Here is a 72089-nt window from a genome sequence, read left to right on the forward strand (position 1 = left end):
TAGTTAAAATAAATTGAAAGATGCCTGTAAAATAAAAATAAATCCTAAGATAGCTACAATATAATTATTATTTATATTGTAGCTATATTAGGGTTTATTTTAAAGGTAAGTATTTAGTTTTAAATAGGATTAATTTAGTTCATAATATAAATATTATTTAGATGTATTTAATTAATATTTAAGTTAGGGGGGCGTTAGGGTTAGTGTTAGACTTAGGTTTAGGGGTTAATAAATTTATTACAGTGGCGGCGTCGTAGTGGGGGGCAGGATAGGGGTTAATAAATTTATTATAGGTGGCGACGGTGTAGGGGGGGCAGGATAGGGGTTAATAAATTTATTATAGATTGCGGCGGGTTCAGGGAGCGGCGGTTTAGGGGTTAAACTATTTATTTCGTTGCGGCGAGGTTAATAATTTTATTATAGAGGGCGACGGTATAGGGGGGGCAGGATAGGGGTTACTAGGTATAATGTAGGTGGCGGTGGGCTCTGGGAGCGGCGGTTTATGGGTTAATACATTTATAAGAGTTGTGGCAGGGTCTAGGAGCGGCGGTTTAGGGGTTAATACATTTATCAGAGTTGCGGCAGGGTCTAGTAGCGGCGGTTTAGGGGTTAGTAACTTTATTGAGTTGCGGGAGGCTCCGGGGGCGCCGGTATAGGGGGTAGAACAGTGCAGTTTAGTGTGAGTGCTTAGTGACAGGCTAGCAATAAAGCTGGGAAAAAGCCGAAGAGCAGCGAGATCGGATGAGTGATAACTGTCACAGTCCGCTGCTCATCGCCCCGCTGCTTTTTGACAGCTTTATTTGATAACTTAGGCGTATTTTTTCAGGTCCGCGGCGGCGAAGGTAGGCGAGCTTAGGCGGGCGTATTGGGCCGGCGAAGCCAGAAAAGTAGACGGCTTGATAACTACCCCCCTTAGTGTTTATTTTTTTGTAACTTAGTGTTTGTTATTTTTTGTAACTTAGTTGTTAGTTTTTTGCAACTTTGTAATTTGTAATAGTAGATTTAAATTATTTGAGTAGGGTTAGGTTTTTAACTATATAATATAGTTAATTCAATTTGTAGTTTAATGTAATTTTAGTATAACAGTTAGGGTAGATTCATTATTAGTTTCATGTAGTTTAATGTAATTTAGTATAAGAGTTAGGGTAGATTCATTATTAGTTTAATATAGTTTAATATAATTTTAGTATAACAGTAAGGGTAGGTTAATTAATAGTTTAATATAGTTTAATTTAATTCTAATGGTAAGTTTAAATTTATTATAAGATAGGGATGAGTTAATATTTAATATAAAGTTAGCGTGTTGTTAGGTTTAGGTGTTAATAGGTTTAGTAAGTGGTACTGATGTCGGAGGCCAGGGGTTTAGGGGTTAATAACTTTATTTAGTTGCGGTGGGCTCCAGGAGAGGTGGGATAGGGGGTTAATACTTTTATGTAGGTGGCGGCGGTGTTGAGGCGGCAGATTAGTGGTTAATAACATAATGTAGGTGGCGGAGGTATAGGGCGCGGCAGAATAGAGGTTAATATGTATAATGTAGGTGGCGGAGGTGTAGGGGCAGCAGATTAGGGGTTAATAAGTATAATGTAGGTGGCGGCGGTGTCGATGCGGCAGATTAGGGTTAATTAAGTATAATGTAGGTGGCGGCAGTGGCGGGCAGCAGATTAGGGGTTAATAAGTATAATGTAGGTGGCGGCGGTGTAGGAGGCGGCATATTAGGGGTGTTTAAACTCGGGGGTTATGTTAGGGTGTTAGGTGGAAACATAAATTTTATTCTCCCATAGGAATCAATGGGATATCGGACAGCAGCGCGGCTATTCCAGCCCAGCGTACCTGGTTTTCAATCCGCCACCCTGTAGACCACTGATGCCATAGGAATCAATGGGAGTCTGAAAGCAGCAAAAGCTTATGTTCGATGCTGCCAGATATCCCATTGATTTATATAGTAGAAAACCAGTAAAGTTTACACCTAACATCCTAACATAAACCCCGAGTCTAAACACCCCTTATCTGCTGCCCCGACATCGCTGCAACCTACATAAAATTATTAACCCCTATTCTGCCGCTTCCGGACCCCGCCGTCATCCAAATAAAGTTATTAACCCCTATCACACTGCTCCCGGACCCCGCCGCAACTGTAATAAAATAATTTACCCCTGGCCTCCCACATCACTACTATTAACTAAACCATTAACTCCTAAACCGCCAGCCCCCCACATTGCCATAAACTAAATTAAGCTATTAACCCCTAAACCTAACAACTCGCTAACTTTACATTAAAATTACAACATCCCTATCTTATAATAAATTAAATCTTACCTTTAGAATTAAAATAAACTATATTAAACTATTAATTAACCTACCCTAACTATTATACTAAAATTACATTACAAACTACCAATTAAATTAACGATATTACATATTTAAAAACCTAACCTTACTCAAATTATTGAAATCTACAATTAAAAATTACTAAGTTACAAAAAATAAAAACAATGTTACAAAAAACCACAGTATCAAAAATAAAAAACAATTACACCGAATCTAATAGTCCTATAAAAATAACCCCCCCCCCAAAAATACCTGAAAAAAGAAAATACAAACACCCCCAACAGTAAAACCCACCACCAAACCAACCAACCCCTCAAATAAAAACCCTATCTAAAAAACCTAAGCTCCACATTGCCCTGAAAAGGGCATTTGAATGGGCATTGCCCTTAAAAGGGCATTTAGCTCTCTTACTGCCCAGACCCTACTCTAAAAATAAAACCCACCCAATAAACCCTTAAAAAAACCTAACACTAACCCCCGATGATCCACTTTCAATTTTCGAAGACCGGACATCTATCCTCATCCAAGCGGCAGAAGTCCTCATCGAATCCGGCAGAAGTCTTCATTCAAGTGGGCCGAAGTCCTCATCGAAGTCAGCAGAAGTCTTCATCCAGATGGCATCTTCTATCTTCATCCATCCGGTGCGGAGCAAATCCATCTTCAAGCCATCCGGCACGGAGCATCCTCTTCTGATGGTCGCTGTAGAATGAAGTTTCCCTTTAAGGTACGTCATCCAAGAATTCTATCAGCCAATAGGAATTAAAGGGGAAAAAATCATTTTGGCTGTTGCATTCAGCCAACAGGATTGTGCTTTCATCCTATTGGCTGATCCAATCAGCCAATAGGATTGAGCTTGCATTCTATTGGCTCCTTCTTTGCCAATAAACCTGTCAAACACACGCATGACCCCTATTTATCGTCCCGTCATCTGGTTGAATTACAGTAATCTGCAACTCCTTGCATCTTACGTATTACCATTTAACATGTAGAGCTATCAAACAATTATCAATATCATTCACATCAAGTTGACCGCAGAGAGCAGAAAATGGTAGATCATTTTGAATACTTGGCATGAAGCAAAAAGAAAATATAATTCTCGTGTCAAACACAGGGCCACCAGCTACATAACCCAGGGGAGCAGACTTATTTTTGTTTATAAATTGCACCATTTATTCTTTATATAGAGTCACAATAGATTCCCTATTCAGCATCCCTCACGTAACGTCTCAGTTGTCTTGTTGCCATTTGCATCTCATTGGGAAGGTAGCAGAAAAAAACATCCATGTGCAACACCATTGTAATCTGAGGTGGAACCCTGTAGCGAACCTACTCAACAGAGGGCACTAGTGCAAGGTTTTTTGGGGGCCTTTTGGGTCCCCCAAAGGTAACTTAATAAAAAGTAATAAAATACATTCTGATAGATAGATAGATGTACCTGCTACTTGCACTAATAAAAGGCTGGCTCCAACTCTTGGGCCCTGGAGCCACAGCACCTGCAGCACCTGCTGCACCAATGGTTGTTCCGCCCCTGGTGGAACTGACCTGTGCTGTGTCTTGTTACTAAACTCATATAACACGTCTGTTGGCTGGTCTACCTCATGTTTCTGGTGCTGTGTTATTGGGATTGAACGTCTAATATAAAAACGTGTCCATCAGTTTAACCAACCGCAAGAAAAAGCTTCCGTTCATTTACCCCAAATGAATGTAGTGTACTTCATTGGCCTATTGTATGTTGCATTATATGGGGTCAACTGATAATTGAAAAGTCATCCTTAGGCAGATGTTGTCTAGGTTAAGAGTTAAAGGATTAATTCATTAATTTCTTCTAATATTTTATTTAGATGACAGTTTGCTAACACTATTTACACTTAACGTTACAAAAGAACTCTCAGTGTTACAAAGTCTGCACCAGTTGTATACGGATTGCTTTTAACCCCAGCACCATATAAGTAATTATGCCACCTTATAACCTTGTCATATATTCATGCATTGCAAATCTAGTAAGTTTTTATAATGATCCATTTCCTGACTTACATTATGGTTAGAAACAAATAAAGGTACATATGAAATATCACAAGGTTAGTTCCTGCCAGCTGGATGGATCCTTCAAGTGGGACTTCAATAACTGTAAGTGGATCGTCGGGGGTTAGTGTTAGGTTTATTTAAGGTTTTTTTGGGGTGGGTTTTATTTTTAGAGTAGGGTCTGGGCAGGTAAAAGAGCTAAATGCCCTTTTAAGGGCAATGCCCATACAAATGCCCTTTTCAGGGCAATGCTGAGCTTAGGTTATTTTAGATAGGGTTTTTATTTGGGGGGGTTTGTTGGTTGGGTGGTGGGTTTTAATGTTGGGGGGTGTTTGTATTTTTTATTACAGGTAAAAGAGCTGATTTCTTTGGGGCAATGCCCCACAAAAGGCCCTGTTAAGGGCCATTGGTAGTTTATTGTAGGCTAGGAATTTTTTTTATTTTGGGGGGAATTTTTATTTTGATAGGGCTATTAGATTAAGTGTAATTCTTTTTTATTTTTGATAATGTGTTTTTTTTTTTTTTTCGTAATTTAGTGTTTTTTATTTTTTGTAACAGCGTAGTAATTTTTAATTATGTTAAATAGTATATTTAAATAATTTTAGTAAGGTTAGGTTTTTTTAATATGTAATTTAGTTAATTTAATTGGTATTTTAATTTAATTGTAGTATAATAGTTAGGGTAGGTTAATTAATAGTTTAAAAATAGTTTATTTTTAAAGTTAGTGGGGAGCTGGCGGTTTAGGGGTTAATTGGTTTAGTTAGTGGTGGTGATGTGGGAGGCCAGAGGTTTAGGGGTTAATATGTTTATTTAGTCGCGGCGGGGTCCGGGAGTGGCGGAATAGGGGTTAATAAATTTTATTTAGTGGCGGCGATGTCGGGGCAGCAGATTAGGGGTGTTTAGACTCTGGGTTTATGTTAGGGTGTTAGGTGTAAACGTTACTGGTTTTCTACCATATAAATCAATGGGATATCTGGCAGCATCAAACATAAGCTTTCGCTGCTTTCAGACTCCCATTGATTCCTATGGCATCTGCGGCCTCCAGGGTGGCGGATTGAAAACTAGGTGCGCTGGGCCGGAATAGCCGCGAGCGTACCTGTTAACTATTTGATAACTTTGAAAAAGTGTCCAATAGAGTTGAATGTGTATTCGGAACATCTGTAATGACGTAAGCATCGATCTGCTTCGGATTGAGACTGGCGGATCTCGTCACGGATCTTACGTCACAGATTTCAACTTTTGCCGGTCTGAAAGCTTTGATAACTAGGTCGGATCAAGCTCGCAACAATTACGCTGTGGAATTCTGGAATATTTGCGGTTGACGGCTTGATAAATATCCCCCTAGATCTTTCATCAGATCAAAAGTATACAAATATATATATATACTGTATATATATTTAAAATACTTAGAATACTTGAAATATGTGAAATATTTACAGTAAACACATAGTTAAACCCTTTATTAAATAGGAATACTACATGAATATGCTTTTACATGTTTTCATCTGCTTGACTGCAATGGGCTCAACTGAACTTCTATATATGTCTATATGTGAATACATATGCATTTATGTGTATATATGTCTGTAAATACATAAAAACACATATAAATACATAATTACATATGTTCACATATAAACTTATATATTTAGACATGTATATGTATGTATCTCTATGTTAAAACCCTTTGCAGCCTTTTTCTTTCTAAAACCGCTGAGACCTAACAACTTTGAGCCCTTTGAGCGCCATTCGAGCGTAACAGTTAACCAGAGCTCTGAGGTTGCGCTATCCCGACGCATGTTAAATTCCATTGCACTCAAGTGATGGTGTTTACTTTCAACTTACTTTCAACGTCAACAGTCGCGATAAGCTCAATATCGTTTGGACGCAACTGTTCATTGGAATGTGCAAAAAAAATAATCTATGAGCCCAAAATAAAACATGACAGAACCATTAATTCCAAGAGGAAGATGGGAGATCAGATGTAGATGTTTGCCTTATTTAGCATAGGGAATGGACAGTGATTATTTTTAACCGGCTTCATCGGTCAGATACAAAGTTAAAAACTTACAAGAGTACTTAAACTCAAAAATGTTCCCATAAACTTTTACATAACAACCGAGACAGTGTTGGAACTTTATCTTTTGTAGGTTTTCAACAACTATATAATAGAATACCCTGTCTGATGGCTGTTAAATCACTCTTATTCTTGCAAATGTCTTTGGATTATATAAGTAATTATAATGCCTATTAATATATTTAACCCTTTGAGTGCTAAGCAATTTCCTACCTGGGTGCAAAGCTGGATTTGAGGTTTTTTCATTTTTTCATTTTTTTAGATATATTTTTTTTCTACTTTTTTTTTTCTTTTTTCAGATCCCCAAGACTTATACGGTTGGAAAGGTCAGGCGATTACATTTCCAATGGTGGGTCTTGGGGGTCTGCTTAGATGCCTGAGATACAGTCTTCTAAGTAGCATGCCCTTATTTCCCTATACTGTCTATTGTGATTGACGTCACTGCGCAAAACGTGAAGCCCAGAGATGCCTGTCACTATACAGGCCAGATCGCCGGGGTGGGAGTCAGTGGGAGCCCCCAGATTGCCCTCAAGGTGGGTGAGTGCTAGCGATGGCTCTGAGCCGTCGTCAGCACCTAACTGGGACAATTTGTGACGGCTCAGAGGGGTCAATAGCACTCAAAGGCCTCTAGTTATTAATTTCTGTCGGACCTGATCCGACAGTGCGGATCAGGTCCGACAGACATCTCTGAATACGGAGAGAAATACGCTTGCCGTATTCAGCATTGCACCAGCAGCTCACAAGAGCTGCTGGTGCAACACCGCCCCCTGCAGACTCGCAGCCAATAGGCTGCCAGCCGGGGGATGTCAATCAACACGATCATACTCGATCGGGTTGATTTCCGGCGATGTCTGTCCGCCTGCTCAGAGTAGGCGGACAGGTTATGGAGCAGCGGTCTTTGTGACCGCTGCTTCATAACTGCTGTTTCTGGTGAGCCTGCAGGCTCGTCAGAAACACGGGGCATCAAGCTCCATTCGGAACTTGATACATATGCGCCAAAGGGTTAATCTTTATTGTATCTAATAGAGAGTCTCTTTAAATAAATTGGGATAGATTATAGGTGGAGTGCTAATTTAACGTGTGACCGTAAACAGGCAAATTCGCCCATTTACGGGCGCACATTAAATAACCAGCGATTATAAGTAGTTGATAAATGCTACCACAAGTTCATGGTAGCAATTGACCTGGTTGATTTAAAAAATGTCCCCCAATTGCCCCAAAAATAGAGAGTTTTATTCATTTTTATTAATAAAAATTATGAGCACTTTTTTAAAAATATAACTGCACAAAGAAGTTATAAGTGGTTAAAGTGAGGGGATGTGGGGTGATAGTAAGAAACGGCATTGAAAAGAGCCTTTACATTGCGATCTATGGGACTGTGTTGTTACTAGGTTCTCTGCCATGAATATTGGCATAAGAACGAGACTCCCATTGGAGCTTATGGAAGCGCACTGTTGTGAGCACAAAGCTTTCATGCAATGCAAACACGGGGTCATGTTCTCATTGCGCTCAACTAGTAATACCAGCTCACATGACTTCACACACTCAACCAGCAAGATGAACTCAAAGCAAGACAGGAAATTCTGCTTTTCTCAAGATGAAAATAAATCTCAAACATTCATTTAAATCCATAGAAATAAGCAGTGAGTCCAAAGAGGTATACTATTCTATGAAATGGGAATAAGAGATTTAGGAAATAATCTTTTTTTTTTTTTTTTAGCACAATACCCAAAGATACTCGAAAATCCCACTTATTGTTTTAAAAAGCTATTTTCAATAACACTTTCAAGTATGAATCTTTTTTTATGCGTCTTGCCACTATAATGTTATTTATACATATTCCGCTTGCATTTTCTCTCTTCTCTGAATTGGCTTAAAGGCAGTTAACTTGGCAAATAATCCTTTAGTGACATCTGTCGCTGTACTTTTCTTCTTTCTATAGGTCCCTTGATGCTAGTTCCTGGCTCAGCCACTAAATCAGGAATGCTTTTAGTTAAGAAAATTCACACACTGTATATATAGCTTATGTTAGCTAACAAAAAGCTGAAGCTGTTTTGTGATTAACAGTTTATCTTCTGAGAAGAATTTATTTACAGATACATAAAGAAAAGTAACAAAGCATTTATCTCTTCCATGGGTTCCTTTATCTCTTCCATGGGTTCCTTTATCTCTTCCATGGGTTCCTTTAGTTCTTCCATGGGTTCCTTTATCTCTTCCATGGGTTCCTTCAGCTCTTTCATGGGTTCCTTTATCTCTTACATGGGTTCATTTATCACTTACATGGGTTTAGCCTAAATGTAATCCTACCACAATCTAAGCCTACCTTTAACAATGGTGGTGGAGACTATGGAGCCGATTTATCAAAGCTTTAACTGATAATGCGCTGGAAGTCCATGTCAAATTTGATGCAAATTTGATCCGTCATAGTTAACAAAGTGTCAAGATTGTCAAATGTTAAAATGTGTGATGTAATATATGCTCCCATGATATCAATCCGACGCAGATCTATGCTTGTGTTATTCGAGCAGAATACTAATCATCCGTCATCACATTCTACTCCATTTGACCCTCTTGCCAATTTATCAAACATTCAACAGGTACGCTTGCTTCAATTCTGACGCAGCATACCTATCATTCAAACTGCCACCCTTGTGGCCACGAATGCCATAGAAATCAATGGGAGTCTGAAAACATAGAAAGGTTATGTTCGATGCTGCAAGAGAATGAAGCATATTATATAATAAAAGAAAATTAGAAACTTTATTAAAATTGTATACTCTTTCTAAATCAAACAATATTATTGCACCAAATTTGGTGTGAAGTATTTTGTCAAATTTGGTGCACTAGAAAATATAGGGATAAAAATGTAATGAGAGACAAAGATGTAACATAATCCATAAGTAGTAATGTATTTATTTTAAAGCAAAGGGACAATATTATTGCTCTAAATTTGGTGCAAAGTATTGCTCCAAATTTGGTGCACTGGTAGATATAGGGATAAAAATGAAAAATACATTACTACTCATGGATTATGTTACATCTTTGTCTCTCATTACAAAGCAAGGGGACATGATTATAGCTCCAAATTTGGTGCAAAGTATTGCTGCAAATTTGTGCAAAGTATTGCTCCAAATTTTGTGGGAAGTATTGCTCCAAATTTGGTGCACTAGTAGATATAGAGATAAAAATTAAATACATTTATAACATACTATAGCTAACTTCCTCTTTCATTTTTCTGGATAAATCTATTTGCACCATGTTTAAGGCATGTAATACATGTCCAACTCTCCACTTCACACCAAATTTGACAAAACACTTTTCGCACCAAATTTGACGCAATACTCAAAAACAACCCACAAACTAGTGAAAATTTTCTACCACTTTTGATTGGGAAATGCATAATTAAATGATTTATGATCTCAGCCATCTGATTTAAATATTATCTATACATTTTCTACTATCACTTACTAATCAAATTGCTCGATACTTGTGTCATTGATCACTCATCAGAACTTGTAAGTGCCATTTGTTACATTGTGTATTATACTTTGAAAGTATGTATATGTGAAGCTAGTATTAAAGTTCAACATTAATGATGACATTAGGACACACAGTGTAATATTCTAGACAATGATTTTAAAATTTGAATGATGTTTGATTCAATATAATATTAAACTGATAGATCAAATGAATAGTCTACCTAACATTAAACTGTCATGAATCAGATGCAGCAGAAATTAAAATCACCTCTTTACTGTCATGCTAGTTTCAGTGTTTTTCTTCCTTTTCATCAATTTCATCAAGAAATGTCATCTTATATACCATCCCAATTTTTAACACCTGTGTAGGGGTGGTGTTTAAAACTAGACTGCAAGCAGAAAGGGTTACACAGGTGCAGAGAGAAAACTGCCCCAACTCTTAAAATACCCATTGTTTGCAAATAAATACATATGATACTCTGATAACATTATATTCACAATTATTCCTGCTTAGAATAATAATACATTTACACTATATACATATAGTGGTATAAATAAACACAGAGATATGAAAGACAACATTGTTTAGAACAAAAAAAGGAATTTATGAATATGTAAATATGTTTGGAAAAGATTTCTGACATAACGCATTTATATATATACACAAGTATGTGCAAAGATATATGTACAAATTCTAGCATTAATAATCATTTTTTTTTTTAAAAAAAGAGAGAGATAGAGATAGGCATATCATGATTTATAGAAATACAAATACATATTTATTTCTGTGAAAATATCATATATCAGTTTTTTGTATAACAAGTACATAGAAAATAACTTTCTATGAGATATTATTGTTTGTTCAGGTATAAATGTAGCAATTTCTTGGACATTAACAGATGAAAAATCAAAGATTAGATTTAGAGATATGTGCTTGATTATGGACATTAATGATATGGTATAAATAAAGTTGGAAAAAACAGAATATCCGCGACGTCGATGACTCTTATTTATCAACAGTCTGATGTTCATAGCTCCGTACTTGATGTGCGTGTTTTTGACAGAGTTTTTAATAAATAAGGTTGTCGTATGCATATTCTCGGCAGCGATGTTTAGCGAGTGTATTGACTCCATCAAATGCGTAGATATTGACACAATGATAAATAGGCCCCTATACATGAAATATGAACACCCACTATTGAAAGTCATGTCAGGCAACACTGACTGGTTGTCATGTACACAGCCCTTCTTCAGACACGCAGATTGTGGAAGGAAAAAGCTATGAAGGTTCCCTGTGTGCTTGTAGGTAAACTCGATTGTAAACGATGGGGAAAATAGAGCTTCTTCTTTATTGTCAGCATGAGAAACGTCTTGCTCAGCTGGGAATTTCCTTCATTAAGAAATCTAAAGTCTGAGACATCAAGGAAGCTTTCAGACTACTTATTGCATGGAACAATGAGAAGAAACCCTAAAATCAAGCTGAGCTCACTAAAGCCTCTGTACCCTACAAAACAGTATTTTTACCATTTTAGTCACATCAGAATATTAGTAAATCTTGAATTTGTAATTGTGAATCACAGATTATTGTATAACTGTGCTGCAAATAGTTTTTCCTCTATGTATCGCTCTTCGTATCCTTGGTAGAGCAAAGAACCCTTGTTTATGTCTACAAGATACATCTTGTTCTATCCAGTGAAACCACTTCTGTAAAACACAGCAGACATGTGAGTATTCTACACTTACAAACATCAGCCCGTGTTCATGTATACAAGAGATATGTCTCTTTCTAACCAGTGAAACCACTTCTGTACAACACAGCAGACATGTGAGTATTCTACACTTACAAACATCAGCCCGTGTTCATGTATACAAGAGATATGTCTCTTTCTATCCAGTGAAACCACTTCTGTAAAACACAGCAGACATGTGAGTATTCTACACTTACAAACATCAGCCCGTGTTCATGTATACAAGAGATACGTCTCTTTCTATCCAGTGAAACCATTTCTGTACAACACAGCAGACATGTGAGTATTCTACACTTACAGACAACAGCCCTTGTTCATGTATACAAGAGATATGTCTCTTTCTATCCAGTGAAACCACTTCTGTAAAACACAGCAGACATGTGAGTATTCTACACTTACAAACATCAGCCCGTGTTCATGTATACAAGAGATATGTCTCTTTCTATCCAGTGAAACCACTTCTGTAAAACACAGCAGACATGTGAGTATTCTACACTTACAAACATCAGCCCTTATTCATGTATACAAGAGATATGTCTCTTTCTATCCAGTGAAACCACTTCTGTAAAACACAGCAGACATGTGAGTATTCTACACTTACAAACATCAGCCCGTGTTCATGTATACAAGAGATATGTCTCTTTCTATCCAGTGAAACCACTTCTGTACAACACAGCAGACATGTGAGTATTCTACACTTACAAACATCAGCCCTTGTTCATGTATACAAGAGATACGTCTCTTTCTATCCAGTGAAACCACTTCTGTACAACACAGCAGACATGTGAGTATTCTACACTTACAAACATAAGCCCGTGTTCATGTATACAAGAGATATGTCTCTTTCTAACCAGTGAAACCACTTCTGTACAACACAGCAGACATGTGAGTATTCTACACTTACAAACATCAGCCCGTGTTCATGTATACAAGAGATATGTCTCTTTCTATCCAGTGAAACCACTTCTGTACAACACAGCAGACATGTGAGTATTCTACACTTACAAACATCAGCCCTTGTTCATGTATACAAGAGATATGTCTCTTTCTATCCAGTGAAACCACTTCTGTACAACACAGCAGACATGTGAGTATTCTACACTTACAAACATCAGCCCGTGTTCATGTATACAAGAGATACGTCTCTTTCTATCCAGTGAAACCACTTCTGTACAACACAGCAGACATGTGAGTATTCTACACTTACAAACATCAGCCCGTGTTCATGTATACAAGAGATACGTCTCTTTCTATCCAGTGAAACCACTTCTGTACAACAAAGCAGACATGTGAGTATTCTACACTTACAAACATCAGCCCGTGTTCATGTATACAAGAGATATGTCTCTTTCTATCCAGTGAAACCACTTCTGTACAACACAGCAGACATGTGAGTATTCTACACTTACAAACATCAGCCCGCGTTCATGTATACAAGAGATATGTCTCTTTCTATCCAGTGAAACCATTTCTGTAAAACACAGCAGACATGTGAGTATTCTACACTTACAAACATCAGCCCGTGTTCATGTATACAAGAGATATGTCTCTTTCTATCCAGTGAAACCACTTCTGTACAACACAGCAGACATGTGAGTATTCTACACTTACAAACATCAGCCCGTGTTCATGTATACAAGAGATATGTCTCTTTCTATCCAGTGAAACCATTTCTGTAAAACACAGCAGACATGTGAGTATTCTACACTTACAAACATCAGCCCTTGTTCATGTATACAAGAGATATGTCTCTTTCTAACCAGTGAAACCACTTCTGTAAAACACAGCAGACATGTGAGTATTCTACACTTACAAACAGCAGCCCTTGTTCATGTATACAAGAGATATGTCTCTTTCTAACCAGTGAAACCACTTCTGTAAAACACAGCAGACATGTGAGTATTCTACACTTACAAACATCAGCCCGTGTTCATGTATACAAGAGATATGTCTCTTTCTATCCAGTGAAACCACTTCTGTACAACACAGCAGACATGAGTATTCTACACTTACAGACAACAGCCCTTGTTCATGTATACAAGAGATATGTCTCTTTCTAACCAGTGAAACCACTTCTGTACAACACAGCAGACATGTGAGTATTCTACACTTACAAACATCAGCCCTTGTTCATGTATACAAGAGATATGTCTTTTTCTAACCAGTGAAACCACTTCTGTACAACACAGCAGACATGTGAGTATTCTACACTTACAAACATCAGCCCTTATTCATGTATACAAGAGATATGTCTCTTTCTATCCAGTGAAACCACTTCTGTAAAACACAGCAGACATGTGAGTATTCTACACTTACAAACATCAGCCCGTGTTCATGTATACAAGAGATATGTCTCTTTCTAACCAGTGAAACCACTTCAGACATGTGAGTATTCTACACTTACAAACATCAGCCCTTGTTCATGTATACAAGAGATACGTCTCTTTCTATCCAGTGAAACCACTTCTGTACAACACAGCAGACATGTGAGTATTCTACACTTACAAACATAAGCCCGTGTTCATGTATACAAGAGATATGTCTCTTTCTAACCAGTGAAACCACTTCTGTACAACACAGCAGACATGTGAGTATTCTACACTTACAAACATCAGCCCGTGTTCATGTATACAAGAGATATGTCTCTTTCTATCCAGTGAAACCACTTCTGTACAACACAGCAGACATGTGAGTATTCTACACTTACAAACATCAGCCCGTGTTCATGTATACAAGAGATATGTCTCTTTCTAACCAGTGAAACCACTTCTGTAAAACACAGCAGACATGTGAGTATTCTACACTTACAAACATCAGCCCGTGTTCATGTATACAAGAGATACGTCTCTTTCTATCCAGTGAAACCACTTCTGTAAAACACAGCAGACATGTGAGTATTCTACACTTACAAACATCAGCCCGTGTTCATGTATACAAGAGATATGTCTCTTTCTATCCAGTGAAACCATTTCTGTAAAACACAGCAGACATGTGAGTATTCTACACTTACAAACATCAGCCCGTGTTCATGTATACAAGAGATATGTCTCTTTCTATCCAGTGAAACCACTTCTGTAAAACACAGCAGACATAAGAGTATTCTACACTTACAAACATCAGCCCGTGTTCATGTATACAAGAGATATGTCTCTTTCTATCCAGTGAAACCACTTCTGTACAACACAGCAGACATGTGAGTATTCTACACTTACAAACATCAGCCCTTATTCATGTATACAAGAGATATGTCTCTTTCTATCCAGTGAAACCACTTCTGTAAAACACAGCAGACATGTGAGTATTCTACACTTGCAAACATCAGCCCTTGTTCATGTATACAAGAGATATGTCTCTTTCTAACCAGTGAAACCACTTCTGTACAACACAGCAGACATGTGAGTATTCTACACTTACAAACATCAGCCCTTGTTCTTGTATACAAGAGATATGTCTCTTTCTATCCAGTGAAACCACTTCTGTACAACACAGCAGACATGTGAGTATTCTACACTTACAAACATCAGCCCGTGTTCATGTATACAAGAGATATGTCTCTTTCTAACCAGTGAAACCACTTCTGTAAAACACAGCAGACATGTGAGTATTCTACACTTACAAACATCAGCCCGTGTTCAAGTATACAAGAGATATGTCTCTTTCTATCCAGTGAAACCACTTCTGTACAACACAGCAGACATGTGAGTATTCTACACTTACAAACATCAGCCCGTGTTCATGTATACAAGAGATACGTCTCTTTCTATCCAGTGAAACCACTTCTGTAAAACACAGCAGACATGTGAGTATTCTACACTTACAAACATCAGCCCGTGTTCATGTATACAAGAGATATGTCTCTTTCTATCCAGTGAAACCATTTCTGTAAAACACAGCAGACATGTGAGTATTCTACACTTACAAACATCAGCCCGTGTTCATGTATACAAGAGATATGTCTCTTTCTATCCAGTGAAACCACTTCTGTAAAACACAGCAGACATAAGAGTATTCTACACTTACAAACATCAGCCCGTGTTCATGTATACAAGAGATATGTCTCTTTCTATCCAGTGAAACCACTTCTGTACAACACAGCAGACATGTGAGTATTCTACACTTACAAACATCAGCCCTTATTCATGTATACAAGAGATATGTCTCTTTCTATCCAGTGAAACCACTTCTGTAAAACACAGCAGACATGTGAGTATTCTACACTTGCAAACATCAGCCCTTGTTCATGTATACAAGAGATATGTCTCTTTCTAACCAGTGAAACCACTTCTGTACAACACAGCAGACATGTGAGTATTCTACACTTACAAACATCAGCCCTTGTTCTTGTATACAAGAGATATGTCTCTTTCTATCCAGTGAAACCACTTCTGTACAACACAGCAGACATGTGAGTATTCTACACTTACAAACATCAGCCCGTGTTCATGTATACAAGAGATATGTCTCTTTCTAACCAGTGAAACCACTTCTGTAAAACACAGCAGACATGTGAGTATTCTACACTTACAAACATCAGCCCGTGTTCAAGTATACAAGAGATATGTCTCTTTCTATCCAGTGAAACCACTTCTGTACAACACAGCAGACATGTGAGTATTCTACACTTACAAACATCAGCCCGTGTTCATGTATACAAGAGATATGTCTCTTTCTATCCAGTGAAACCATTTCTGTAAAACACAGCAGACATGTGAGTATTCTACACTTACAAACATCAGCCCTTATTCATGTATACAAGAGATATGTCTCTTTCTATCCAGTGAAACCACTTCTGTACAACACAGCAGACATGTGAGTATTCTACACTTACAAACATCAGCCCTTGTTCATGTATACAAGAGATACGTCTCTTTCTATCCAGTGAAACCACTTCTGTACAACACAGCAGACATGTGAGTATTCTACACTTACAAACATCAGCCCGTGTTCATGTATACAAGAGATATGTCTCTTTCTAACCAGTGAAACCACTTCTGTAAAACACAGCAGACATGTGAGTATTCTACACTTACAAACATCAGCCCGTGTTCATGTATACAAGAGATACGTCTCTTTCTATCCAGTGAAACCACTTCTGTAAAACACAGCAGACATGTGAGTATTCTACACTTACAAACATCAGCCCGTGTTCATGTATACAAGAGATATGTCTCTTTCTATCCAGTGAAACCATTTCTGTAAAACACAGCAGACATGTGAGTATTCTACACTTACAAACATCAGCCCGTGTTCATGTATACAAGAGATATGTCTCTTTCTATCCAGTGAAACCACTTCTGTAAAACACAGCAGACATAAGAGTATTCTACACTTACAAACATCAGCCCGTGTTCATGTATACAAGAGATATGTCTCTTTCTATCCAGTGAAACCACTTCTGTACAACACAGCAGACATGTGAGTATTCTACACTTACAAACATCAGCCCTTATTCATGTATACAAGAGATATGTCTCTTTCTATCCAGTGAAACCACTTCTGTAAAACACAGCAGACATGTGAGTATTCTACACTTGCAAACATCAGCCCTTGTTCATGTATACAAGAGATATGTCTCTTTCTAACCAGTGAAACCACTTCTGTACAACACAGCAGACATGTGAGTATTCTACACTTACAAACATCAGCCCTTGTTCTTGTATACAAGAGATATGTCTCTTTCTATCCAGTGAAACCACTTCTGTACAACACAGCAGACATGTGAGTATTCTACACTTACAAACATCAGCCCGTGTTCATGTATACAAGAGATATGTCTCTTTCTAACCAGTGAAACCACTTCTGTAAAACACAGCAGACATGTGAGTATTCTACACTTATAAACATCAGCCCGTGTTCAAGTATACAAGAGATATGTCTCTTTCTATCCAGTGAAACCACTTCTGTACAACACAGCAGACATGTGAGTATTCTACACTTACAAACATCAGCCCGTGTTCATGTATACAAGAGATATGTCTCTTTCTATCCAGTGAAACCATTTCTGTAAAACACAGCAGACATGTGAGTATTCTACACTTACAAACATCAGCCCTTATTCATGTATACAAGAGAAATGTCTCTTTCTATCCAGTGAAACCACTTCTGTACAACACAGCAGACATGTGAGTATTCTACACTTACAAACATCAGCCCTTGTTCATGTATACAAGAGATACGTCTCTTTCTATCCAGTGAAACCACTTCTGTACAACACAGCAGACATGTGAGTATTCTACACTTACAAACATCAGCCCGTGTTCATGTATACAAGAGATACGTCTCTTTCTATCCAGTGAAACCATTTCTGTACAACACAGCAGACATGTGAGTATTCTACACTTACAAACATCAGCCCTTATTCATGTATACAAGAGATACGTCTCTTTCTATCCAGTGAAACCACTTCTGTAAAACACAGCAGACATGTGAGTATTCTACACTTACAAACATCAGCCCTTGTTCATGTATACAAGAGATATGTCTCTTTCTAACCAGTGAAACCACTTCTGTACAACACAGCAGACATGTGAGTATTCTACACTTACAAACATCAGCCCGTGTTCATGTATACAAGAGATACGTCTCTTTCTAACCAGTGAAACCACTTCTGTAAAACACAGCAGACATGTGAGTATTCTACACTTACAGACAACAGCCCTTGTTCATGTATACAAGAGATATGTCTCTTTCTATCCAGTGAAACCACTTCTGTACAACACAGCAGACATGTGAGTATTCTACACTTACAAACATCAGCCCTTGTTCATGTATACAAGAGATACGTCTCTTTCTATCCAGTGAAACCATTTCTGTAAAACACAGCAGACATGTGAGTATTCTACACTTACAAACATCAGCCCGTGTTCATGTATACAAGAGATATGTCTCTTTCTATCCAGTGAAACCACTTCTGTAAAACACAGCAGACATGTGAGTATTCTACACTTACAGACATCAGCCCTTGTTCATGTATACAAGAGATATGTCTCTTTCTATCCAGTGAAACCACTTCTGTACAACACAGCAGACATGTGAGTATTCTACACTTACAAACATCAGCCCGTGTTCATGTATACAAGAGATATGTCTCTTTCTATCCAGTGAAACCACTTCTGTAAAACACAGCAGACATGTGAGTATTCTACACTTACAAACATCAGCCCTTGTTCATGTATACAAGAGATATGTCTCTTTCTAACCAGTGAAACCACTTCTGTACAACACAGCAGACATGTGAGTATTCTACACTTACAAACATCAGCCCTTATTCATGTATACAAGAGATATGTCTCTTTCTATCCAGTGAAACCACTTCTGTACAACACAGCAGACATGTGAGTATTCTACACTTACAAACATCAGCCCTTATTCATGTATACAAGAGATATGTCTCTTTCTATCCAGTGAAACCATTTCTTTAGAACACAGCATTCAATTATTCTACAATTTTGTGTATTGTTTCAAACATGTTTATGAAGCTATTGAGGTTGCTATTGTGTTTACCACTTAGCAATTGGTTCTTGTTTCACGTGTGACATATATTAGGTGTTGGGTATTTAAAGGGATACTAAACTCACATTTTTCTCTCATGAGCAGCAATTTTAAACAACTTTCTAAATTACTCCTATTATCAATTTGTCTTTGTTGTCTTGGTATCTTTAATAATAACATGCATAAATTAGAAAGTTGCTAAAAATTGCATGTTCTATCCAAATCATAAAAGAAATAAAATTGGGTTTAGTATCCCTTTAACATAACTATAGTTAGTAATGGCAGGAACATACACTTATAGATCTGTAGAATATATATGTAAAGTTTTACTCCCAGAATTTTGAACATGACCTCACCTTACAACACAACCCATTGGACAAAATTCATAGAAATGCATGAGGTTGCAAATATCTCACAGATACAAGTGGTAACCACCAATAAGCTCACTGTCATACACATACAGGGAGTGCAGAATTATTAGGCAAGTTGTATTTTTGAGGATTAATTTTATTATTGAACAACAACCATGTTCTCAATGAACCCAAAAAACTCATTAATATCAAAGCTGAATAGTTTTGGAAGTAGTTTTTAGTTTGTTTTTAGTTATAGCTATTTTAGGGGGATATCTGTGTGTGCAGGTGACTATTACTGGGCATAATTATTAGGCAACTTAACAAAAAACAAATATATACCCATTTCAATTATTTATTTTTACCAGTGAAACCAATATAACATCTCAACATTCACAAATATACATTTCTGACATTCAAAAACAAAACAAAAACAAATCAGTGACCAATATAGCCACCTTTCTTTGCAAGGACACTCAAAAGCCTGCCATCCATGGATTCTGTCAGTGTTTTGATCTGTTCACCATCAACATTGCGTGCAGCAGCAACCACAGCCTCCCAGACACTGTTCAGAGGTGTACTGTTTTCCCTCCTTGTAAATCTCACATTTGATGATGGACCACAGGTTCTCAATGGGGTTCAGATCAGGTGAACAAGGAGGCCATGTCATTAGATTTTCTTCTTTTATACCCTTTCTTGCTAGCCACGCTGTGGAGTACTTGGACGCGTGTGATGGAGCATTGTCCTGCATGAAAATCATGTTTTTCTTGAAGGATGCAGACTTCTTCCTGTACCACTGCTTGAAGAAGGTGTCTTCCAGAAACTGGCAGTAGGACTGGGAGTTGAGCTTGACTTCATCCTCAACCCGAAAAGGCCCCACAAGCTCATCTTTGATGATACCAGAACAAACCAGTACTCCACCTCCACCTTGCTGGCGCCTGAGTCGGACTGGAGCTCTCTGCCCTTTACCAATCCAGCCACAGGCCCATCCATCTGGCCCATCAATACTCACTCTCATTTCATCAGTCCATAAAACCTTAGAAAAATCAGTCTTGAGATATTTCTTGGCCCAGTCTTGACGTTTCAGCTTGTGTGTCTTGTTCAGTGGTGGTCGTCTTTCAGCCTTTCTTACCTTGGCCATGTCTCTGAGTATTGCACACCTTGTGCTTTTGGGCACTCCAGTGATGTTGCAGCTCTGAAATATGGCCAAACTGGTGGCAAGTGGCATCTTGGCAGCTGCACGCTTGACTTTTCTCAGTTCATGGGCAGTTATTTTGCGCCTTGGTTTTTCCACACGCTTCTTGCGACCCTGTTGACTATTTTGAATGAAACGCTTGATTGTTCGATAATCACGCTTCAGAAGCTTTGCAATTTTAAGAGTGCTGCATCCCTCTGCAAGATATCTCACTATTTTTGACTTTTTTGAGCCTGTCAAGTCCTTCTTTTGACCCATTTTGCCAAAGGAAAGGAAGTTGCCTAATAATTATGCACACCTGATATAGGGTGTTGATGTCACTTGACCACACCCCTTCTCATTACAGAGATGTACATCACCTAATATGCTTAATTGGTAGTAGGCTTTTGAGCCTATACAGCTTGGAGTAAGACAACATGCATAAAGAGGATGATGTGGTCAAAATACTCATTTGCCTAATAATTCTGCACTCCCTGTATAGCATCACCCTATCCCTGCTGACCATGTTGTTATATTTTATAGTATTCTTCTCTCAATCAAATACCTCTGACAGCAGCCCACAGCTCACATTAATACCATGTCAATTGAGAACCACAGACCCTCAGCTCTGTAATTTGTCTATGTGCTTTCATTACATAGGAATTCCAATGGGTGCTTCTAATAGGGCCCAGTTTCCTTGGTAACCAAGACAAATTGAGGCTTTCTGTAGCGTGCTGACATGATGCTTAGAGCTATGTTTTAATAACACAGAGGTGTAACACAGTAAACAAGCAGTTGGTGCCCATAATATGTAAGGAGATAAAGCATATGGCTTGGCAGCAATTTGTGAGTGTGACTTTGTGTAATAGTGCTGGCGGCGGAATCTGTAAGGTGCTATAAATCTCTCTTGTTGTGTTCGTCCACTTGAGTTGATCTGAATCTGTGGTATTAAGGTGTCAGTTAAGTTGAATTAGTCAGCCCATCTGCATATTAATTAAGAATAGGTTTATATTAGCATTTACCCATTCGAATAGTAAAAAGAGTCAAATTGGTTTTTGTTTTCCAATGTGTCTATGAAACAAAATTACATTTGAATACTAACTCTATGATGGAAATTAAAGGCTAATGAGTGTCAACATTTTAATTTTACAGGGACGTACTAACTCAAAAGTGACATGCTCTAAATCATTTTTGTAATTACACACATTTACTGTAGGGCTATATATATATTGTACATATATAAACATTTATTGTCTGCAGACCTTTTGTAATAGCAAAGAAATCAATCTTGGTCCAGCAGGTTCAAACAGTAATCGGCTTTATTTTTAAACAGTTCATATCACAGGAACAACACACACAGGTAAAAGGTTGTGCAGGTTCAGTCTTACGCGTTTCAGCGGTAAACTTACGCCTTAACCATAGACCATAGTTGAACCCTAAGCACCTGAGACTTATAAAGGTGAGCTCACGCCCTCCATTTTTTACCTTTACTTTAACTTTTATCATGTCTTTAAATTTCTTAAGGGGACAGATTCCTTTTTGGGTCTTTATTTCTATTGATTCTAAAACTAGAGCCATACATATTTTTCTATATAGCAACATATACATCATTATATATGCTTTCATTATTTTCAGAATATATCTCTTAAGTGAAAAGGGGGAATCTATATTTACTTACAAAGATAAACTTAGGTTTCAATTATAGTATACAATGCAAATGTTCTTTGGTCATTTCATATAAGCATTGACCGTATTCAGATATAAATATTTATCTCACATGTTTTCCAAAAATAACCTATGTAAACAAAACATAGATATTTAACTATTTAATCAGCAGGCAAACTTGCAACCTAGCGAAGACAGAGAAACAGGTTTATACTTTTCCTAAGCACTCTCCATATAATGCCAGCTCATTTATAGATGGTGGTAAAAATACATTGTTACTAGCATAATATATAACACGCTACAGCGCACACTATCAAATGCACTGGTAAACATTTTACATATAGTTAGGAAAGACAGATATTAACTGTTTCCAATATCAAAAACAGTTATTTTAAAGAAAAATCTCTTTATACTATTCTTAGAGGATGTTTAGTGAATAGATACAAATATTATGCCCAGCAGTTTATGACATCATGTTCAGAATTAAACCCAAGGGGGACCTGAGTCTTGAACAAAAATATCCAGTATGCTTCTTGTTTTTTTAAGGTATTTAAACGATCTCCTCCTCTATGGGATCTAGGTATATGTTCTATTGCTGACCATCTGAAGCAGTTTAATTCTTGGTTATGTTCATCAATAATATGAGTTGCAAGAGCAGAGCAAGCAATATTCTTTTCAATATTATACATGTGCTCATGAACACGGGTCCTCACGTCCCTAGTGGTCATGCCAATATACTGCTTTCTGTGCTCTTTACACTCAATAAGATATACTACGTAGTCCGTGGAACATTTAATACATCCCTTTATGTCATATTCCAGTTCTGTAACATATGACTTACATTTCTGGGTAACCTTGATATATCCACATGTCCTACATCTTTTGCTCCCACATTTATATGTGCCATTGGTCTGTAACCATGCACTTTTCTCTCTATCTACTTTTTGTTTATTAGTCCTTATTTCACTAGGAGATATAATGTTGGCCAATGATTTACTTTTTCTATATACAAATTTGCATCCCCTTTCAACTACCGGTTTCAGAATCTCATCACCATACATCAAAGGCAGATATTTTTTAACTGTTTCACAGATCTTGTTATATTGATTAGAATACTGGGTTATGAACATGGGTCTATTATCTTTACAAACATTTTTTGGTTTCTCCAACAGTAGATTTGTCCTTTCCATATTATCTACTTTTTTGCTGACACTTTGAATTTGATTGATATTATAGCCTCTATTTTTCATTCTTTCAGTTAGCTCAGGTTTTGCTTTTTCATAACTATGCTTTCTTTCATGTAATTAGCAAGAGTCCATGAGCTAGTGACGTATGGGATATACATTCCTACCAGGAGGGGCAAAGTTTCCCAAACCTCAAAATGCCTATAAATACACCCCTCACCACACCCACAAATCAGTTTTACAAACTTTGCCTCCTATGGAGGTGGTGAAGTAAGTTTGTGCTAGATTCTACGTTGATATGAGCTCCGCAGCAGGTTGGAGCCCGGTTTTCCTCTCAGCGTGCAGTGAATGTCAGAGGGATGTTAGGAGAGTATTGCCTATTTGAATTCAATGATCTCCTTCTACGGGGTCTATTTCATAGGTTCTCTGTTATCGGTCGTAGAGATTCATCTCTTACCTCCCTTTTCAGATCGACGATATACTCTTATATATACCATTACCTCTACTGATTTTCATTTCAGTACTGGTTTGGCTTTCTACAACATGTAGATGAGTGTCCTGGGGTAAGTAAGTCTTATTTTCTGTGACACTCTAAGCTATGGTTGGACACTTTTTTATAAAGTTCTAAATATATGTATTCAAACATTTATTTGCCTTGACTCAGGATGTTCAACATTCCTTATTTCAGACAGTCAGTTTCATTTTTGGGATAATGCATATGAATAAATCAATTTTTTTCTTACCTTAAAATTTGACTTTTTCCCTGTAGGCTGTTAGGCTCGCGGGGGCTGAAAATGCTTCATTTTATTGCGTCACTCTTGGCACGGACTTTTTTGGCGCAAAATTTTTTTTCTGTTTCCGGCGTCATACGTGTCGCCGGAAGTTGCGTCATTTTTGACGTATTTTTGCGCCAAAAGTGTCGGTGTTCCGGATGTGGCGTCATTTTTGGCGCCAAAAGCATTTAGGCGCCAAATAATGTGGGCGTCTTTTTTGGCGCTAAAAAAATATGGGCGTCACTATTGTCTCCACATTATTTAAGTCTCATTTTTTATTGCTTCTGGTTGCTAGAAGCTTGTTCACTGGCATTTTTTCCCATTCCTGAAACTGTCATTTAAGGAATTTGATCAATTTTGCTTTATATGTTGTTTTTTCTATTACATATTGCAAGATGTCCCACGTTGAAACTGAGTCAGAAGATACTTCTGGAAAATCGCTGCCTGGTGCTGGAGCTACCAAAGCTAAGTGTATCTGCTGTAAACTTATGGTATCTGTTCCTCCAGCTGTTGTTTGTACTGATTGTCATGACAAACTTGTTAATGCAGATAATATTTCCTTTAGTACTGTTACATTACCTGTTGCTGTTCAGTCAACATCTAATACTCAGAGTGTTCCTGATAACATAAGAGATTTTGTTTCTAAATCCATTAAGAAGGCTATGTCTGTTATTCCTCCTTCTAGTAAACGTAAAAAGTCTTTTAAAACTTCTCATTTTTCAGATGAATTTTTAAATGAACATCATCATTCTGATTCTGATAATGGTTCTTCTGGTTCAGAGGATTCTGTCTCAGAGGTTGATGCTGATAAATCTTCATATTTATTTAAAATGGAATTTATTCGTTCTTTACTTAAAGAAGTCCTAATTGCATTAGAAATAGAGGATTCTAGTCCTCTTGATACTAAATCTAAACGTTTAGATAAGGTTTTTAAATCTCCTGTAGTTATTCCAGAAGTTTTTCCTGTCCCTGATGCTATTTCTGAAGTAATTTCCAGGGAATGGAATAATTTGGGTAATTCATTTACTCCTTCTAAACGTTTTAAGCAATTATATCCTGTGCCATCTGACAGATTAGAGTTTTGGGACAAAATCCCTAAGGTTGATGGGGCTGTCTCTACTCTTGCTAAGCATACTACTATTCCTACGGCAGATGGTACTTCCTTTAAGGATCCTTTAGATAGGAAAATTGAATCCTTTCTAAGAAAAGCTTACTTGTGTTCAGGTAATCTTTTTAGACCTGCTATATCTTTAGCGGATGTTGCTGCAGCTTCAACTTTTTGGTTAGAAGCTTTAGCGCAACAAGTAACAGATCATAATTCTCATAGCATTATTAATCTTCTTCAACATGCTAATAATTTTATTTGTGATGCCATTTTTGATATCATTAGAGTTGATGTCAGGTATATGTCTCTAGCTATTTTAGCTAGAAGAGCTTTATGGCTTAAAACTTGGAATGCTGATATGTCTTCTAAGTCTACTCTGCTTTCCCTTTCTTTCCAGGGTAATAAATTATTTGGTTCTCAGTTGGATTCTATTATCTCAACTGTTACTGGAGGGAAAGGAACTTTTTTACCACAGGATAAAAAATCTAAAGGTAAATTTAGGTCTAATAATCGTTTTCGTTCCTTTCGTCACAACAAGGAACAAAAGCCTGATCCTTCATCCTCAGGAGCGGTATCAGTTTGGAAACCATCTCCAGTCTGGAATAAATCCAAGCCTTTTAGAAAACCAAAGCCAGCTCCTAAGTCCACATGAAATCCACAGAAGAAGGCAGCACCTTGCAATATAAAAATATCTTTATTTCCACATGCTGGAATAAAACAGTGACGTTTCGGGTGGGACACCCTTAATCACCAAGTCCACATGAAGGTGCGGCCCTCATTCCAGCTCAGCTGGTAGGGGGCAGATTACGTTTTTTCAAAGAAATTTGGATCAATTCCGTTCACAATCTTTGGATTCAGAACATTGTTTCAGAAGGGTACAGAATTGGCTTCAAGATAAGGCCTCCTGCAAAGAGATTTTTTCTTTCCCGTGTCCCAGTAAACCCAGCGAAGGCTCAAGCATTTCTGAAATGTGTTTCAGATCTAGAGTTGGCTGGAGTAATTATGCCAGTTCCAGTTCTGGAACAGGGGCTGGGGTTTTATTCAAATCTCTTCATTGTACCAAAGAAGGAGAATTCCTTCAGACCAGTTCTGGATCTAAAAATATTGAATCGTTATGTAAGGATACCAACATTCAAAATGGTAACTGTAAGGACTATCCTGCCTTTTGTTCAGCAAGGGCATTATATGTCTACAATAGATTTACAGGATGCATATCTGCATATTCCGATTCATCCAGATCACTATCAGTTTCTGAGATTCTCTTTCCTAGACAAGCATTATCAGTTTGTGGCTCTACCGTTTGGCCTAGCAACAGCTCCAAGAATTTTTACAAAGGTTCTCGGTGCCCTTCTGTCTGTAATCAGAGAACAGGGTATTGTGGTATTTCCTTATTTGGACGATATCTTGGTACTTGCTCAGTCTTCACATTTAGCAGAATCTCATACGAATCGACTTGTGTTGTTTCTTCAAGATCATGGTTGGAGGATCAATTTACCAAAAAGTTAATTGATTCCTCAGACAAGGGTAACCTTTTTAGGTTTCCAGATAGATTCAGTGTCCATGACTCTGTCTTTGACAGACAAGAGACGTCTAAAATTGATATCAGCTTGTCGAATCCTTCAGTCACAATCATTCCCTTCGGTAGCCTTATGCATGGAAATTCTAGGTCTTATGACTGCTGCATCGGACGTGATCCCCTTTGCTCGTTTCCACATGCGACCTCTTCAGCTCTGTATGCTGAACCAGTGGTGCAGGGATTACACAAAGATATCTCAATTAATATCTTTAAAACCGATTGTACGACACTCTCTGTCGTGGTGGACAGATCACCATCGTTTAATTCAGGGGGCTTCTTTTGTTCTTCCGACCTGGACTGTAATTTCAACAGATGCAAGTCTTACAGGTTGGGGAGCTGTGTGGGGGTCTCTGACAGCACAAGGGGTTTGGGAATCTCAGGAGGTGAGATTACCGATCAATATTTTGGAACTCCGTGCAATTTTCAGAGCTCTTCAGTCATGGCCTCTTCTAAAGAGAGAATCGTTCATTTGTTTTCAGACAGACAATGTCACAACTGTGGCATACATCAATCATCAAGGAGGGACTCACAGTCCTCTGGCTATGAAAGAAGTATCTCAAATTCTGGTATGGGCGGAATCCAGCTCCTGTCTAGTTTCTGCGGTTCATATCCCAGGTATAGACAATTGGGAAGCGGATTATCTCAGTCGCGAAACGTTACTTCCGGGCGAATGGTCTCTTCACCCAGAGGTATTTCTTCAGATTGTTCAAATGTGGGGACTTCCAGAAATAGATCTGATGGCCTCTCATCTAAACAAGAAACTTCCCAGGTATCTGTCCAGATCCAGGGATCCTCAAGCGGAAGCAGTGGATGCATTGTCACTTCCTTGGAAGTATCATCCTGCCTATATCTTTCCGCCTCTAGTTCTTCTTCCAAGAGTAATCTCCAAGATTCTGAAGGAATGCTTGTTTGTTCTGCTGGTGGCTCCAGCATGGCCTCACAGGTTTTGGTATGCGGATCTTGTCCGGATGGCCTCTTGCCAACCGTGGACTCTTCCGTTAAGACCAGACCTTCTGTCGCAAGGTCCTTTTTTCCATCAGGATCTCAAATCCTTAAATTTAAAGGTATGGAGATTGAACGCTTGATTCTTAGTCAAAGAGGTTTCTCTGACTCTGTGATTAATACTATGTTACAGGCTCGTAAATCCGTATCTAGGGAGATATATTATAGAGTCTGGAAGACTTATATTTCTTGGTGTCTTTCTCATCATTTTTCCTGGCATTCTTTTAGAATTCCGAGAATTTTACAGTTTCTTCAGGATGGTTTGGATAAAGGTTTGTCTGCAAGTTCCTTGAAAGGACAAATCTCTGCTCTTTCTGTTCTTTTTCACAGAAAGATTGCTAATCTTCCTGATATTCATTGTTTTGTACAAGCTTTGGTTCGTATATAACCTGTCATTAAGTCAATTTCTCCTCCTTGGAGTTTGAATTTGGTTCTGGGGGCTCTTCAAGCTCCTCCGTTTGAACCTATGCATTCATTGGACATTAAATTACTTTCTTGGAAAGTTTTGTTCCTTTTGGCCATCTCTTCTTCTTCTTCTGAAGCTGTTTTTGGTAGAAAAGTACTTCAGGCAGCTGTTTCAGTTTGAATCTTCTGCTTATATTTTCAGTTTTTTTCTTTATAAGATTTAAACTTTATTCTTGGGTGTGGATTTTTTTCAGCGGAATTGGCTGTCTTTATTTTATCCCTCCCTCTCTAGTGACTCTTGCGTGGAAGATCCACATCTTGGGTAGTCATTATCCCATACGTCACTAGCTCATGGACTCTTGCTAATTACATGAAAGAAAACATAATTTATGTAAGAACTTACCTGATAAATTCATTTCTTTCATATTAGCAAGAATCCATGAGGCCCACCCTTTTTTGTGGTGGTTATGATTTTTTTGTATAAAGCACAATTATTCCAATTCCTTATATTTATGCTTCGCACTTTTTTCTTATCACCCCACTTCTTGGCTATTCGTTAAACTGATTTGTGGGTGTGGTGAGGGGTGTATTTATAGGCATTTTGAGGTTTGGGAAACTTTGCCCCTCCTGGTAGGAATGTATATCCCATACATCACTAGCTCATGGACTCTTGCTAATATGAAAGAAATGAATTTATCAGGTAAGTTCTTACATAAATTATGTTTTTGCGAGCAGTTCCTTTTTGCTCGAATTAGTTGCCCTTTTATTATCCCTTTTGTGACGTACTTTGGGTGGTTGCTTTTTGAATGTAATAAAGCATTCCCTGCTATTGGCTTTCTTTATAGATCTGTCTCTACTCTATTTCTTTTTAAATCAGCTATCAGGATTAGATCCAGATAGTTCTCTGTTCCATTCAGATGTAAAACTCATGCAAAAATCATTTTTATTTAGGTAAGACAGAAACTGATTTTTCTCTTCCTCCTCCCCATCTCATACAAACAGTAAATCGTCTATATACCTCTTAAATAGACGTATAGACTGTCTGTATGGGTTGTCATCATTGCTAATAAGGGACCTTTCGAGCCAGCCCATGAAAAGGTTCGCATATGAGAGCGCAAAACGTGCCCCCTTAGCGGTCCCTTTTTTCTGCATGTAAAACTCCCCCTCAAACATAAAATAATTATGCTCTAGGAGGAATTTAATTACTTCCAGAACATAATTTTGGAAGTATGGATCCAATGAAGTTTCAAGATTCAAAAAGTATTCTATTGCTTTTAACCCTAGAGTATGGGGGATCATAGAATACAACGACACCATGTCTATAGATAACCAACTGTAGGTTTCATGCCATTCGAAATCCTCAAATATTTCTAACACATGTTTAGTGTCTTTGAGGTGGCTTTCTAATTTTTGTACAATAGGTTTTAAAATTTCATCCACCCAGTTAGATAATGGCTCAAGAATTGATTCTAGGCCTGGTATAATGGGTCTACCCTTAATATTAACTAAACCTTTGTGGGTCTTTAGCAGATGGTAGAATATGGGTATCCTAGGATTTTCAACATAGAGTGAATAGAACACGTCTCTACTTATATACCCATATTCTAGACCATCATCCAACAGAGACAGAAGATTTTTTTGAATTTTTAATGTGGGGTCAGATGGTAGTTTTTCATATACTCTACAGTCATTTAACTGCCAATGGGATTCATTTATGTACCATTCAGTGTCACATACCACTATACTATTCCCCTTGTCAGATCTTTTTATTACAATTTGTTCATTTGATTCCAAGCTCTTCAATGCTTCTCTTTCTTTAATAGAGAGATTGTTTTTACATAAGATTTCTTTTTCAGTTTCTTTCAGTTTAATCAAGTCATTCATTACATTTTTATGAAACAACTCAAGTGAATGGCCTCTAGATTTTGTGGGGCAAATGTTGGATTTTTTCTTTTTAGAATGGAAACTACTTCCTGACTCAGCATTTGATTCTTCTCATGTACAGCCTAAGTAATCGGTTTCTCTCTCTTCTTTTCTCATTTCAAAGTTTTTCTTCAGGGTAAGCTGTCTGACAAATCTATTTAAATCTAAAATCGTTTGGAACAGATCAAAGTTTTTACTAGGGCAAAATCCTAAACCATAATTAAGAACTTTTATCTCATTGACATCTAGTTTGTAAGAGGAAATATTTAAGACTGCTCCCTCCATTTTTATTTCTCTTTTTGATTCATTTGTCTCAATTGGTATCTGTTCTTTGCTATTTTCTGATTTCCTATATCTCTTAGCTGTCCTCCCCCTTTTTTTATATCCACTTCGTTCTGAAAAACCTGCTTATTTGCTTGTGTATTGCTAATTACCGGTTCAGATTGTATTTTAGGTCGAGCTCCAAGATCCTTTTCTTTTTCTCTAGATCTTTGTGGTTTAGGGATTTCAATATTAGGGTTTATGTGGCCTGTGGCTTCAGACTCAGATTGGGAAAATTCTTCAGATGTAATAAAATCTGTTTCACATCTTTCACTATCTATCACTTCATTTCCTGAATCATTAAAGGCAACCTTTTAATTTTTATTTTTATTCTTATTATTTTTACCTTTGTATTGCCATCTTTGGTTCTTATGCATTAATGCCTTTTCACTAGGCCCAATTTCAGCTGAGGTCTCATCTTTATTTTGTCCTCTAGTATAGTTACCATTACCTCTCCTGTATCTTCTCTGCCACAAATAGACTTTATTGTTTGCATAATCTTTACTATCCCTTAAAAACTTTGAATGTTTTATATTTACTACCAGTTTTTTCGCTTCTTCTACTGCCTCTTGGAGCATGGTATCATAATCTGCATATTCAGAGACGTCAACATATTTATTCAACATGTTTATTCATCTCTGCTTGGACTTTTAGTATTTCATCTTTCATTTCAGCAATCTGTTGTGTTTTATATTTAATTAGAAGTCCCATCAGCCTAATCAGAACTGAAATATGACATAAAGGGATGTATTAAATTTTCCACGGACTACGTAGTATATCTTATTGAGTGTAAAGAGCACAGAAAGCAGTATATTGGCATGACCACTAGGGACGTGAGGACCTGTGTTCATGAGCACATGTATAATATTGAAAAGAATATTGCTTGCTCTGCTCTTGCAACTCATTTTATTGATGAACATAACCAAGGATTAAATTGCTTCAGATGGTCAGCAATAGAACATATACCTAGATCCCATAGAGGAGGAGATCGTTTAAATACCTTAAAAAAACAAGAAGCATACTGGATATTTTTGTTCAAGACTCAGGTCCCCCTTGGGTTTAATTCTGAACATGATGTCATAAACTGCTGGGCATAATATTTGTATCTATTCACTAAACATCCTCTAAGAATAGTATAAAGAGATTTTTCTTTAAAATAACTGTTTTTGATATTGGAAACAGTTAATATCTGTCTTTCCTAACTATATGTAAAATGTTTACCAGTGCATTTGATAGTGTGCGCTGTAGCGTGTTAAATATTATGCTAGTAACAATATATTTTTACCACCATCTATAAATGAGCTGGCATTATATGGAGAGTGCTTAGGAAAAGTATAAGCCTGTTTCTCTTTCTTCGCTAGGTTGCAAGTTTGCCTGCTGGTTAAATAGTTAAATATCTATGTTTTGTTTACATAGGTTATTGTTGGAAAATAAATATTTATATCTGAATACGGTCAATGCTTATATGAAATGACCAAAGAACATTTGCATTGTATACTATAATTGAAACCTAAGTTTATCTTTGTAAGTAAATATAGATTCCCCCATTTCACTTAAGAGATATATTCTGAAAATAATGAAAGCATATATAATGATGTATTTGTTGCTATATAGAAAAATATGTATGGCTCTAGTTTTAGAATCAATAGAAATAAAGACCCAAAAAGGAATCTGTCCCCTTAAGAAATTTAAAGACATGATAAAAGTTAAAGTAAAGGTAAAAAATGGAGGGCGTGAGCTCACCTTTATAAGTCTCAGGTGCTTAGGGTTCAACTATGGTCTATGATTAAGGCGTAAGTTTACCGCCGAAACGCGTAAGACTGAACCTGCACAACCTTTTACCTGTGTGTGTTGTTCCTGTGATATGAGCTGTTTAAAAATAAAGCCGATTACTGTTTTAACCTGCTGGACCAAGATTGATTTCTTTGCTGTTTGCTACTTGCGGGAGAGGAGGAGCCCGCTCTTTGGATCCGAGCAAGTTGATGTGACAGGCTGAAAAAACGCAAAAGAAAAAGGTTTTTGAGCAACCAACCGATAGCCAAGTACAGCCGTTGGAAGCAGCGTCCGCGGAAGTGGAGGTGGTTCCTTATATGATGGATTTTTAACTCACTGGTACGGGTAAGACCTCTGACCAGAAAGTGGAAGTATATGATAGAGGCGTCCGACGAGAGCGGTGAGTGCCTTATAAAGGCTGTTGTATATAATTATAATATCCACCGAAGCTGCATGAAAACATAGGCTGAGTACGGCTCTGCTATATATTGCACTAATTGGTTTGCTTATCTAACACCATATAAACTTGCCTTATTTCTATACCTGGCTATAAACGGAGTGATATATTTGTGTTAGACCTTTTGTAATGCAGCACTTAATTACTGATATATACTGTGCATTTCTATACATTTACTGTGTGTGTGCAGACCTTAAAGTGTATGTTTAAACTTATTTCTTAAACTATGGGCAGTGCTTAGTGCTAAAATTCTAACGGCTAGATTACGAGTTGTGCGTTGAGAGGTCCCAACTCTGCTTTTTAACGCCCGCTGGTACTACGAGTCTTGAAATGACTGGCTCACCGCTCACTTTTTTGACCAGACTCGGAAATACCGCAAATCCACTTACGTCAATTGCGTATCCTATATTTTCAATGGGACCGGTATTACGAGTCTGACCAAAAGTGAGCGGTACACCCTCTCCTGTCAAGCCTGGTACCGCATTTTAAAGTCAGTAGTTAAGAGATTTACACTACAACGCCGTAGCATAAAACTCTTAACTAAGTGCTAAAAAGTACGCTAACACCCATAAACTACCTATTAACCCCTAAACCGAGGCCCCCCCACATCGCAAACAATAAAATAAATATTTTAACCCCTAATCTGCCAAACCGGACATTGTCGCCACTATAATAAATATATTAACCCCTAAACCGCCGCACTCCCGAATCGCAAACACTATTTAAATATTATTAACCCCTAATCTGCCGGCCCTAACATCGCCGACACCTACCTACATTTATTAACCCCTAATCTGCCGACCCTAATGTGGCCGCCACTATATTAAATGTATTAACCCCTAAATCTAAGTCTAACCCTAACCCCCCTAACTTAAATATAATTTAAATAAATCTAAATAAAATTACTATAATTAAATAAATTATTCCTATTTAAAACTAAATACCGATAAAATAAACCCTAAGCTAGCTACAATATAACTAATAGTTACATTTTAGCTATCTTAGGTTTTATTTTTATTTTACAGGCAAGTTTGTATTTATTTTAACTAGGTACAATAGTTATTAAATAGTTATTAACTATTTAATAACTACCTAGTTAAAATAAAGTCAAATTTACCTGTAAAATAAAACCTAACCTAAGTTACAATTACTCCTAACACTACACTATAATTAAATTAATTACCTAAACTAAATACAATTAATTAAATTTAAAAAAAAATATCTAAAGTACGAAAAAAAACCTCTAAATTACAGAAAATAATAAAATAATTACAAGATTTTTAAACTAATTACACCTACTCTAATCCCCCTAAAAAAATAAAAAAGCCACCAAAATAAAAAAAAGCCCTACCCTACACTAAATTACAAATAGCCCTTAAAAGGTCCTTTTGCGGGGCATTGCCCCAAAGTAATCAGCTCTTTTACTTGTAAAAAAAAGTACAAATCTCCCCCCCAACATTAAAACCCACCACCCACACAACCAACCCTACTCTAAAATCCACCCAATCCCCCCTTAAAAAACCTAACACTAACCCCTTGAAGATCACCCTACTGTGAGACGTCTTCACCCAACCAGGCAGAAGTGGTCCTCCAGACGGGCAGAAGTCTTCATCCAAGCTGGGCAGAAGAGGTCCTCCAGACGGGCAGAAGTCTTCATCCAGACGGCATCTTCTATCTTCATCCATCCGGCGCGGAGCAGGTCCATCCTCTTCTTTCTTTGTCCGACGACTGAATGAAGGTTCCTTTAAATGACATCATCCAAGATGGCGTCCCTTCAGTTCCGATGGGCTGATAGAATTCTATCAGGCAATCGGAATTAAGGTAGAAAAAATCCTATTGGCTGATGCAATGAGCCAATAGGATTGAGCTTGCATTCTATTGGCTGATTTAAACAGCCAATAGAATGCCAGTTCAATCATATTGGCTGATTGGATCAGCCAATAGGATTGAAGTTCAATCCTATTGGCTGATTGCATCAGCCAATAGGATTTTTTCTACCTTAATTCCGATTGGCTGATAGAATTCTATCAGCCAATCAGAATTAAAGGGACGCCATCTTGGATGACGTCATTTAAAGGAACCTTCATTCAGTCATGATCCAATCAGCCTATAGGATTGAGCTGGCATTCTATTGGCTGTTCCAATCAGCCAATAGAATGCAAGCTCAATCCTATTGACTGATTGCATCAGCCAATAGGATTTCTTCTACCTTAATTCCAATTGGCTGATAGAATTCTATCAGCCAATCGGAATTGAAGGGACGTCATCTTGGATAACATCATTTAAAGGAACCTTCATTCAGTCGTCGGATGAAGAAAGAAGAGGATGCTCTGCGTCGGATGTCTTGAAGATGGACCCGCTCCGCGCCGGATGGATGAAGATAGAAGATGCCGTCTGGATGAAGACTTCTGACCGTCTGGAGGACCTCTTCTGCCCGGCTTGGATGAAGACTTCTGCCCGTCTGGAGGACCACTTCTGCCTGGTTGGTTGAAGACATCTCACGGTAGTGTGATCTTCAAGGGGTTAGTGTTAGGATTTTTAGGGGGGATTGGGTGGGTTTTAGAGTAGGGTTGGTTGTGTGGGTGGTGGGTTTTAATGACTATTTGTAATTTAGTGTAGGGTAGGGCGTTTTTTATTTTGTGGGGTTTTTTTAATTTGTTAGGGGGATTTAGAGTACGTGTAATTAGTTTAAAAATCTTGTAATTACTTTATTATTTTCTGTAATTTAGTGTTTGTTTTTTTTCGTACTTTAGATAATTTTATTTAATTCTAATTAATTGTATTTAGTTTAGGTAATTTATTTAATTATAGTGTAGTGTTAGGTGTAATTGTAACTTAAGTTAGGTTTTATTTTACAGGTAAATTTGTATTTATTTTAACTAGGTAGTTATTAAATAGTTAATAACTACAGAGAGTGCAGAATTATTAGGCAAGTTGTATTTTTGAGGATTAATTTTATTATTGAACAACAACCATGTTCTCAATGAACCCAAAAAACTCATTAATATCAAAGCTGAATAGTTTTGGAAGTAGTTTTTAGTTTGTTTTTAGTTTTAGCTATTTTAGGGGGATATCTGTGTGTGCAGGTGACTATTACTGTGCATAATTATTAGTCAACTTAACAAAAAACAAATATATACCCATTTCAATTATTTATTTTTACCAGTGAAACCAATATAACATCTCAACATTCACAAATATACATTTCTGACATTCAAAAACAAAACAAAAACAAATCAGTGACCAATATAGCCACCTTTCTTTGCAAGGACACTCAAAAGCCTGCCATCCATGGATTCTGTCAGTGTTTTGATCTGTTCACCATCAACATTGCATGCAGCAGCAACCACAGCCTCACAGACACTGTTCAGAGAGGTGTACTGTTTTCCCTCCTTGTAAATCTCACATTTGATGATGGACCACAGGTTCTCAATGGGGTTCAGATCAGGTGAACAAGGAGGCCATGTCATTAGATTTTCTTCTTTTATACCCTTTCTTGCCAGCCACGCTGTGGAGTACTTGGACGCGTGTGATGGAGCATTGTCCTGCATGAAAATCATGTTTTTCTTGAAGGATGCAGACTTCTTCCTGTACCACTGCTTGAAGAAGGTGTCTTCCAGAAACTGGCAGTAGGACTGGGAGTTGAGCTTGACTCCATCCTCAACCCGAAAAGGCCCCACAAGCTCATCTTTGATGATACCAGCCCAAACCAGTACTCCACCTCCACCTTGCTGGCGTCTGAGTCGGACAGGAGCTCTCTGCCCTTTATCAATCCAGCCACGGGCCCATCCATCTGGCCCATCAAGACTCACTCTCATTTCATCAGTCCATAAAACCTTAGAAAAATCAGTCTTGAGATATTTCTTGGCCCAGTCTTGACGTTTCAGCTTGTGTGTCTTGTTCAGTGGTGGTCGTCTTTCAGCCTTTCTTACCTTGGCCATGTCTCTGAGTATTGCACACCTTGTGCTTTTGGGCACTCCAGTGATGTTGCAGCTCTGAAATATGGCCAAACTGGTGGCAAGTGACATCTTGGCAGCTGCACGCTTGACTTTTCTCAGTTCATGGGCAGTTATTTTGCGCCTTGGTTTTTCCACACGCTTCTTGCGACCCTGTTGACTATTTTGAATGAAACGCTTGATTGTTTGATGATCACGCTTCAGAAGCTTTGCAATTTTAAGAGTGCTGCATCCCTCTGCAAGATATCTCACTATTTTTTACTTTTCTGAGCCTGTCAAGTCCTTCTTTTGACCCATTTTGCCAAAGGAAAGGAAGTTGCCTAATAATTATGCACACCTGATATAGGGTGTTGATGTCATTAGACCACACCCCTTCTCATTACAGAGATGCACATCACCTAATATGCTTAATTGGTAGTAGGCTTTCGAGCATATACAGCTTGGAGTAAGACAACATGCATAAAGAGGATGATGTGGTCAAAATACTCATTTGCCTAATAATTCTGCACTCCCTGTATTTAATAACTATTCTACCTAGTTAAAGCCCGGCTTGGATGAAGACTTCTGCCCGTCTGGAGGACCACTTCTGCCTGGTTGGGTGAAGACATCTAACGGTAGTGTGATCTTCAAGGGGTTAGTGTTAGGATTTTTAGGGGGGATTGGGTGGGTTTTAGAGTAGGGTTGGTTGTGTGGGTGGTGGGTTTTAATGACTATTTGTAATTTAGTGTAGGGTAGGGCGTTTTTTATTTTGTGCTTTTTTTTTATTTTGTTAGGGGGATTTAGAGTACGTGTAATTAGTTTAAAAATCTTGTAATTACTTTATTATTTTCTGTAATTTAGTGTTTTTTTTCTTTCGTACTTTAGATAATTTTATTTAATTCTAATTAATTGTATTTAGTTTAGGTAATTTATTTAATTATAGTGTAGTGTTAGGTGTAATTGTAACTTAAGTTAGGTTTTATTTTACAGGTAAATTTGTATTTATTTTAACTAGGTAGTTATTAAATAGTTAATAAATATTTAATAACTATTCTACCTAGTTAAAATAAATACAAAGTTGCCTGTAAAATAAAAAAAAACTAAGATAGCTACAATGTAACTATTAGTTATATTGTAGCTATCTTACGGCTAGATTTAGATTTTTGTCGGTAACGACCCGAAAAGCTAACGCCAGCTTTTTTCTGGCCGCACCATAAAAATAACTCTGGTATTGAGAGTCCACATAAAGGCTGTGTTAGGCTCCAAAAAAGGAGCGTAGAGCATATTTAACGCAGCTTCAACTCTCGATACCAGAGTTGCTTACGCAAGCGGCCAGCCTCAAAAACGTGCTCGTGCACGATTCCCCCATAGGAAACAATGGTGCTGTTTGAGCTGAAAAAAATCTAACACCTGCAAAAAAGCCGCGTTCAGCTCCTAACGCAGCCCCATTGTTTGCTATGCGGAAACACTTCCTATGTCTGCACCTAACACTCTAACATGTACCCCGAGTCTAAACACCCCTAACCTTACACTTATTAACCCCTAATCTGCCGCCCCCGCTATCGCTGACCCCTGCATATTATTAATAACCCCTAATATGCCGCTCCGTAAACCGCCGCTACTTACATTATCCCTATGTACCCCTAATCTGCTGCCCTAACATCGCCGACCCCTATATTATATTTATTAACCCCTAATCTGCCCCCCACAATGTCGCCTCCACCTGCCTACACTTATTAACCCCTAATCTGCCGACCGGACCTGAGCGCTACTATAATAAAGTTATTAACCCCTAATCCACCTCACTAACCCTATAATAAATAGTATTAACCCCTAATCTGCCCTCCCTAACATCGCCGACACCTAACTTCAATTATTAACCCCTAATCTGCCGACTGGAGCTCACCGCTATTCAAATAAATGTATTAACCCCTAAAGCTAAGTCTAACCCTAACACTAACACCCCCCTAAGTTAAATATAATTTTAATCTAACGAAATTAATTAACTCTTATTAAATAAATTATTCCTATTTAAAGCTAAATACTTACCTGTAAAATAAATCCTAATATAGCTACAATATAAATTATAATTATATTATAGCTATTTTAGGATTAATATTTATTTTACAGGTAACTTTGTATTTATTTTAACCAGGTACAATAGCTATTAAATAGTTATTTACTATTTAATAGCTAAAATAGTTAAAATAATTACAAAATTACCTGTAAAATAAATCCTAACCTAAGTTACAATTAAACCTAACACTACACTATCAATAAATTAATTAAATAAAATACCTATAATTATCTACAATTAAACCTAACACTACACTATCAATAAATAAATGAAATACAATACCTACAAATAACTACAATGAAATAAACTATCTAAAGTACAAAAAATAAAAAAGAACTAAGTTACAAAAAATAAAAAAATATTTACAAACATAAGAAAAATATTACAACAATTTTAAACTAATTGCACCTACTCTAAGCCCCCTAATAAAATAACAAAGCCCCCCAAAATAAAAAAATGCCCTACCCTATTCTAAATTACTAAAGTTCAAAGCTCTTTTACCTTACCAGCCCTGAACAGAGCCCTTTGCGGGGCATGCCCCAAGAAGTTCAGCTCTTTTGCCTGTAAAAAAAAACATACAATACCCCCCCCCCAACATTACAACCCACCACCCACATACCCCTAATCTAACCCAAACCCCCCTTAAATAAACCTAACACTAAGCCCCTGAAGATCTTCCTACCTTATCTTCACCATACCAGGTTCACCGATCGATCCAGAAGAGCTCCTCCGATGTCCTGATCCAAGCCCAAGCGGGGGGCTGAAGAGGTCCATGATCCGGCTGAAGTCTTCATCCAAGCGGGGCAGAAGAGGTCTTCCATCCGATTGAAGTCTTCATCCAAGCGGGATCTTCTATGGTCATCCATCCGGAGCGGAGCGGCAGGATCCTGAAGACCTCCGACGCGGAACATCCATCCTGGCCGACGACTGAACGACGAATGACGGTTCCTTTAAATGACGTCATCCAAGATGGCGTCCCTCGAATTCCGATTGGCTGATAGGATTCTATCAGCCAATCGGAATTAAGGTAGGAATATTCTGAATCAAGTTCAATCCGATTGGCTGATTGGAAAATTATAGGTATTTTATTTAATTAATTTATTGATAGTGTATTGTTACGTTTAATTGTAACTTAGGTTAGGATTTATTTTACAGGTAATTTTGTAATTATTTTAACTATTTTAGCTATTAAATAGTAAATAACTATTTAATAGCTATTGTACCTGGTTAAAATAAATACAAAGTTACCTGTAAAATAAATATTAATCCTAAAATAGCTATAATATAATTATAATTTATATTGTAGCTATATTAGGATTTATTTTACAGGTAAGTATTTAGCTTTAAATAGGAATAATTTATTTAATAAGAGTTAATTAATTTCGTTAGATTAAAATTATATTTAATTTAGGGGGGTGTTAGTGTTAGGGTTAGACAGCTTTAGGGGTTAATACATTTATTAGAATAGCGGTGAGCTCCAGTCGGCAGATTAGGGGTTAATAATTGAAGTTAGGTGTCGGCGATGTTAGGGAGGGCAGATTAGGGGTTAATACTATTTATTATAGGGTTAGTGAGGCGGATTAGGAGTTAATAACTTTATAATAATAGCGGTGCGGTCCGCTCGGCAGATTAGGGGTTAATAAGTGTAGGCAGGTGGAGGCGACGTTGAGGGGGGCAGATTAGGGGTTAATAAATATAATATAGGGGTCGGCGGTATTAGGGGCAGCAGATTAGGGGTACATAAGTATAACGTAGGTGGCGGTCGGCAGATTAGGGGTTAAAAAAATGTAATCGAGTGGCGGCGATGTGGGGGGACCTCGGTTTAGGGGTACATAGGTAGTTTATGGGTGTTAGTGTACTTTAGAGTACAGTAGTTAAGAGCTTTATGAACCGGCGTTAGCCCAGAAAGCTCTTAACTACTGACTTTTTTCCTGCGGCTGGAGTTTTGTCGTTAGATGTCTAACGCTCACTTCAGACACGACTCTAAATACCGGAGTTAGAAAAATCCCATTGAAAAGATAGGATACGCAATTTACGTAAGGGGATCTGCGGTATGGAAAAGTCGCGGCTGAAAAGTGAGCGTTAGACCCTTTTTTTAATGACTCCAAATACCGGAGGTAGCCTAAAACCAGCGTTAGGAGCCTTTAACGCTGGTTTTCACGGCTACCGCCCAACTCTAAATCTAGGCCTTAGGGTTTATTTTATAGGTAAGTATTTAGTTTAAACTGGAATAATTTAGTGAAATGTATTAATTTTATTTAGATTTATTTAAATTAAATTTAAGTTAGGGGGGTTAGACTTAGATTTAGGGGTTAATAACTTTATTATAGTGGTGGCGACGTTGTGAGCGGCAGATTAGGGGTTAATAAGTGTAGGTAGGTGTCGGCGATGTTAGGGACGGCAGATAGGGGTTAATCATATATAACTAATGTTTGCAAGGTGGGAGTGTGGCGGTTTAGGGGTTAATATGTTTATTATAGTGGTGGCGACGTTGGGGGCGGCAGATTAGGGGTTAATAAATATAATGTAGGTGGCAGCGATGTTGGGGGCAGCAGATTAGGGGTTCATAAGTATAATGTAGGTGGCGGCGGTGTCCGGAGCGGCAGATTAGGGGTTAATAATATAATGCAGGTGTCGGCGTTGTCGGGGGCGGCAGATTAGGGGTTAATAAGTGTAAGATTAGGGGTGTTTCAACTCTGGGTTCATGTTAGGGTGTTAGGTGTAGACATAAAAAGCGTTTCCCCATAGGAATCAATGGGGCTGCGTTAGAAGCTGAACGCTGCTTTTTTGCAGGTGTAAGGTTTTTTTTCAGCCGGCTCTCCCCCATTGATTCCTATGGGGAAATCGTGCACAAGCATGTTTTAGCAGCTCACCGCTACCGTAAGCAACGCTGGTATTGAGGTGAGATGTGGAGCAAAATTTTGCTCTTCGCATACTTTTTTGCGGTTAACGCCGGGTTCCTAAAAACCCATAATACCAGCGCTGTCTGCAAGTGAGCGGTGAGCATAAACTGCTCGTTAGCACCGCACCCTTGTTTACGCAAAACTCGTAATCTTGGTGTAAGGTAGTCTACCTTAAGAAAATGGAAGCAATCACCTGAGTATGAACAGGTGCTATAAAAGAGGAGGTTCTAGTTAACCAAACATGCCCTGACAAAGCCCCTGTGTCAGGGTTTTTTCCCTGTTTGTTTGCCATGTGCTGCTGGCAGTCATTTTACTCACCTCTCTTCTGACTATGGTGCATTGTGGGGGATGCTGCTCATTTCCTGCACTTCCTTTTATGGCCAGACTGGTGTGCATCATCCATGTGAGACAGGATGCCGTCTCAGAATTGTGAAGTCATCACTTATTATTTAAAGGGCCTCTGTTCAGTATGCTTTGCCTTTGCGTTGTCTCAGACCTGTTTGTGAGAGTTCCTGTGTATTACCTGGCTGCCTGACGTCATTCCTGGTTCCTGATCCCTGGCTTGTTCCTGACTCTGCTATTTTCCTTGTTCCTGATTCCAGCGATAGTGACTCCCTAAAACACCCCACATAAGACCATGCTGATAACTACTAATAGGGGCATGCAGGACCACTGCCTTTTATATAGAGCGATAGTGACTCCCTAAAACACCCCACATAAGACCATGCCTTGCTGATAACTACTGAAAGGGGCGTGCAGAACCACTGCCTGTTATATAGAGCGATAGTGACTCCCTAAAACACCCCACATAAGACCATGCCTTGCTGATAACTACTGATAGGGGCATGCAGACCCACTGCCTGTTATATAGAGTGATAGTGACTCCCTAAACACCCCACATAAGAGCATGCCTTGCTGATAACTACTGATAGGGGCATGCAGAACCACTGCCTGTTATATAGAGCGATAGTGACTCCCTAAACACCCCACATAAGACCATGCCTTGCTGATAACTACTGATAGGGGCATGCAGAACCACTGCCTGTTATATAGAGCGATAGTGACTCCCTAAACACCCCACATAAGAGCATGCCTTGCTGATAACTACTGATAGGGGCATGCAGACCCACTGTCTGTTATATAGAGCGATAGTGACTCCCTAAACACCCCACATAAGACCATGTCTTGCTGATAACTACTGAAAGGGGCGTTCAGAACCACCGCCTGTTATATAGAGCGATAGTGACTCCCTAAACACCCCACATAAGACCATGCCTTGCTGATAACTACTGATAGGGGCATGCAGACACACTACCTGTTATATAGAGTGATAGTGACTCCCTAAACACCCCACATAAGAGCATGGCTTGCTGATAACTACTGATAGGGGCATGCAGACCCACTGCCTGTTATATAGAGCAATAGTGACTCCCTAATACACCCCACATAAGGCCATGCCTTGCTGATAACTACTGATAGGGGCATGCAGAACCACTGCCTGTTATATAGAGTGATAGTGACTCCCTAAAACACCCCACATAAGACCATGCCTTGCTGATAACTACTGATAGGGGCATGCAGACCCACTGCCTGTTATATAGAGCGATAGTGACTCCCTAAACACCCCACATAAGACCATGACTTGCTGATAACTACTGATAGGGGCATGCAGACCCACTGCCTGTTATATAGAGTGATATTGACTCCCTAAAACACCCCACATAAGACCATGCCTTGCTGATAACTACTGATAGGGGCATGCAGACCCACTGCCTGTTATATAGAGTGATAGTGACTCCTTAAACACCCCACATAAGACCATGCCTTGCTGATAACTACTGATAGGGGCATGCAGACCCACTGCCTGTTATATAGAGCGATAGTGACTCCCTAAACACCCCACATAAGACCATGCCTTGCTGATAACTACTGATAGGGGCATGCAGACCCACTGCCTGTTATATAGAGCGATAGTGACTCCCTAAACACCCCACATAAGACCATGCCTTGCTGATAACTACTGATAGGGGCATGCAGACCCACTGCCTGTTATATAGAGTGATAGTGACTCCCTAAACACCCCAAATAAGACCATGCCTTGCTTATAACTACTGATAGGGGCATGCAGACCCACTGCCTGTTATATAGAGCGATAGTGACTCCCTAAACACCCCACATAAGACCATGCCTTGCTGATAACTACTGATAGGGGCATGCAGACCCACTGCCTGTTATATAGAGCGATAGTGACTCCCTAAACACCCCACATAAGACCATGCCTTGCTGATAACTACTGATAGGGGCATGCAGACCCACTGCCTGTTATACAGAGCGATAGTGACTCCCTAAAACACCCCACATAAGACCATGCCTTGCTGATAACTACTGATAGGGGCATGCAGGACCACTGCCTGTTATATAGAGCGATAGTGACTCCCTAAAACACCCCACATAGGAGCATGGCTTGCTGATAACTACTGATAGGGGCATGCAGACCCACTGCCTGTTATATAGAGCGATAGTGACTAAAACACCCTACATAAGAGCATGCCTTGCTGATAACTACAGATAGGGGCATGCAGGACCACTGCCTTTTATATAGAGCTATAGTGACTCCCTAAACCCCCCACATAAGACCATGCCTTGCTGATAACTACTGATAGGGGCATGCAGACCCACTGCCTGTTATATAGAGCGATAGTGACTCTCTAAACACCCAACATAAGACCATGCCTTGCTGATAACTACTGATAGGGGCATGCAGACCCACTGCCTGTTATATAGAGCGATAGTGACTCCCTAAACACCCCACATAAGCCCATGCCTTGCTGATAACTACTGATAGGGGGATGCAGACCCACTGCCTGTTATATAGAGCGATAGTGACTCCCTAAAACACCCCACATAAGACCATGCCTTGCTGATAACTACTGATAGGGGCATGCAGACCCACTGCCTGTTATATAGAGTGATAGTGACTAAAACACCCCACATAAGACAATGCCTTGCTGATAACTACTGATAGGGGCATGCAGACCCACTGCCTGTTATATAGAGCGGTAGTGACTCCCTAAATATCCCACATAAGACCATGCCTTGCTGATAACTACTGATAGGGGCATACAGAACCACTGCCTGTTATATAGAGCGATAGTGACTCCCTAAACACCCCACATAAGGCCATGCCTTGCTGATGACTACTGATAGGGGCATGCAGAAACACTGCCTGTTATATAGAGCGATAGTGACTCCCTAAACACCCCACATAAGGCCATACCTTGCTGATGACTACTGATAGGGGCATGCAGACCCACTGCCTGTTATATAGAGCGATAGTGACTAAAACACCCTACATAAGACCATGCCTTGCTGATAACTACTGATAGGGGCATGCAGACCCACTGCCTTTTATATAGAGCTATAGTGACTCCCTAAACACCCCACATAAGACCATGCCTTGCTGATAACTACTGATAGGGGCATGCAGACCCACTGCCTGTTATATAGAGCGATAGTGACTCCCTTATCACCCCACATAAGACCATGCCTTGCTGATAACTACTGATAGGGGCATGCAGAACCACTGCCTGTTATATAGAGCGATAGTGACTCCCTAAAACACCCCACATAAGACCATGCCATGCTGATTACTACTGATAGGGGCATGCAGACCCCACTGCCTGTTATATAGAGCGATAGTGACTCCCTAAAACACCCCACATAAGACCATGCCTTGCTGATAACTACTGATAGGGGCATGCAGAACCACTGCCTGTTATATAGAGCGATAGTGACTTCCTAAAACACCCCACATAAGACCATGCCTTGCTGATTACTACTGATAGGGGCATGCAGACCCCACTGCCTGTTATATAGAGCGATAGTGACTCCCTAAACACCCCACATAAGGCCATGCCTTGCTGATAACTACTGATAGGGGCATGCAGACCCACAGCCTTTTATATAGAGTGATAGTGACTCCCTAAACACCCTACATAAGACCATGCCTTGCTGATAACTACTGATAGGGGCATGCAGACCCACTGCCTGTTATATAGAGTGATAGTGACTCCCTAAACACCCTACATAAGACCATGCCTTGCTGATAACTACTGATAGGGGCATGCAGAACCACTGCCTGTTAAATAGAGCTATAGTGACTCCCTAAACACCACACATAAGACCATGCCTTGCTGATAACTACTGATAGGGGCATGCAGACCCACTGCCTGTTATATAGAGCGATAGTGACTCCCTAAACACCCCACATAAGACCTTGCCTTCTTGATAACTACTGATAGGGGCATGCAGACCCACTGCCTGTTATATAGAGTGATAGTGACTCCCTAAACACCCCACATAAGACCCTGCCTTGCTGATAACTACTGATAGGGTCATGCAGGACCACTGCCTGTTATATAGAGCGATAGTGACCCCCTAAACACCCCACATAAGACGATGCCTTGCTGATAACTACTGATAGGGGCATGCAGACCCACTGCCTGTTATATAGAGCGATAGTGACTCCCTAAACACCCCACATAAGACCATGCCTTGCTGATAACTACTGATAGGGGCATGCAGACCCCCTGCCTGTTATATAGAGTGATAGTGACTCCCTAAACACCCCACATAAGACCATGCCTTGCTGATAACTACTGATGGGGGCATGCAGGACCCACTGCCTGTTATATAGAGTGATAGTGACTCCCTAAACACCCCACATAAGACCATGCCTTGCTGATAACTACTGATAGGGGCATGCATACCCACTGCCTGTTATATAGAGTGATAGTGACTCCCTAAACACCCCACATAAGACCATGCCTTGCTGATAACTACTGATAGGGGCATGCAGAACCACTGCCTGTTATATAGAGCGATAGTGACTTCCTAAAACACCCCACATAAGACCATGCCTTGCTGATTACTACTGATAGGGGCATGCAGACCCCACTGCCTGTTATATAGAGCGATAGTGACTCTCTAAACACCCCACATAAGGCCATGCCTTGCTGATAACTACTGATAGGGGCATGCAGACCCACTGCCTGTTATATAGAGCTATAGTGACTCCCTAAACACCCCACATAAGCCCATGCCTTGCTGATAACTACTGATAGGGGGATGCAGACCCACTGCCTGTTATATAGAGCGATAGTGACTCCCTAAAACACCCCACATAAGACCATGCCTTGCTGAAAACTACTGATAGGGGCATGCAGACCCACTGCCTGTTATATAGAGCGATAGTGACTAAAACACCCCACATAAGACCATGCCTTGCTGATAACTACTGATAGGGGCATGCAGACCCACTGCCTGTTATATAGAGCGGTAGTGACTCCCTAAATACCCCACATAAGACCATGCCGTGCTGATAACTACTGATAGGGGCATGCAGACCCACTGCCTGTTATATAGAGCGGTAGTGACTCCCTAAATACCCCACATAAGACCATGCCTTGCTGATAACTACTGATAGGGGCATATAGAACCACTGCCTGTTATATAGAGCGATAGTGACTCCCTAAACACCCCACATAAGGCCATGCCTTGCTGATAACTACTGATAGGGGCATGCAGACCCACTGCCTGTTATATAGAGCGGTAGTGACTCCCAAAATACCCCACATAAGACCATGCCTTGCTGATAACTACTGATAGGGGCATACAGAACCACTGCCTGTTATATAGAGCGATAGTGACTCCCTAAACACCCCACATAAGGCCATGCCTTGCTGATGACTACTGATAGGGGCATGCAGAAACACTGCCTTTTATATAGAGCGATAGTGACTCCCTAAACACCCCACATAAGGCCATACCTTGCTGATGACTACTGATAGGGGCATGCAGACCCACTGCCTGTTATATAGAGCGATAGTGACTAAAACACCCTACATAAGACCATGCCTTGCTGATAACTACTGATAGGGGCATGCAGACCCACTGCCTTTTATATAGAGCTATAGTGACTCCCTAAACACCCCACATAAGACCATGCCTTGCTGATAACTACTGATAGGGGCATGCAGACCCACTGCCTGTTATATAGAGCGATAGTGACTCCCTTATCACCCCACATAAGACCATGCCTTGCTGATAACTACTGATAGGGGCATGCAGAACCACTGTCTGTTACAGAGAGCGATAGTGACTCCCTAAAACACCCCACATAAGACCATGCCTTGCTGATAACTACTGATAGGGGCATGCAGAACCACTGCCTGTTATATAGAGCGATAGTGACTCCCTAAAACACCCCACATAAGACCATGCCTTGCTGATTACTACTGATAGGGGCATGCAGACCCCACTGCCTGTTATATAGAGCGATAGTGACTCCCTAAAACACCCCACATAAGACCATGCCTTGCTGATAACTACTGATAGGGGCATGCAGAACCACTGCCTGTTATATAGAGCGATAGTGACTTCCTAAAACACCCCACATAAGACCATGCCTTGCTGATTACTACTGATAGGGGCATACAGACCCCACTGCCTGTTATATAGAGCGATAGTGACTCCCTAAACACCCCACATAAGGCCATGCCTTGCTGATAACTACTGATAGGGGCATGCAGACCCACAGCCTTTTATATAGAGTGATAGTGACTCCCTAAACACCCTACATAAGACCATGCCTTGCTGATAACTACTGATAGGGGCATGCAGACCCACTGCCTGTTATATAGAGTGATAGTGACACCCTAAACACCCTACATAAGACCATGCCTTGCTGATAACTACTGATAGGGGCATGCAGAACCACTGCCTGTTAAATAGAGCGATAGTGACTCCCTAAACACCCCACATAAGACCATGCCTTGCTGATAACTACTGATAGGGGCATGCAGGACCACTGCCTGTTATATAGAGCGATAGTGACCCCCTAAACACCCCACATAAGACGATGCCTTGCTGATAACTACTGATAGGGGCATGCAGACCCACTGCCTGTTATATAGAGCGATAGTGACTCCCTAAACACCCCACATAAGACCATGCCTTGCTGATAACTACTGATAGGGGCATGCATACCCACTGCCTGTTATATAGAGTGATAGTGACTCCCTAAACACCCCACATAAGACCATGCCTTGCTGATAACTACTGATGGGGGCATGCAGGACCCACTGCCTGTTATATAGAGTGATAGTGACTCCCTAAACACCCCACATAAGACCATGCCTTGCTGATAACTACTGATAGGGGCATGCATACCCACTGCCTGTTATATAGAGTGATAGTGACTCCCTAAACACCCCACATAAGACCATGCCTTGCTGATAACTACTGATAGGGGCATGCATACCCACTGCCTGTTATATAGAGTGATAGTGACTCCCTAAACACCCCACATAAGACCATGCCTTGCTGATAACTACTGATGGGGGCATGCAGGACCCACTGCCTGTTATACAGAGTGATAGTGACTCCCTAAACACCCCACATAAGACCATGCCTTGCTGATAACTACTGATAGGGACATGCAGACCCACTGCCCACTGCCTGTTATATAGAGCGATAGTGACTCCCTAAACACCCCACATAAGACCATGCCTTGCTGATAACTACTGATAGGGGCATGCAGACCCCACTGCCTGTTATATAGAGCGATAGTGACTCCCTAAAACACCCCACATAAGACCATGCCTTGCTGATAACTACTGATAGGGGCATGCAGAACCACTGCCTGTTATATAGAGCGATAGTGACTTCCTAAAACACCCCACATAAGACCATGCCTTGCTGATTACTACTGATAGGGGCATGCAGACCCCACTGCCTCTTATATAGAGCGATAGTGACTCCCTAAACACCCCACATAAGGCCATACCTTGCTGATAACTACTGATAGGGGCATGCAGACCCACAGCCTTTTATATAGAGTGATAGTGACTCCCTAAACACCCTACATAAGACCATGCCTTGCTGATAACTACTGATAGGGGCATGCAGACCCACTGCCTGTTATATAGAGTGATAGTGACTCCCTAAACACCCTACATAAGACCATGCCTTGCTGATAACTACTGATAGGGGCATGCAGAACCACTGCCTGTTAAATAGAGCTATAGTGACTCCCTAAACACCACACATAAGACCATGCCTTGCTGATAACTACTGATAGGGGCATGCAGGACCACTGCCTGTTATATAGAGCGATAGTGACTCCCTAAACACCCCACATAAGACCATGCCTTGCTGATAACTACTGATAGGGGCATGCAGACCCACTGCCTGTTATATAGAGTGATAGTGACTCCCTAAACACCCCACATAAGACCATGCCTTGCTGATAACTACTGATGGGGGCATGCAGGACCCACTGCCTGTTATATAGAGTGATAGTGACTCCCTAAACACCCCACATAAGACCATGCCTTGCTGATAACTACTGATAGGGGCATGCATACCCACTGCCTGTTATATAGAGTGATAGTGACTCCCTAAACACCCCACATAAGACCATGCCTTGCTGATAACTACTGATAGGGGCATGCATACCCACTGCCTGTTATATAGAGTGATAGTGACTCCCTAAACACCCCACATAAGACCATGCCTTGCTGATAACTACTGATGGGGGCATGCAGGACCCACTGCCTGTTATACAGAGTGATAGTGACTCCCTAAACACCCCACATAAGACCATGCCTTGCTGATAACTACTGATTGGGGCATGCAGACCCACTGCCTGTTATATAGAGCGATAGTGACTCCCTAAACACCCCACATAAGACCATGCCTTGCTGATAACTACTGATAGGGACATGCAGACCCACTGCCCACTGCCTGTTATATAGAGCGATAGTGACTCCCTAAACACCCCACATAAGACCATGCCTTGCTGATAACTACTGATAGGGGCATGCAGAACCACTGCCTGTTATATAGAGCAATAGTGACTCCCTAAAACACCCCACATAAGACCATGCCATGCTGATTACTACTGATAGGGGCATGCAGACCCCACTGCCTGTTATATAGAGCGATAGTGACTCCCTAAAACACCCCACATAAGACCATGCCTTGCTGATAACTACTGATAGGGGCATGCAGAACCACTGACTGTTATATAGAGCGATAGTGACTTCCTAAAACACCCCACATAAGACCATGCCTTGCTGATTACTACTGATAGGGGCATGCAGACCCCACTGCCTGTTATATAGAGCGATAGTGACTCCCTAAACACCCCACATAAGGCCATGCCTTGCTGATAACTACTGATAGGGGCATGCAGACCCACAGCCTTTTATATAGAGTGATAGTGACTCCCTAAACACCCTACATAAGACCATGCCTTGCTGATAACTACTGATAGGGGCATGCAGACCCACTGCCTGTTATATAGAGTGATAGTGACTCCCTAAACACCCTACATAAGACCATGCCTTGCTGATAACTACTGATAGGGGCATGCAGAACCACTGCCTGTTAAATAGAGCTATAGTGACTCCCTAAACACCACACATAAGACCATGCCTTGCTGATAACTACTGATAGGGGCATGCAGACCCACTGCCTGTTATATAGAGCGATAGTGACTCCCTAAACACCCCACATAAGACCTTGCCTTCTTGATAACTACTGATAGGGGCATGCAGACCCACTGCCTGTTATATAGAGTGATAGTGACTCCCTAAACACCCCACATAAGACCCTGCCTTGCTGATAACTACTGATAGGGTCATGCAGGACCACTGCCTGTTATATAGAGCGATAGTGACCCCCTTAACACCCCACATAAGACGATGCCTTGCTGATAACTACTGATAGGGGCATGCAGACCCACTGCCTGTTATATAGAGCGATAGTGACTCCCTAAACACCCCACATAAGACCATGCCTTGCTGATAACTACTGATAGGGGCATGCAGACCCACTGCCTGTTATATAGAGTGATAGTGACTCCCTAAACACCCCACATAAGACCATGCCTTGCTGATAACTACTGATGGGGGCATGCAGGACCCACTGCCTGTTATATAGAGTGACAGTGACTCCCTAAACACCCCACATAAGACCATGCCTTGCTGATAACTACTGATAGGGGCATGCATACCCACTGCCTGTTATATAGAGTGATAGTGACTCCCTAAACACCCCACATAAGACCATGCCTTGCTGATAACTACTGATAGGGGCATGCAGAACCACTGCCTGTTATATAGAGCGATAGTGACTTCCTAAAACACCCCACATAAGACCATGCCTTGCTGATTACTACTGATAGGGGCATGCAGACCCCACTGCCTGTTATATAGAGCGATAGTGACTCCCTAAACACCCCACATAAGGCCATGCCTTGCTGATAACTACTGATAGGGGCATGCAGACCCACTGCCTGTTATATAGAGCGATAGTGACTCCCTAAACACCCCACATAAGCCCATGCCTTGCTGATAACTACTGATAGGGGGATGCAGACCCACTGCCTGTTATATAGAGCGATAGTGACTCCCTAAAACACCCCACATAAGACCATGCCTTGCTGAAAAACTACTGATAGGGGCATGCAGACCCACTGCCTGTTATATAGAGCGATAGTGACTCTCTAAACACCCCACATAAGACCATGCCTTGCTGATAACTACTGATAGGGGCATGCAGACCCACTGCCTGTTATATAGAGCGATAGTGACTCCCTAAATACCCCACATAAGACCATGCCGTGCTGATAACTACTGATAGGGGCATGCAGACCCACTGCCTGTTATATAGAGCGGTAGTGACTCCCTAAATACCCCACATAAGACCATGCCTTGCTGATAACTACTGATAGGGGCATATAGAACCACTGCCTGTTATATAGAGCGATAGTGACTCCCTAAACACCCCACATAAGGCCATGCCTTGCTGATAACTACTGATAGGGGCATGCAGACCCACTGCCTGTTATATAGAGCGGTAGTGACTCCCTAAATACCCCACATAAGACCATGCCTTGCTGATAACTACTGATAGGGGCATACAGAACCACTGCCTGTTATATAGAGCGATAGTGACTCCCTAAACACCCCACATAAGGCCATGCCTTGCTGATGACTACTGATAGGGGCATGCAGAAACACTGCCTGTTATATAGAGCGATAGTGACTCCCTAAACACCCCACATAAGGCCATACCTTGCTGATGACTACTGATAGGGGCATGCAGACCCACTGCCTGTTATATAGAGCGATAGTGACTAAAACACCCTACATAAGACCATGCCTTGCTGATAACTACTGATAGGGGCATGCAGACCCACTGCCTTTATATAGAGCTATAGTGACTCCCTTATCACCCCACATAAGACCATGCCTTGCTGATAACTACTGATAGGGGCATGCAGAACCACTGTCTGTTACAGAGAGCGATAGTGACTCCCTAAAACACCCCACATAAGACCATGCCTTGCTGATAACTACTGATAGGGGCATGCAGAACCACTGCCTGTTATATAGAGCGATAGTGACTCCCTAAAACACCCCACATAAGACCATGCCTTGCTGATTACTACTGATAGGGGCATGCAGACCCCACTCCCTGTTATATAGAGCGATAGTGACTCCCAAAAACACCCCCACATAAGACCATGCCTTGCTGATAACTACTGATAGGGGCATGCAGAACCACTGCCTGTTATATAGAGCGATAGTGACTTCCTAAAACACCCCACATAAGACCATGCCTTGCTGATTACTACTGATAGGGGCATACAGACCCCACTGCCTGTTATATAGAGCGATAGTGACTCCCTAAACACCCCACATAAGGCCATGCCTTGCTGATAACTACTGATAGGGGCATGCAGACCCACAGCCTTTTATATAGAGTGATAGTGACTCCCTAAACACCCTACATAAGACCATGCCTTGCTGATAACTACTGATAGGGGCATGCAGACCCACTGCCTGTTATATAGAGTGATAGTGACTCCCTAAAACACCCTACATAAGACCATGCCTTGCTGATAACTACTGATAGGGGCATGCAGAACCACTGCCTGTTAAATAGAGCTATAGTGACTCCCTAAACACCACACATAAGACCATGCCTTGCTGATAACTACTGATAGGGGCATGCAGACCCACTGCCTGTTATATAGAGCGATAGTGACTCCCTAAACACCCCCACATAAGACGATGCCTTGCTGATAACTACTGATAGGGGCATGCAGACCCACTGCCTGTTATATAGAGGATAGTGGACTCCCTAAACACCCCACATAAGACCGATGCCTTGCTGATAACTACTGATGGGGGCATGCAGGACCCACTGCCTGTTATATAGAGTGATAGTGACTCCCTAAACACCCCACATAAGACCATGCCTTGCTGATAACTACTGATAGGGGCATGCAGACCCACTGCCTGTTATATAGAGTGATAGTGACTCCCTAAACACCCCACATAAGACCATGCCTTGCTGATAACTACTGATAGGGGCATGCAGACCCACTGCCTGTTATATAGAGTGATAGTGACTCCCTAAACACCCCACATAAGACCATGCCTTGCTGATAACTACTGATAGGGGCATGCATACCCACTGCCTGTTATATAGAGTGATAGTGACTCCCTAAACACCCCACATAAGACCATGCCTTGCTGATAACTACTGATAGGGGCATGCAGACCCACTGCCTGTTATATAGAGTGATAGTGACTCCCTAAAACACCCCACATAAGACCATGCCTTGCTGATAACTACTGATAGGGGCATGCAGACCCACTGCCTGTTATATAGAGCGATAGTGACTCCCTAAACACCCCACATAAGACCATGCCTTGCTGATAACTACTGATAGGGGCATGCAGACCCACTGCCTGTTATATAGAGCGATAGTGACTCCCTAAAACACCCCACATAAGACCATGCCTTGCTGATAACTACTGATAGGGGCATGCAGACCCACTGCCTGTTATATAGAGCGATAGTGACTCCCTAAACACCCCACATAAGACCATGCCTTGCTGATAACTACTGATAGGGGCATGCAGACCCACTGCCTGTTATATAGAGTGATAGTGACTCCCTAAACACCCCACATAAGACCATGCCTTGCTGATAACTACTGATAGGGGCATGCAGACCCACTGCCTGTTATATAGAGCGATAGTGACTCCCTAAACACCCCACATAAGACCATGCCTTGCTGATAACTACTGATAGGGGCATGCAGACCCACTGCCTGTTATATAGAGCGATAGTGACTCCCTAAAACACCCCACATAAGACCATGCCTTGCTGATAACTACTGATAGGGGCATGCAGACCCACTGCCTGTTATATAGAGCGATAGTGACTCCCTAAAACACCCCACATAAGACCATGCCTTGCTGATAACTACTGATAGGGGCATGCAGACCCACTGCCTGTTATATAGAGCGATAGTGACTCCCTAAACACCCCACATAAGACCATGCCTTGCTGATAACTACTGATAGGGGCATGCAGACCCACTGCCTGTTATATAGAGCGATAGTGACTCCCTAAACACCCCACATAAGACCATGCCTTGCTGATAACTACTGATAGGGGCATGCAGACCCACTGCCTGTTATATAGAGCTGTAGTGACTCCCTAAACACCCCACATAAGACCATGCCTTGCTGATAACTACTGATAGGGGCATGCAGACCCACTGCCTGTTATATAGAGCGATAGTGACTCCCTAAACACCCCACATAAGACCATGCCTTGCTGATAACTACTGATAGGGGCATGCAGACCCACTGCCTGTTATATAGAGCGATAGTGACTCCCTAAACACCCCACATAAGACCATGCCTTGCTGATAACTACTGATAGGGGCATGCAGACCCACTGCCTGTTATATAGAGCGATAGTGACTCCCTAAAACACCCCACATAAGACCATGCCTTGCTGATAACTACTGATAGGGGCATGCAGACCCACTGCCTGTTATATAGAGTGATAGTGACTCCCTAAAACACCCCACATAAGACCATGCCTTGCTGATAACTACTGATAGGGGCATGCAGACCCACTGCCTGTTATATAGAGCGATAGTGACTCCCTAAACACCCCACATAAGACCATGCCTTGCTGATAACTACTGATAGGGGCATGCAGAACCACTGCCTGTTATATAGAGCGATAGTGACTCCCTAAACACCCCACATAAGGCCATGCCTTGCTGATAACTACTGATAGGGGCATGCAGAACCACTGCCTGTTATATAGAGCGATAGTGACTCCCTAAACACCCCACATAAGACCATAGCCTTGCTGATGACTACTGATAGGGGCATGCAGACCCACTGCCTGTTATATAGAGCGATAGTGACTCCTAAACACCCCTACATAAGACCATGCCTTGCTGATAACTACTGATAGGGGCATGCAGACCCACTGCCTTTTATATAGAGCTATAGTGACTCCCTAAACACCCCACATAAGACCATGCCTTGCTGATAACTACTGATAGGGGCATGCAGACCCACTGCCTGTTATATAGAGCGATAGTGACTCCCTTATCACCCCACATAAGACCATGCCTTGCTGATAACTACTGATAGGGGCATGCAGAACCACTGCCTGTTATATAGAGCGATAGTGACTCCCTAAAACACCCCACATAAGACCATGCCATGCTGATTACTACTGATAGGGGCATGCAGACCCCACTGCCTGTTATATAGAGCGATAGTGACTCCCTAAAACACCCCACATAAGACCATGCCTTGCTGATAACTACTGATAGGGGCATGCAGAACCACTGCCTGTTATATAGAGCGATAGTGACTTCCTAAAACACCCCACATAAGACCATGCCTTGCTGATTACTACTGATAGGGGCATGCAGACCCCACTGCCTGTTATATAGAGCGATAGTGACTCCCTAAACACCCCACATAAGGCCATGCCTTGCTGATAACTACTGATAGGGGCATGCAGACCCACAGCCTTTTATATAGAGTGATAGTGACTCCCTAAACACCCTACATAAGACCATGCCTTGCTGATAACTACTGATAGGGGCATGCAGACCCACTGCCTGTTATATAGAGTGATAGTGACTCCCTAAACACCCTACATAAGACCATGCCTTGCTGATAACTACTGATAGGGGCATGCAGAACCACTGCCTGTTATATAGAGCTATAGTGACTCCCTAAACACCCCACATAAGACCATGCCTTGCTGATAACTACTGATAGGGGCATGCAGACCCACTGCCTGTTATATAGAGCGATAGTGACTCCCTAAACACCCCACATAAGACCTTGCCTTCTTGATAACTACTGATAGGGGCATGCAGACCCACTGCCTGTTATATAGAGTGATAGTGACTCCCTAAACACCCCACATAAGACCCTGCCTTGCTGATAACTACTGATAGGGTCATGCAGGACCACTGCCTGTTATATAGAGCGATAGTGACCCCCTAAACACCCCACATAAGACGATGCCTTGCTGATAACTACTGATAGGGGCATGCAGACCCACTGCCTGTTATATAGAGCGATAGTGACTCCCTAAACACCCCACATAAGACCATGCCTTGCTGATAACTACTGATAGGGGCATGCAGACCCCCTGCCTGTTATATAGAGTGATAGTGACTCCCTAAACACCCCACATAAGACCATGCCTTGCTGATAACTACTGATGGGGGCATGCAGGACCCACTGCCTGTTATATAGAGTGATAGTGACTCCCTAAACACCCCACATAAGACCATGCCTTGCTGATAACTACTGATAGGGGCATGCATACCCACTGCCTGTTATATAGAGTGATAGTGACTCCCTAAACACCCCACATAAGACCATGCCTTGCTGATAACTACTGATAGGGGCATGCAGAACCACTGCCTGTTATATAGAGCGATAGTGACTTCCTAAAACACCCCACATAAGACCATGCCTTGCTGATTACTACTGATAGGGGCATGCAGACCCCACTGCCTGTTATATAGAGCGATAGTGACTCTCTAAACACCCCACATAAGGCCATGCCTTGCTGATAACTACTGATAGGGGCATGCAGACCCACTGCCTGTTATATAGAGCTATAGTGACTCCCTAAACACCCCACATAAGCCCATGCCTTGCTGATAACTACTGATAGGGGGATGCAGACCCACTGCCTGTTATATAGAGCGATAGTGACTCCCTAAAACACCCCACATAAGACCATGCCTTGCTGAAAACTACTGATAGGGGCATGCAGACCCACTGCCTGTTATATAGAGCGATAGTGACTAAAACACCCCACATAAGACCATGCCTTGCTGATAACTACTGATAGGGGCATGCAGACCCACTGCCTGTTATATAGAGCGGTAGTGACTCCCTAAATACCCCACATAAGACCATGCCGTGCTGATAACTACTGATAGGGGCATGCAGACCCACTGCCTGTTATATAGAGCGGTAGTGACTCCCTAAATACCCCACATAAGACCATGCCTTGCTGATAACTACTGATAGGGGCATATAGAACCACTGCCTGTTATATAGAGCGATAGTGACTCCCTAAACACCCCACATAAGGCCATGCCTTGCTGATAACTACTGATAGGGGCATGCAGACCCACTGCCTGTTATATAGAGCGGTAGTGACTCCCAAAATACCCCACATAAGACCATGCCTTGCTGATAACTACTGATAGGGGCATACAGAACCACTGCCTGTTATATAGAGCGATAGTGACTCCCTAAACACCCCACATAAGGCCATGCCTTGCTGATGACTACTGATAGGGGCATGCAGAAACACTGCCTTTTATATAGAGCGATAGTGACTCCCTAAACACCCCACATAAGGCCATACCTTGCTGATGACTACTGATAGGGGCATGCAGACCCACTGCCTGTTATATAGAGCGATAGTGACTAAAACACCCTACATAAGACCATGCCTTGCTGATAACTACTGATAGGGGCATGCAGACCCACTGCCTTTTATATAGAGCTATAGTGACTCCCTAAACACCCCACATAAGACCATGCCTTGCTGATAACTACTGATAGGGGCATGCAGACCCACTGCCTGTTATATAGAGCGATAGTGACTCCCTTATCACCCCACATAAGACCATGCCTTGCTGATAACTACTGATAGGGGCATGCAGAACCACTGTCTGTTACAGAGAGCGATAGTGACTCCCTAAAACACCCCACATAAGACCATGCCTTGCTGATAACTACTGATAGGGGCATGCAGAACCACTGCCTGTTATATAGAGCGATAGTGACTCCCTAAAACACCCCACATAAGACCATGCCTTGCTGATTACTACTGATAGGGGCATGCAGACCCCACTGCCTGTTATATAGAGCGATAGTGACTCCCTAAAACACCCCACATAAGACCATGCCTTGCTGATAACTACTGATAGGGGCATGCAGAACCACTGCCTGTTATATAGAGCGATAGTGACTTCCTAAAACACCCCACATAAGACCATGCCTTGCTGATTACTACTGATAGGGGCATACAGACCCCACTGCCTGTTATATAGAGCGATAGTGACTCCCTAAACACCCCACATAAGGCCATGCCTTGCTGATAACTACTGATAGGGGCATGCAGACCCACAGCCTTTTATATAGAGTGATAGTGACTCCCTAAACACCCTACATAAGACCATGCCTTGCTGATAACTACTGATAGGGGCATGCAGACCCACTGCCTGTTATATAGAGTGATAGTGACACCCTAAACACCCTACATAAGACCATGCCTTGCTGATAACTACTGATAGGGGCATGCAGAACCACTGCCTGTTAAATAGAGCTATAGTGACTCCCTAAACACCACACATAAGACCATGCCTTGCTGATAACTACTGATAGGGGCATGCAGGACCACTGCCTGTTATATAGAGCGATAGTGACCCCCTAAACACCCCACATAAGACGATGCCTTGCTGATAACTACTGATAGGGGCATGCAGACCCACTGCCTGTTATATAGAGCGATAGTGACTCCCTAAACACCCCACATAAGACCATGCCTTGCTGATAACTACTGATAGGGGCATGCAGACCCACTGCCTGTTATATAGAGTGATAGTGACTCCCTAAACACCCCACATAAGACCATGCCTTGCTGATAACTACTGATGGGGGCATGCAGGACCCACTGCCTGTTATATAGAGTGATAGTGACTCCCTAAACACCCCACATAAGACCATGCCTTGCTGATAACTACTGATAGGGGCATGCAGACCCACTGCCTGTTATATAGAGTGATAGTGACTCCCTAAACACCCCACATAAGACCATGCCTTGCTGATAACTACTGATAGGGGCATGCATACCCACTGCCTGTTATATAGAGTGATAGTGACTCCCTAAACACCCCACATAAGACCATGCCTTGCTGATAACTACTGATGGGGGCATGCAGGACCCACTGCCTGTTATACAGAGTGATAGTGACTCCCTAAACACCCCACATAAGACCATGCCTTGCTGATAACTACTGATAGGGACATGCAGACCCACTGCCCACTGCCTGTTATATAGAGCGATAGTGACTCCCTAAACACCCCACATAAGACCATGCCTTGCTGATAACTACTGATAGGGGCATGCAGACCCCACTGCCTGTTATATAGAGCGATAGTGACTCCCTAAAACACCCCACATAAGACCATGCCTTGCTGATAACTACTGATAGGGGCATGCAGAACCACTGCCTGTTATATAGAGCGATAGTGACTTCCTAAAACACCCCACATAAGACCATGCCTTGCTGATTACTACTGATAGGGGCATGCAGACCCCACTGCCTCTTATATAGAGCGATAGTGACTCCCTAAACACCCCACATAAGGCCATACCTTGCTGATAACTACTGATAGGGGCATGCAGACCCACAGCCTTTTATATAGAGTGATAGTGACTCCCTAAACACCCTACATAAGACCATGCCTTGCTGATAACTACTGATAGGGGCATGCAGACCCACTGCCTGTTATATAGAGTGATAGTGACTCCCTAAACACCCTACATAAGACCATGCCTTGCTGATAACTACTGATAGGGGCATGCAGAACCACTGCCTGTTAAATAGAGCTATAGTGACTCCCTAAACACCACACATAAGACCATGCCTTGCTGATAACTACTGATAGGGGCATGCAGGACCACTGCCTGTTATATAGAGCGATAGTGACTCCCTAAACACCCCACATAAGACCATGCCTTGCTGATAACTACTGATAGGGGCATGCAGACCCACTGCCTGTTATATAGAGTGATAGTGACTCCCTAAACACCCCACATAAGACCATGCCTTGCTGATAACTACTGATGGGGGCATGCAGGACCCACTGCCTGTTATATAGAGTGATAGTGACTCCCTAAACACCCCACATAAGACCATGCCTTGCTGATAACTACTGATAGGGGCATGCATACCCACTGCCTGTTATATAGAGTGATAGTGACTCCCTAAACACCCCACATAAGACCATGCCTTGCTGATAACTACTGATAGGGGCATGCATACCCACTGCCTGTTATATAGAGTGATAGTGACTCCCTAAACACCCCACATAAGACCATGCCTTGCTGATAACTACTGATGGGGGCATGCAGGACCCACTGCCTGTTATACAGAGTGATAGTGACTCCCTAAACACCCCACATAAGACCATGCCTTGCTGATAACTACTGATTGGGGCATGCAGACCCACTGCCTGTTATATAGAGCGATAGTGACTCCCTAAACACCCCACATAAGACCATGCCTTGCTGATAACTACTGATAGGGACATGCAGACCCACTGCCCACTGCCTGTTATATAGAGCGATAGTGACTCCCTAAACACCCCACATAAGACCATGCCTTGCTGATAACTACTGATAGGGGCATGCAGAACCACTGCCTGTTATATAGAGCAATAGTGACTCCCTAAAACACCCCACATAAGACCATGCCATGCTGATTACTACTGATAGGGGCATGCAGACCCCACTGCCTGTTATATAGAGCGATAGTGACTCCCTAAAACACCCCACATAAGACCATGCCTTGCTGATAACTACTGATAGGGGCATGCAGAACCACTGACTGTTATATAGAGCGATAGTGACTTCCTAAAACACCCCACATAAGACCATGCCTTGCTGATTACTACTGATAGGGGCATGCAGACCCCACTGCCTGTTATATAGAGCGATAGTGACTCCCTAAACACCCCACATAAGGCCATGCCTTGCTGATAACTACTGATAGGGGCATGCAGACCCACAGCCTTTTATATAGAGTGATAGTGACTCCCTAAACACCCTACATAAGACCATGCCTTGCTGATAACTACTGATAGGGGCATGCAGACCCACTGCCTGTTATATAGAGTGATAGTGACTCCCTAAACACCCTACATAAGACCATGCCTTGCTGATAACTACTGATAGGGGCATGCAGAACCACTGCCTGTTATATAGAGCTATAGTGACTCCCTAAACACCCCACATAAGACCATGCCTTGCTGATAACTACTGATAGGGGCATGCAGACCCACTGCCTGTTATATAGAGCGATAGTGACTCCCTAAACACCCCACATAAGACCTTGCCTTCTTGATAACTACTGATAGGGGCATGCAGACCCACTGCCTGTTATATAGAGTGATAGTGACTCCCTAAACACCCCACATAAGACCCTGCCTTGCTGATAACTACTGATAGGGTCATGCAGGACCACTGCCTGTTATATAGAGCGATAGTGACCCCCTTAACACCCCACATAAGACGATGCCTTGCTGATAACTACTGATAGGGGCATGCAGACCCACTGCCTGTTATATAGAGCGATAGTGACTCCCTAAACACCCCACATAAGACCATGCCTTGCTGATAACTACTGATAGGGGCATGCAGACCCACTGCCTGTTATATAGAGTGATAGTGACTCCCTAAACACCCCACATAAGACCATGCCTTGCTGATAACTACTGATGGGGGCATGCAGGACCCACTGCCTGTTATATAGAGTGACAGTGACTCCCTAAACACCCCACATAAGACCATGCCTTGCTGATAACTACTGATAGGGGCATGCATACCCACTGCCTGTTATATAGAGTGATAGTGACTCCCTAAACACCCCACATAAGACCATGCCTTGCTGATAACTACTGATAGGGGCATGCAGAACCACTGCCTGTTATATAGAGCGATAGTGACTTCCTAAAACACCCCACATAAGACCATGCCTTGCTGATTACTACTGATAGGGGCATGCAGACCCCACTGCCTGTTATATAGAGCGATAGTGACTCCCTAAACACCCCACATAAGGCCATGCCTTGCTGATAACTACTGATAGGGGCATGCAGACCCACTGCCTGTTATATAGAGCGATAGTGACTCCCTAAACACCCCACATAAGCCCATGCCTTGCTGATAACTACTGATAGGGGGATGCAGACCCACTGCCTGTTATATAGAGCGATAGTGACTCCCTAAAACACCCCACATAAGACCATGCCTTGCTGAAAACTACTGATAGGGGCATGCAGACCCACTGCCTGTTATATAGAGCGATAGTGACTCTCTAAACACCCCACATAAGACCATGCCTTGCTGATAACTACTGATAGGGGCATGCAGACCCACTGCCTGTTATATAGAGCGGTAGTGACTCCCTAAATACCCCACATAAGACCATGCCGTGCTGATAACTACTGATAGGGGCATGCAGACCCACTGCCTGTTATATAGAGCGGTAGTGACTCCCTAAATACCCCACATAAGACCATGCCTTGCTGATAACTACTGATAGGGGCATATAGAACCACTGCCTGTTATATAGAGCGATAGTGACTCCCTAAACACCCCACATAAGGCCATGCCTTGCTGATAACTACTGATAGGGGCATGCAGACCCACTGCCTGTTATATAGAGCGGTAGTGACTCCCTAAATACCCCACATAAGACCATGCCTTGCTGATAACTACTGATAGGGGCATACAGAACCACTGCCTGTTATATAGAGCGATAGTGACTCCCTAAACACCCCACATAAGGCCATGCCTTGCTGATGACTACTGATAGGGGCATGCAGAAACACTGCCTGTTATATAGAGCGATAGTGACTCCCTAAACACCCCACATAAGGCCATACCTTGCTGATGACTACTGATAGGGGCATGCAGACCCACTGCCTGTTATATAGAGCGATAGTGACTAAAACACCCTACATAAGACCATGCCTTGCTGATAACTACTGATAGGGGCATGCAGACCCACTGCCTTTTATATAGAGCTATAGTGACTCCCTTATCACCCCACATAAGACCATGCCTTGCTGATAACTACTGATAGGGGCATGCAGAACCACTGTCTGTTACAGAGAGCGATAGTGACTCCCTAAAACACCCCACATAAGACCATGCCTTGCTGATAACTACTGATAGGGGCATGCAGAACCACTGCCTGTTATATAGAGCGATAGTGACTCCCTAAAACACCCCACATAAGACCATGCCTTGCTGATTACTACTGATAGGGGCATGCAGACCCCACTGCCTGTTATATAGAGCGATAGTGACTCCCTAAAACACCCCACATAAGACCATGCCTTGCTGATAACTACTGATAGGGGCATGCAGAACCACTGCCTGTTATATAGAGCGATAGTGACTTCCTAAAACACCCCACATAAGACCATGCCTTGCTGATTACTACTGATAGGGGCATACAGACCCCACTGCCTGTTATATAGAGCGATAGTGACTCCCTAAACACCCCACATAAGGCCATGCCTTGCTGATAACTACTGATAGGGGCATGCAGACCCACAGCCTTTTATATAGAGTGATAGTGACTCCCTAAACACCCTACATAAGACCATGCCTTGCTGATAACTACTGATAGGGGCATGCAGACCCACTGCCTGTTATATAGAGTGATAGTGACTCCCTAAACACCCTACATAAGACCATGCCTTGCTGATAACTACTGATAGGGGCATGCAGAACCACTGCCTGTTAAATAGAGCTATAGTGACTCCCTAAACACCACACATAAGACCATGCCTTGCTGATAACTACTGATAGGGGCATGCAGGACCACTGCCTGTTATATAGAGCGATAGTGACCCCCTAAACACCCCACATAAGACGATGCCTTGCTGATAACTACTGATAGGGGCATGCAGACCCACTGCCTGTTATATAGAGAGATAGTGACTCCCTAAACACCCCACATAAGACGATGCCTTGCTGATAACTACTGATAGGGGCATGCAGACCCACTGCCTGTTATATAGAGTGATAGTGACTCCCTAAACACCCCACATAAGACCATGCCTTGCTGATAACTACTGATGGGGGCATGCAGGACCCACTGCCTGTTATATAGAGTGATAGTGACTCCCTAAACACACCACATAAGACCATGCCTTGCTGATAACTACTGATAGGGGCATGCATACCCACTGCCTGTTATATAGAGTGATAGTGACTCCCTAAACACCCCACATAAGACCATGCCTTGCTGATAACTACTGATAGGGGCATGCATACCCACTGCCTGTTATATAGAGTGATAGTGACTCCCTAAACACCCCACATAAGACCATGCCTTGCTGATAACTACTGATGGGGGCATGCAGGACCCACTGCCTGTTATACAGAGTGATAGTGACTCCCTAAACACCCCACATAAGACCATGCCTTGCTGATAACTACTGATAGGGACATGCAGACCCACTGCCCACTGCCTGTTATATAGAGCGATAGTGACTCCCTAAACACCCCACATAAGACCATGCCTTGCTGATAACTACTGATAGGGGCATGCAGACCCCACTGCCTGTTATATAGAGCGATAGTGACTCCCTAAAACACCCCACATAAGACCATGCCTTGCTGATAACTACTGATAGGGGCATGCAGAACCACTGCCTGTTATATAGAGCGATAGTGACTTCCTAAAACACCCCACATAAGACCATGCCTTGCTGATTACTACTGATAGGGGCATGCAGACCCCACTGCCTGTTATATAGAGCGATAGTGACTCCCTAAACACCCCACATAAGGCCATGCCTTGCTGATAACTACTGATAGGGGCATGCAGACCCACAGCCTTTTATATAGAGTGATAGTGACTCCCTAAACACCCTACATAAGACCATGCCTTGCTGATAACTACTGATAGGGGCATGCAGACCCACTGCCTGTTATATAGAGTGATAGTGACTCCCTAAACACCCTACATAAGACCATGCCTTGCTGATAACTACTGATAGGGGCATGCAGAACCACTGCCTGTTAAATAGAGCTATAGTGACTCCCTAAACACCACACATAAGACCATGCCTTGCTGATAACTACTGATAGGGGCATGCAGGACCACTGCCTGTTATATAGAGCGATAGTGACCCCCTAAACACCCCACATAAGACGATGCCTTGCTGATAACTACTGATAGGGGCATGCAGACCCACTGCCTGTTATATAGAGCGATAGTGACTCCCTAAACACCCCACATAAGACCATGCCTTGCTGATAACTACTGATAGGGGCATGCAGACCCACTGCCTGTTATATAGAGTGATAGTGACTCCCTAAACACCCCACATAAGACCATGCCTTGCTGATAACTACTGATGGGGGCATGCAGGACCCACTGCCTGTTATATAGAGTGATAGTGACTCCCTAAACACCCCACATAAGACCATGCCTTGCTGATAACTACTGATAGGGGCATGCATACCCACTGCCTGTTATATAGAGTGATAGTGACTCCCTAAACACCCCACATAAGACCATGCCTTGCTGATAACTACTGATAGGGGCATGCATACCCACTGCCTGTTATATAGAGTGATAGTGACTCCCTAAACACCCCACATAAGACCATGCCTTGCTGATAACTACTGATGGGGGCATGCAGGACCCACTGCCTGTTATACAGAGTGATAGTGACTCCCTAAACACCCCACATAAGACCATGCCTTGCTGATAACTACTGATAGGGACATGCAGACCCACTGCCCACTGCCTGTTATATAGAGCGATAGTGACTCCCTAAACACCCCACATAAGACCATGCCTTGCTGATAACTACTGATAGGGGCATGCAGACCCAGAGCCTGTTATATAGAACGATAGTGACTCCCTAAACACCCCACATAAGACCATGCCTTGCTGATAACTACTGATAGGGGCATGCAGACCCACAGCCTTTTATATAGAGTGATAGTGACTCCCTAAACACCCTACATAAGACCATGCCTTGCTGATAACTACTGATAGGGGCATGCAGACCCACTGCCTTTTATATAGAGCTATAGTGACTCCCTAAACACCCCACATAAGACCATGCCTTGCTGATAACTACTGATAGGGGCATGCAGACCCACTGCCTGTTATATAGAGCGATAGTGACTCCCTTATCACCCCACATAAGACCATGCCTTGCTGATAACTACTGATAGGGGCATGCAGAACCACTGTCTGTTACAGAGAGCGATAGTGACTCCCTAAAACACCCCACATAAGACCTTGCCTTGCTGATAACTACTGATAGGGGCATGCAGAACCACTGCCTGTTATATAGAGCGATAGTGACTTCCTAAAACACCCCACATAAGACCATGCCTTGCTGATTACTACTGATAGGGGCATGCAGACCCCACTGCCTGTTATATAGAGCGATAGTGACTCCCTAAACACCCCACATAAGGCCATGCCTTGCTGATAACTACTGATAGGGGCATGCAGACCCACAGCCTTTTATATAGAGTGATAGTGACTCCCTAAACACCCTACATAAGACCATGCCTTGCTGATAACTACTGATAGGGGCATGCAGACCTACTGCCTGTTATATAGAGTGATAGTGACTCCCTAAACACCCTACATAAGACCATGCCTTGCTGATAACTACTGATAGGGGCATGCAGAACCACTGCCTGTTAAATAGAGCTATAGTGACTCCCTAAACACCACACATAAGAACATGCCTTGCTGATAACTACTGATAGGGGCATGCAGACCCACTGCCTGTTATATAGAGCGATAGTGACTCCCTAAACACCCCACATAAGACCTTGCCTTCTTGATAACTACTGATAGGGGCATGCAGACCCACTGCCCACTGCCTGTTATATAGAGTGATAGTGACTCCCTAAACACCCCACATAAGACCTTGCCTTCTTGATAACTACTGATAGGGGCATGCAGGACCCACTGCCTGTTATATAGAGTGATAGTGACTCCTTAAACACCCCACATAAGACCATGCCTTGCTGATAACTACTGATAGGGGCATGCAGACCCACTGCCTGTTATATAGAGCGATAGTGACTCCCTAAACACCCCACATAAGACCCTGCCTTGCTGATAACTACTGATAGGGGCATGCAGGACCACTGCCTGTTATATAGAGCGATAGTGACCCCCTAAACACCCCACATAAGACGATGCCTTGCTGATAACTACTGATAGGGGCATGCAGACCCACTGCCTGTTATATAGAGCGATAGTGACTCCCTAAACACCCCACATAAGACCATGCCTTGCTGATAACTACTGATAGGGGCATGCAGACCCACTGCCTGTTATATAGAGTGATAGTGACTCCCTAAACACCCCACATAAGACCATGCCTTGCTGATAACTACTGATGGGGGCATGCAGGACCCACTGCCTGTTATATAGAGTGATAGTGACTCCCTAAACACCCCACATAAGACCATGCCTTGCTGATAACTACTGATAGGGGCATGCATACCCACTGCCTGTTATATAGAGTGATAGTGACTCCCTAAACACCCCACATAAGACCATGCCTTGCTGATAACTACTGATAGGGGCATGCATACCCACTGCCTGTTATATAGAGTGATAGTGACTCCCTAAACACCCCACATAAGACCATGCCTTGCTGATAACTACTGATGGGGGCATGCAGGACCCACTGCCTGTTATATAGAGTGATAGTGACTCCCTAAACACCCCACATAAGACCATGCCTTGCTGATAACTACTGATAGGGACATGCAGACCCACTGCCCACTGCCTGTTATATAGAGCGATAGTGACTCCCTAAACACCCCACATAAGACCATGCCTTGCTGATAACTACTGATAGGGGCATGCAGACCCACTGCCTGTTATATAGAGCAATAGTGACTCCCTAAAACACCCCACATAAGACCATGCCTGGCTGATAACTACTGATAGGGGCATGCAGAACCACTGCCTGTTATATAGAGAGATAGTGACTCCCTAAACACCCCACATAAGACCATGCCTTGCTGATAACTACTGATAGGGGCATGCAGACCCACTGCCTGTTATATAGAGCGATAGTGACTCCCTAAACACCCCACATAAGACCATGCCTTGCTGATAACTACTGATAGGGGCATGCAGACCCACTGCCTGTTATATAGAGCGATAGTGACTCCCTAAAACACCCCACATAAGACCATGCCTTGCTGATAACTACTGATAGGGGCATGCAGACCCACAGCCTTTTATATAGAGTGATAGTGACTCCCTAAACACCCTACATAAGACCATGCCTTGCTGATAACTACTGATAGGGGCATGCAGACCCACTGCCTTTTATATAGAGCTATAGTGACTCCCTAAACACCCCACATAAGACCATGCCTTGCTGATAACTACTGATAGGGGCATGCAGACCCACTGCCTGTTATATAGAGCGATAGTGACTCCCTTATCACCCCACATAAGACCATGCCTTGCTGATAACTACTGATAGGGGCATGCAGAACCACTGTCTGTTACAGAGAGCGATAGTGACTCCCTAAAACACCCCACATAAGACCTTGCCTTGCTGATAACTACTGATAGGGGCATGCAGAACCACTGCCTGTTATATAGAGCGATAGTGACTTCCTAAAACACCCCACATAAGACCATGCCTTGCTGATTACTACTGATAGGGGCATGCAGACCCCACTGCCTGTTATATAGAGCGATAGTGACTCCCTAAACACCCCACATAAGGCCATGCCTTGCTGATAACTACTGATAGGGGCATGCAGACCTACTGCCTGTTATATAGAGTGATAGTGACTCCCTAAACACCCTACATAAGACCATGCCTTGCTGATAACTACTGATAGGGGCATGCAGACCTACTGCCTGTTATATAGAGTGATAGTGACTCCCTAAACACCCTACATAAGACCATGCCTTGCTGATAACTACTGATAGGGGCATGCAGAACCACTGCCTGTTAAATAGAGCTATAGTGACTCCCTAAACACCACACATAAGACCATGCCTTGCTGATAACTACTGATAGGGGCATGCAGACCCACTGCCTGTTATATAGAGCGATAGTGACTCCCTAAACACCCCACATAAGACCTTGCCTTCTTGATAACTACTGATAGGGGCATGCAGACCCACTGCCCACTGCCTGTTATATAGAGTGATAGTGACTCCCTAAACACCCCACATAAGACCATGCCTTCTTGATAACTACTGATAGGGGCATGCAGGACCCACTGCCTGTTATATAGAGTGATAGTGACTCCTTAAACACCCCACATAAGACCATGCCTTGCTGATAACTACTGATAGGGGCATGCAGACCCACTGCCTGTTATATAGAGCGATAGTGACTCCCTAAACACCCCACATAAGACCCTGCCTTGCTGATAACTACTGATAGGGGCATGCAGGACCACTGCCTGTTATATAGAGCGATAGTGACCCCCTAAACACCCCACATAAGACGATGCCTTGCTGATAACTACTGATAGGGGCATGCAGACCCACTGCCTGTTATATAGAGCGATAGTGACTCCCTAAACACCCCACATAAGACCATGCCTTGCTGATAACTACTGATAGGGGCATGCAGACCCACTGCCTGTTATATAGAGTGATAGTGACTCCCTAAACACCCCACATAAGACCATGCCTTGCTGATAACTACTGATGGGGGCATGCAGGACCCACTGCCTGTTATATAGAGTGATAGTGACTCCCTAAACACCCCACATAAGACCATGCCTTGCTGATAACTACTGATAGGGGCATGCATACCCACTGCCTGTTATATAGAGTGATAGTGACTCCCTAAACACCCCACATAAGACCATGCCTTGCTGATAACTACTGATAGGGGCATGCATACCCACTGCCTGTTATATAGAGTGATAGTGACTCCCTAAACACCCCACATAAGACCATGCCTTGCTGATAACTACTGATGGGGGCATGCAGGACCCACTGCCTGTTATATAGAGTGATAGTGACTCCCTAAACACCCCACATAAGACCATGCCTTGCTGATAACTACTGATAGGGACATGCAGACCCACTGCCCACTGCCTGTTATATAGAGCGATAGTGACTCCCTAAACACCCCACATAAGACCATGCCTTGCTGATAACTACTGATAGGGGCATGCAGACCCACTGCCTGTTATATAGAGCAATAGTGACTCCCTAAAACACCCCACATAAGACCATGCCTGGCTGATAACTACTGATAGGGGCATGCAGAACCACTGCCTGTTATATAGAGAGATAGTGACTCCCTAAACACCCCACATAAGACCATGCCTTGCTGATAACTACTGATAGGGGCATGCAGACCCACTGCCTGTTATATAGAGCGATAGTGACTCCCTAAACACCCCACATAAGACCATGCCTTGCTGATAACTACTGATAGGGGCATGCAGACCCACTGCCTGTTATATAGAGCGATAGTGACTCCCTAAAACACCCCACATAAGACCATGCCTTGCTGATAACTACTGATAGGGGCATGCAGAACCACTGCCTGTTATATAGAGAGATAGTGACTCCCTAAACACCCCACATAAGACCATGCCTTGCTGATAACTACTGATAGGGGCATGCAGAACCACTGCCTGTTATATAGAGAGATAGTGACTCCCTAAACACCCCACATAAGACCATGCCTTGCTGATAACTACTGATAGGGGCATGCAGACCCACTGCCTGTTATATAGAGCGATAGTGACTCCCTAAAACACCCCACATAAGACCATGCCTTGCTGATAACTACTGATAGGGGCATGCAGAACCACTGCCTGTTATATAGAGAGATAGTGACTCCCTAAACACCCCACATAAGACCATGCCTTGCTGATAACTACTGATAGGGGCATGCAGAACCACTGCCTGTTATATAGAGAGATAGTGACTCCCTAAACACCCCACATAAGACCATGCCTTGCTGATAACTACTGATAGGGGCATGCAGACCCACTGCCCACTGCCTGTTATATAGAGAGATAGTGACTCCCTAAACACCCCACATAAGACCATACATTGCTGATAACTACTGATAGGGGCATGCA

The sequence above is a fragment of the Bombina bombina genome, chromosome 7, assembly GCF_027579735.1.
Source record: "Bombina bombina isolate aBomBom1 chromosome 7, aBomBom1.pri, whole genome shotgun sequence".
In the NCBI taxonomy this organism is placed as follows: Eukaryota; Metazoa; Chordata; class Amphibia; order Anura; family Bombinatoridae; genus Bombina; species Bombina bombina.